Source organism: Ictidomys tridecemlineatus, chromosome 3, assembly GCF_052094955.1.
Source record: "Ictidomys tridecemlineatus isolate mIctTri1 chromosome 3, mIctTri1.hap1, whole genome shotgun sequence".
Classification (NCBI taxonomy): Eukaryota; Metazoa; Chordata; class Mammalia; order Rodentia; family Sciuridae; genus Ictidomys; species Ictidomys tridecemlineatus.
Window position 1 is genome coordinate 64,497,161 of NC_135479.1, and position 72,089 is coordinate 64,569,249.

The 72,089-nt window shown below is 40.9% G+C and overlaps 3 pseudogenes; 2 read left to right on the forward strand and 1 right to left on the reverse strand.

Annotated features, from left to right (window-relative positions):
• Positions 1–3,572: 3,572 nt before the first annotated feature.
• Positions 3,573–5,689, forward strand: LOC144375653 (melanoma inhibitory activity protein 2-like; annotated as a pseudogene).
• Positions 5,690–29,578: 23,889 nt separating this feature from the next.
• LOC101958746 (ornithine decarboxylase pseudogene) lies at positions 29,579–30,532 on the forward strand (annotated as a pseudogene).
• A 4,858-nt stretch (positions 30,533–35,390) lies between these two features.
• LOC101958464 (olfactory receptor 2T5-like) lies at positions 35,391–36,351 on the reverse strand (annotated as a pseudogene).
• Positions 36,352–72,089: the final 35,738 nt, after the last annotated feature.

Consider the following 72,089-nt stretch of genomic DNA (forward strand, 5'->3'; position numbering starts at 1 on the left):
TGCTCAAGATTCCATAAATGCCAAGTAGGAGTTCCCCAAAACTGAAGTGGAAGCAATGTAAGCATCCATTGATGGAGGAATGGATAAATATGTTGTCCATCCACACAATGGAATATAATTCATCCCACATTGTGTTAAGTTTAGTCACACAATCACAAAAGGACACTTACTATGTAATTCTGCTTAGATGATGTATATAGAGACATCAAACCCACAGAAACAGAAAGCAGGGGACTGGATGATGGGCAATGGGGTGACAATATTTCATGGGTACAGAGTTTCTGTTATCAAGATGAAGACTAGCAATAGATGGTGGTGATAGCGAATGTATGGAGCACTTTGAATTCTATTTGCACTTAAAAATGGTTAATGTGGGCTGGGATTATGGCTTAGTAATGCTGCCAATGTTTATAGCAGTTCAATTTACAATGACTAAGCTGTGGAAGCATCGTAGATGCCCTTCAATAGATGAAATGATAATTAAACTGTGGTATATATACACAATGGAATATTACTCAGCTTTAAAAGAGAATAAAATTATATTATGGCATTTGTAGGTAAATGGATGGAGCTGGAGAATATTATGCTAAGTGAAGTAAGCCAATTCCAAACAACAACAAAAACCAAAGGCTGAGTGTTCTCTCTGATAACTGAATGCTGATCCATAATGGGGGGGAATGGAGGAACTATGATGGGGAAAAGGGGAGGGAGGGATGAAAGAGAGCATGTGGAGAGTAAAGATGGTGGAATAAGATGGAAATCATTAACCTAGGTACATATATGAATGCACATATAGTGCATTGTTACATCGGGTACAACCAGAGAAATAAAAAGTTGTGCTGAAATTGTATAGAAGGAACCAATATGCTTTCTTCTCTCTAGCCCAAGACTACAGGCTCCTGGGTCTATTTCTAGCCATAATTGACAGCTGATTTAAAGGAATTCCTGACTGCATCCCTCACAACCCCCCTGTCAAGATGGTCTAGAAGAAAACATGCAGGTGATTCCTATCACTACAGCCTCTAAGAACAGAGGTGTCTCTTTGCAGAATGCAGAATGGCTTCACCCCTCCTACAGAACTAGCCTCTAAAGCCTCCTGGGTCATCAGGGTCTTGGGAAATGGGCTGTGTGAGAGAAAGCTGATTCTGATACAAGTTGGCAAAGGAGGTGTGAAAAGTGAGTGGCGGGCACCTAGATAGCCTTCATCCTCCATCAAATAGTCAGTACTACCTCAGTGAGGGAGATCCTGAGAACAAGGGAGATATGCCTTTCTGGCAAGAATTGCTAACACTCAACCCCAAAAGTAATAGCCCAAATGTGGTCTACTGGGTAGCCCTAAAGGGACTGCCTTATGTAGGTTCAAGGTCAAGATAGCCTGCTAGAAAGACTGAATCTCCTGCCTGGAGAAACTCCTTCCCAATTTCAGGTACTAAAATGTGCTGAAATTGTATAGAATTTCAGTGAACTGAAGGCCATAGAGATGGAAGGAAATGAAATCCTCCAAAACACAGGTATTGAGGTGCTTCAGAAAACAACCAAGGAATGTGGAGTGAGGTGAGGGCCAGGATCAGTTCTCAAAGATCTAGATTTGGAGGCTATTCAAACTCTCTGCATGTTAGATACTGGAGGTACTGACAGAAAGTTGATTAGAATAGACAAATAAGAAGGGAATTACCCCAAAATTCAAGTTTTCTCCCCCTTCAGACTTTTCTCTTCACTAGAAAATGGCCTACAAAGTGTTTAGCTGACAGGCAGGAACTTAGGAACACTTGTGATTGCAGGCAGAGAGTTGCTCATGGCTAACTTCACTTGAACTTGTTTCTTTGTTTCAGAATCTGCTCTTTAGAAAAGGCCTTAAACCAGTCAAAGATACGCAGCTGCTCTTCTAAGTGACCTAGAGTAAACTTTGCTCACTATAACTCATTATAATGCTAAACTCTCTGCCCTAAATTAAGTGCATATGCATTTATTTGGTTTTCTTTGGTTTGGTACTGGGAGTAGACACAAGGGATGCTTTACCACTGAGCTACATTTTATGGTAGAGATATCTCAGAAGAAAAGAAAAAGAACATGAGGCCATCTGTATCATTGTGAGCCCTCCAGAAGTCAATCTTGAACATTATTGCTACTTTGTAGTATCGAAGTAGAATGTCCAATCAGGAATGTCTATTACCTCATATGAACACAAGACTGGTATGTAAAAGGAAACTAACTAGAATATATAAGAGATCACTTTCTACACTAAATGTTCAGCCTTCAGATAAGAATTCACTGAGGCTAGATGCACACAAATAAACACTGCTTCCTGTTGAATACCATGGTGTCTCCTGTCTGTGTGAGAATCCCACACAACATTTTTTTTTGTTTTGTTTGAGGTAGGATCTCACTTATCTTATCCTTCTCTTTGATATATATTTATAATGACAAGCTTTCTTAGAAGTGTTTATATCCTGTGAGAAGTGAAAAGAACATCTGAAAAAAGATTTCAAAGACTCTTAAATAAATAGTTGTCTACAAAAAATGACATGAAAACCAACTAAATTTATTTTTAGAAACATTTCATATCATAGACTATTTTAAAACAACTTATCAAAACTGATTTATTCCCATGTTTGCAACTCTTCTCAAATTATTTTTTAAAATATTTATTTATTTATTAGTTATTGGCGGACACAACATCTTTGTATATGGTGCTGGAGGATCGAACCCGGGCTGCATGCATGCCAGGTGAGTGCACTACCACTTGAGCCACATCCCCAGCCCCTCAAATTATTTTTCAAATGTCTAACACAAGAGTTTTTCAATGGAATAATTCAGATGACTTGTGTAGAAATTGTCAACAAGGCTAAAGATGTAGCTCAATGGTAGACAGCTTGTCCAGCATGTACATGGCCCTGAAGTTTAACCCCCAACACTGAAAGGAAAGGAAAGGGAAAAAGAAGAAAGGAAGGAAGGATAAACAGAGGGGACAGGAGGGGAGGGAAAGGAATGAGTAATTAAAACAAAAAAAACAAGTGGTATAAATATAAATATATGGTGTACTAACTCTTTAAAAAATTTACAGAACTGTAGAATTCTAGTTACATCAAACTGAGTGATATTATGACTATATAGAATGACACATAAGAAGTTCTGCCTTAGCCTGGCCTAAACCAAATAAATGGGTGGGTGACCTGGAGAGGACTTCTCTCTGGCTTGATTTGGACTGTCTTGAACCTTCACTGGTTCAGAATTTATAGCATAGTGGAGGGACCAAGACTTCCCTGACAGGCAGTGTAAGTGTGCTAGGCCCCTGAGATCCCATGACCAGGGATGCTCATGCCCATGCCCACAGCCCCTCCCCACCACTCACTGGTACAAAATGGTCTGCTCCATTGCCTGGTGCAGGTTTTCTCCTGACCAAAGGTCTGAGTGTTCACAGCCTATTTTGGTGTGGCTGGGGATTGTATGGTTGTGGAGGGAATAGCCAAAGTAGCCTTAGCACAATGGAGAGGCAACAGCAATCTCTCAGCCATACTTGGGGGTGGTCCTGGAAGAAGTAAGTAGGGTTGTGGTCTACCTTGACTGAAGACATGGAAACACACCCTAGTCCTTATGGCTGTCCATGGGAGTTGGTGATATGTACAGCTATTGAATTTTTTGTTGTTCTCTTGTTTTTGTGGAGAAGTTATCAGTCTGTGAGAAATAGGCATTACATGAGAAGACAAAAAAAACTTGCTCTAAAACTTTTTGGACTAATTCAAGAAAAATGTCAATTACTTGAAAATGTTAGCCTTGTTCAAAAAGCACATGAAGGCTTAGAGTCACCTTTAAAGGATATCATTTTGGTGAAGGAGTCAGTAAAGACAGAAAACTTGGAGGCAATACATAAAATTCTGGAGAGGTTCATATCTAAACTTGAGGATGAAATACTCTTTCTAGAAGATGAGCTAAAAGAAGAGAAAACTAAATATTCTCAACAGCATAAATTGATGGTGGATATATCAAAAAAGATTAAGTCCCTAGAAAATGAATCAAAATCCCTTAAATCACAAATACCTGAAGCTAAAACAAACTTGAGAATATTTCAAATGAATAAAGAAAGAATTACAGTAGCAATAAAAGAGGCTTTGAATGAGTTCAGGAAAGTCATAAAGAGCTTTTACAAGAAGTTGAAGTCTGGAAAGAAAAAGTGAATGGCCTTACTAAACAGAAAATTATATTTGAACACTCTAAAGTACATGCAGAACAAATTCTAGGAGACAAATAAAATCACATTAATTCTCTGACTGAACACTTACTGCAGATAAAAGATTTGGCTCCCATGCTTGAAAAAGTCCTAAAAGATGATGGTTACTTGGAATTGGAATTGAAGAGTTAATCAGAAATTAGTGCTCACTTAGAAGATCAGCCAAAAGGGCCTTGGAAGACACTGGTTTATGACGTGAAGTTACAGGCCTCTTTTAAAACCTTAGAAAGAGAAAGAAATCAAATTTTTACTTTATTATCTGAAGTAATTGAAACAAAGAAAGACATAATAGAACATATTAGAAATCTTAAGACAGAACAAGCATCTTTGCAAACAGAAAATACACAGTTTGAAAGTGAGAATCGGAATCTTCAGCAGAAACTTAAAGTTGTGATGGAATTATATCAAGAAAATGTAATGAAACTCCAAAGAAAATAGGAGAGAAAAATTACCAGGTAGAGCAATAAGAGAAACTTTTCAAAGAGGAAGAAAAGATCAGCCATACAACTAAACTGCTGGAGACCAATAGAAAGTGATCAAAAGATCTTGAAGAAGAATTAGAGAGAACCATTTGTTTTTATCAGGGGCACATTATTTACTATGAGAAAAAAAATCATGGTAATGAGTTGGCAGCTAGGAGAGCTGAAAGATACCTCAATAATTTAAGGAAAAAATGCTCACAATATACAAAAATTAACTGAAATAGAGTTATAATTTAAGCTTGTAGAAAAAGATCCTTCTGTGCTTGATGCTTCAAATACAGCCTTTGGCAAAAAGAATTCTCCAAATGGTCCCTCACCATTGGGTCAACCTTCATGTGAAATAAGACCTTCTTATTTGGAAAAGAAGGCTACACTCATACCATCAACTTTGGTGCCAGTAGGAGGAGAAAGAGGCTCAAGGGGCCCAGAGAATCCTCTGGACCATCCAACTAGCAATGAAAGAAGAGAATCAAACTGTGATAAGTCAACTTATCCTCAGAGAGCACCTTCTGACATACAGCCCCTGGAACATCCATGGGAACAGGCCTATGGGATAATGATCCCTTCACCAGGCCAACCATATTCTGATCCACATCTTCCTCTACAAAGGCAAGATGGATATTATTCTAAATATGGTAGACCATCTGGATCAGCAGAACTCAGAAGTTCCACTATGCTGCCTTTGGATAAAATGGATGGGCCTACATATTCAGAAATGAAATCTAGTAGAAATGATACTAAAGTTGATCTAGGTGATTCCAATGTACCCAATTTATCTCTCCCTGCTGAAAACCAAGCAACTGGCTCTGACTTTTCTTTCTCATCTTACCCTCCAGACAGAGGTCCATTGTTTTCTACGGATCCAAGGAGTCTGTTCATGAGAAGAGGTCCTTTTCTTCCTCCACCTCCTCCAGGAAACACTCATGGAGCATCACAAAAATATATACAGTACATACTTATATGTACTTTACCTAAATAATTTGGCTGTTATTATAAAAATCAAAATTCCCATGACTAAGAAGAATCCTGTTCTTGATATTTGAACTGTCATAATTAAAGAAATAGTCTTTTTACATGACTGATGTGGAGAAATATAGTACAAGGGAATGAAACTAATAGGTATATGATTAAGTGTTTTATTTATAAACTTTTTTTAGTTGTTGATAGACCTTTACTTTATTCACTTATTTATATGTAGTACAGAGAATCAAACCCAGTGCCTCACACATGCTAGGCAGGAGTTCTGCCACTGAGCCACAATTCCAGCTCATGATTATATTTTAATAACCACTAACAATAATCTAAAAGAAAATGAGAATATCTCCATTATTAAACAAATACAAGCCAAAAACATATAACCAATAACAATTAGACCTGAATTATTTTCTAATGTTGTATCCATTACAGGGATTCTTTGATTCTATAGTGGTTTTACCAAAGGCCTGAAATATTTCCTTGCACTTGGTGAGCATCTAGTCTTCTACAATAGAGGAAATGGGTATGGTAGAATTTTGTTGAAATGAATTAAATTTATACACTCAGGGATATCAATATTCCTCAAATATGCTATGGATTAGAGAGTATTCATATTGAGTAAAAGGACTGTATGTTAAAAAAATGAGGGCTGGGTTTGTAACTCAGTTATAGAGCACTCACTAGAACATGTGAGGTCATGGGTTCAAGCCTCAGCACCACATATTAAAAAAATAAAGGTATTATGTCTATCTACAACTAATAAATATTTTTAAGAATGGTTAACATAGCAAATTTCATGTCATATATATTTTAACCACAATCAAACATGTAAAATGGAAAATAAACAACTCAGGGGTACCAGTGAGGGAACTATGGGTCTAAAGGAAAACAGACAGGTGGGTTCTCAGTAAGTATGGCAGGTGGCTTAATTTCAATAGGTGTTTTAGATGGTTCCACATCCTAGGATATCCAGCCTGGTGAGGTGTCTATTTGAGGATTCATTTGGGAGGGCTTGGTTGGTGATGGCATGCTGTCCATAAATCCTTGCCTGAAATTTTGGTTGAATGAGTCATTATGGCATTAGCTATATTAATATTGGGTCAGAGGACAACATGCAACTTTTTTTTCAACATACAACTTTATGAAGGTCAAAAATATGACAAACGTGGCCTCCTATTGTTAGAGTTTTAAAGTGACAGATTCCTGGAAATAAGAAATGACAATTCCTTTGGAACATGTAAACCTCTATTCAAAATATGAATATATTTTATGTATCCATAGAAAAATTATCTGATATAAATTACATGATGCACTTTTTCTTTCTTCCATTATCCCATGCCTCTAAGGAGAGCATCTTCTGAGGCTGCAGGGCATGCTCCCTGAGAGTAGTGTGCTCTGCCCTGAGCAACCTTAAAAGTGGCTCTCTGGTGAGGTCCAGAGGAAGGCAGGAATGGAAAAGTCTGGGCAGTGTAATGGCATAGCATGACAAGGAATATTCCAGAAGATGCTGCCTTCTGTCTGGAGGACCTAGTAGAGAAACAGGTGTTGAAAGGAACTTGGGAGAGGACCATGCAAAGCATGCTGTGAAACCTGGCTTCTCCCAGGAACTTTTCAGTAAGCATGTTTCTAACTGTGCCTGGAGAGGTGTGTGGCTGTCTGCATGGGGGACAAAGTGCCAAGTGACCCTTCCTTCATCAAGGATAAAATCAGTGCCTTAAGCAACTTAGTGAGACCCTGTCTTTTTGTGACTGGCTTCTTTGAGTTGGCATAATATTTTCAAAGTTCATTCATGTCATAGCATGTCATCAGTACTCCATTTCTTTCTATTGCAGAACAACATTCCATTAGATGGATATGCCTTATTTATTAAACTATTTTGTTTGTTGACTTAGTCACTTGTACTTTTTGGCTATTTGAATAATGCTGCTGTGAACACTCATATAACTTTGTTTCTCTTGGATGTACACATAGAAGTGGTATTGCTGGGTCATTTGATAAGTCTGTGTTTAACATGGAAGGAATTTCCAGACTGTGCTAGAAAGCAGGCACATCTTTTGCATTTCTTCACCAAGTCACAGTGTATCCTTGTCCCTGAGAAGATATGCTATTGTCCATGTCATTGATTGTAGCCATCCTTCTACTCATAAAGTGTTCTCTTGTTATGACTTTGATTTAAAATTCCTTAATGATAAATGATAAATGATGGCTACTTATCAAACATAATGATCTGTAGAGAAGTGCATATTCAAGTTTTTGGATACTTTTTTATTGGATTTTCTTTGTTGTTTAGTTGTAACAGTTCTTTCTATATTTGGGGTAACAATCAGTTCTGAGTTATAATCTATGATTTGCAAATATTTTCTTCCATTCTGTAAGTTGTGAATTCATTTTTTAGTGCATTCTTTGATGCTCAAAAGCTATAATTTTTCAATAAAGTTTAATTTACTTATTACTTCTTTCATTGCATAGCTAGGCCATACTGGAGGGATCTGTGGGTGTGCCTGGTGAAACTGCAGGTTTTCTAAAATGGAGTTTTACTTCTAAATGTAAGGCCAAAATAACGTATTTCTATTTTTTAGGAGTCTGTAATCTTAATTTTGTATTGAGTTCTGTGATATATTTTGAGGGTGTGAGTGTGTGTGTGTGTGTGTGTGTGTGTGTGTGTGTGTGTATGAAGTGATGTAGGGAGTCTGACTTCATTCTTTTCTGTTCTCACATGCCCATTCATTCTTGGTGATGCCTCAGCACATAATAATATTGACCATACACATAAGGGTTTTCTGCAAAAATTCATACATGATTTGCTCTTCAGGATAAGGAGCTATGAAGCCCCTCAGTGACAGGTTTGCTCTCTCCATCCTTCCCGCTCACTGTACAGTGCCCACCTGAAGCTATAGGTACAGCCTATGCTTCCAGAGGCTGGGCTGTCTCTGGACCTCATGTTCTGAGGACTCCATTTTCAGTGAGCCCTCATGTCCATTCCTCTGTGCCCACGTGAATAAATGGTGCTGGGAAAACTGGATGTGCATATGTAGAAGAATGAAACTAGAACCCTGTCTCTAACCCTGCACAAAAGTCAAGTCTAAATAACCCCAAAACTTGGGAATTAGAATAGAAAGCTTGCAACTTTTAGAAGAAAACAGAGGGTTAACACTCCATCATGAAGATGCAGGCACCAACTTCCTCTATTTTCATTGGTCACATTGGTACCACTCCTTTGGGAGGTGAGAGGTACATTCCATTTTCACCCAATGCAGGAGGAAGTCCAGCTTTCTCAATGCAAGCTCATCACTGACAGATTTGGGTGGAGTTCAAACTGCACACTGCACTTCCACTAGAAATACCCTCAACTGAGGGGCAGAGGTGCCTCATTATAGCTTCACAAGTCTCCAGTGGTGCGGTGCTGTGGGATGGTTTTGTCATTTCTGAGCAGGGATATATTGCTCCCGCCCCACTAGCTGTGTCTGGCAGCAACTCACTTGGAAGGAAAAAGAGCCTTGTTACCTCTAGACAGGGGGAAAGTCCAGACATCCAGATGGTCTCCATTGACACTGGGATTTCAGTTTTTGGATGGCTGAATCCTGGTTCATTTGCTTTATCACTTATACTAAAATTTTTTTTTAGCTTCATTTCAATCCTTATCAGCTACCACCAGATTTCTCAGTGACATCATTTGCCCTGGGGTCAGAAACATCTGTTTTTTTGGTCTCCACCCTGATCTTCTCACCTTTCCCTCTTATCAGGTGAGAACAGCCTGCCAGGGGCTTCACTCTTTTTATCAGGGAAGGGAAAGAAATTGTTTGAGGCCATACTGGAGGGATCTGTGGGTGTGCCTGGTGAAACTGCAGGTTTTCTAAAATGGAGTTGCTTAGGCTCAGGCCTAAGGCCATCCTATCTTACACACACACACACACACACACACACACACACACACACACACAACCCCCCCAAAACCAGGGGATTTGTTACTAATCTACTTATGATAAAAACAAGTAGAACAGAGCAGAAAAGCAGAGAAGAAGAGGAGGGCAGCAGCCAGTCCTGGGACCCTCCTTCAAATTCCATTGTGGACTGAAGAGCAGGGCAGGGCTACATTCCCAGTCCTTGCCCCTTGGCCACAGATCTATGTGCACATGCAGCACATCTCCCACAGATGCAGGCAGTGAGGAGGGTGTGGGCAGGTGGAAAGGATTCAGCCTGAGCAGCTGAGTCCACTTAGGAGCTCAGGTGGAAGAGATGCCTCCTGGCCCATGGAGAAGCCACCTTCACTGCCACTTCATGACCCCTTCCTTAGTAGGAGGCACAATAAAAACAAATAATTCCTTCTATCTATTGGCACCTCAGTGGGCTGGCCACTACACACACCTGGAACACCCTGGGGCCACAAGTCCTCCTGCCATTTCCTCATGCTCCCCTGTGAGCTTTGCTTTGTAATGCAAAAATACTTAATCAGAGAGCTGTCCTCTGAACAGGTTTTAAAGGGCAAAAGACCACATTTATAACTACATGCACTTAGGGTGCAGATCTCTAGGTCTCACTCACCTGGCATACATGTGCCAATGTATCTTTGACCAACACCTATTTTTCACCCTCACCCCTGTTGACCAGCCTTTATCCTCAGCCTCTGTAAGTTTACATTTTTAGATTGCCCATGTAAGTGAGGTTGTGCCAGATTTCTCTGTGCCTGGCTTATGTAATTCAGCACAGTGTCCTCTAGGATCACTCAAGTTACTGAAAGTGCTGGCATCTCCTTCCTTTTTGGGTTGAATAATATTCCACAGGCCACCTTCCAATTTGCTTATCCATCCATCCATTCACCCACAGGAAATTAAAATGGATCATGTCCCTTCCTATTGTGAAGGGTGTTGCAGCAAACCCATGAATACAGACATCTCTTCCACATGCTGATTTCATTTCTTTTAAATGTACACAAAAGAGGTCTTTCTGGGCCATATGGTTGTTCTATTTTTATTCTTCCAAAGAACCTTCACACTGCTCTCCATGGTGTCTGCACATATTTTCACATTTGCAAATCCTCTGTACATAATGCATCATGGGTATTGAGGAGGAGAAAGATAGTGATTCAGCCACACAATTCCAACCAGAGGAGTTTTTAGGGGAATGGCCATGTGACCTCAGAGCCCACAGAAAATAAGCTAAGTGGCCCTGAAGAGTGGCACTGCCATGCACAAATCTAATGGAAGGTGAAGTTCACAGCAGGAGTAGGTTTTGTGCTGGGTCTTCTCCTCTACCTGAAGGTCTGTAAGAGGCTTCGCCAAGTTTGTGTTCTCCTCAGTGCTATCAGTCTAAAGCCCTGAAATGGTTTCCTGGAGACATATAAAACACCTGCCATCAGTTGAACACAGCACTTCTCCTCTCACCTGCTGCTTCCTAGGCTGACAGCGACAGCCTCCCCCGTGTCCATGAGTACTGCAGTGGACTTGCTGGTCACCTTGCCACTATGTGCACTGCCATTTCTGCAGATAAGTGCCTAAGAAGGACTGAGTCCAGAAGACCCAGGCCCCCTCCACTTCCACTCAGGATAAGATTAGAACACATCTGGGCCTGGATAACTCTTTGAGGAAAGTTCTATTCTTCTGGCTCTAAACCCAGAGAGACGTGAGGCTGGAGCTGCTTCCATGAGGGAAGAGCCTGTCTGACCATGGGACACACACGGCAGAAGGCAAAAATGAAAGTGAAGGGAAATTGTACCCTGATGAGTCCCTAGATGCTACTGGATCTGCAGTCCACTCTTCCCCTGAATACTTCAGCTATACAAAATATTATTCCTTCTTGTTTGTCTAAACCTGTTTTAATTGCATTTTCTGTGATTTGCAAATGAAAGAAAACAAAATGATACATTTCATAAACTCAGGGCAATTTTTATTGTAATTTTTTTGTTTTGTTTTTTTACTATGTAGACTAGCATCTTCCTCCCAGAAGAAGAAGGGGAGGAAGAAGAAGGGAGAATGAGTATTTGATGGAAGGTTCTAGCTGAGCAGTCATCCTGAGAAGTGAAGGGCAGACATCGATGATCTTACCATCACCACAAACAATGACCGCCTGCACTCTAGTAGGCTTATCTGTCCCTCACATGACACCCTAATTAAATAACCACCTTTAAAAAACCCAGAACATCTGGTGATCCTCAGATAAAATCAAATGTGTCATGCCTCTTCTTAGTCTTTAGTTATATATCAACACAAAGATAGTAAATTTCTGTGACTTTTTACATGCAGAAATAAATTTTTCTATTTAAAGAAAGTACAGGTACTAGCCCCAGAAAGTCAAGCTCCATTGTGATGGTCCATTCAAAAATGAAGAAAAGGAGACCCATCCTGGATGACAAAAATCTTGCTAAGAGAAACCTTCCCTCTCAGTACCTCACAGTCCCATCTTTCTGTCCTTATAAAAACCCTTTGTGTTCCTGAGATCCCCAAGAGGGCACTATTAAGATGACAGCCCCAAAATCCCCCAGTGTGCTGGACCTTCAGTAAACCTGATTTCTTTCCCACTAATTCACATCTTTTGACTACTGGCTTTCCAGTGATGAGGTGCCTGGACTTGGGTCTGGTAACACCTGGAGTCTGCAAGTCTTCTCTATTACTGATGATGACTCCAAATTCTTTTTTTTTTTTTAAAAAACTGCCTGTTACATCATGTCTAAAGGCTCCTGTTTCAACAAATTATTCTATTTCAGAGTAACCCTCTTTATACAGATAGTGGTTTGTGAAGAAACACTGATAATGAAGGGCTTACACCTGTAGCAACTCTGCAGGGTGCTAGTAATCAAAAGGTACAGTAGGGCATGGTATTTACTTCAATAAGTTTTCAACAAGCTTACAAAGTGCTCACACATTTTGTAAAGAGTGTAAAGAATCATGAGCCCACATAACTCTTGATGCACCACCTCCAGGGTGCAGAAGCAGACCATCTTTATCTCCTTGAAACAACAGATCATTATACCAACTAATCTGGAACCTCACACTTCAAAATGAACTTTTGCCAGCTGTTATACAAAGGTCAGGTGCCTCCAGGACACAAGCTTTGTTTTCACCATGTGATCTAAATTAATGATTTTGGCCAATTCACATAGTGGTGCTTTAACTATCTCCTAAGCTCTTATGTTTTTTTATCTAGAAGGTACTGCATGTGCCTAAACTATTATTGAAGTACTCCCTGATTAAGCTCTATTAAATTTAGCGATCATTTAGAAAGTTAATTAGTGGAGAAATTCACAGAAGAGCCCTGTCTAGTTATAAATCTGTTACTCTGAAGCAAAATAAAATTATTCCTAGGTATAAGGTACAGGAAAGAAGACCCTTTTTACTTACTTTTCCATATGCCTGTTGTCTAAGGATTTTGCTTCTCTTATCTGTTCCTATGTACTTTTATGCATTTTCTCCTTTAATCTTTTCTTCTGAAGTAAAGAAATACAAGGGGAAATAAAGCAGGCAAAACAAATGGCAGTTTGTATTAATACATTTATATATATGTATCAATTGAAATGAGAATACAGGCTTACTTCTCACTGAGTTTTTTGAGCTTCTTTCACTGATTGTTCTAACACCCTTCAGCAACATCTGTCAACTTTTGAATGAATCAATTTGTTGTTTTATATGATCATTAGCAGAGCTTCTCCCCCTACTTTATCCACTCACATTTCTATGTTTAGAAAATCTGTGATGAATGCTAAACTATATTTTAAATTGTTTAAAATAACATCTAACCCTGGCAAAGAGGACATAATGTTAAACCATCATATTATCTTGACTGATGGGTTTTAATAAGAATGTCTTATTATGTCTATTCAAACAAACTGAATTTATTAGATTGTTGAGCCTGTTACTGCAGATTGCCTCAGGGAAAACACAAATAACAGAGAAGAACTAGGTTTCTATCTGTACTCTATGACTTACTGACACTGGGATTTGGTTAAAGGGCCTATATTTTGTGAACCTACATTCATGATTTTAAAGAGGATTATCACTGCCTTTATCTCTTTAATGTATTATGGCTCTTTAAATTAGCATGACACACATGTAAGTTATATTTTGGTTTCCATATTTCACTTATCATTGAATTGCTTCAAGAGTTAAATGAATTTCCCATATAGAAATCTTCTTCACAGAAAAGAAAACAATCAAGCATGTGAAGAGAACTTACAATGGGAGAAAAATTGTTGCACCTGCACATCAGGTTTAGCGTTCATCTCCTGGATATATAAAGAAATCATAAAACTTAAAACAGTACAAACAAATATTCCAATCACCAAATGGGCAAAGGAAATGAACAGGCACATCATAAAAGAAATGCAAATGGCCAACAAATATATGAAATAAATGTTCAACATCACTAAAAATTAGAGAAATGCAAATTAAAACTACATTGTCATTCCATCTCACTCCAGTTGGAATGGCAATTATCAAGAGTACAAGTAATAGAACATGTTGACAAGGATGTGAGAAAAGTTGATTGAATTAGACAAAGGGGAATAAAAGGAAGGTGGAGAAATGGAAATAGAAAAGACAGAATGAATCAAACATAACTTTCCTATGTTCATCTATGAATATACACACAGTGAAACTGCATATCATATACAACCATAAGAATAGGATCCTTATTAGAATAAGTTATATGCTATATTCTATGTATATATCATATTTCAGAATTCACTCTTCTGTTATTTACATATCTAAAAATAGTGAAGAAAATTAATTTAAAACTTTCATACTATAAACCTGTATAGGATGTTCAATGAAATTCTAGTAATCTAAATTTAGAAGAGTAATATTGTAACTTTGGGGATACATGAAGAGTAAATTTGAGCAATTTGATTTTATGCATCAATTCCTGCTCTAAGATTCTCAAAGAGGCAGCTACTAAAAAGATTTGGAGTCTTTTGTAGTACTCTAGGACCATTTCTTGGAAGCAGTATCATGTCTACAGAGATGCAGGGGGTACAGAATTATTCTTTCAAGGGACAGGTGGACCCATGCTACAGCTACACTGTGACTACAATCTTGTGGATTCCATGTGCTTCTAACTGGACCACAACTTTACTGAGTTTCATATCCTAGTTTATTCAGTGTGAGTGATGCCTGTGTGTACCTCACAGTGCTGCCATTATAAATACAGGAAATAGCGCACATTAAGTGCTCAGTACATGCTCTGGGTTGAATTGTCATGTCCTTCCCAGCACATCAGCTTATTACATCATCTGAAAATGAGGTTTTTGTGCATGAAAATGTTATATAAGGCCATAGCCAATTAGAATGGGCTATAATATGGTGACTCATCACCTTAGAAGAGGAAAATTTGTACAAGTATACTTGTGCAGAGAGAATACCATGTGATAATGGTGACCAAAAAAGGAGAAATGAGGGCACATGTGAAGGTATGCCAAGTATTCCCCACAACCACTGAAAGCTAGAGGAATCAAGAAAAAATTTCCCCTAGACCTTTCAGAGCATATACCTTATAATAATTCAGTTTGGACTCCTAGACTCCACAATTGATTTTTTTTTCCAGTGGATTACTCTTGAATTTTATTTTTTTAAATTACATTAATTTTTTAATCCTTTTTTCTTTTTTCTTTTCTTTATTTTTTATTATTAGTTGTTCAAAACATTACAAAGTTCTTGACATATCATATTTCATAAATTTGATTCAAGCAGATTATGAACTCCCACTTTTACCCCGTATACATATTGCAGATTCTTTAAGACACCCAGTAAGTATTATTTTTCAAAGTAGGGCCCATATGTTTGGCTCCCCCTTAACACTCAGTAGAGGGGTTAGTCCCAGACTGGTAGCTTCCTGTCATCAAAGGGAAAAAGAGGAATTCCACGTGGTCATCAACATCCTGTGTCCACAAAGATCTGGATAAAATATCATGAAAACTCAGTATGGAATTCTAAGAGTTAATGATATTCTGAAATTCACATGGAAATCAATAATCCAAAAGATGAAATTCTAAAAACTAATATGTAGACAGTTGTTGAAGTACAGAGGTAGGGCTTGCAGTCTTCAGGGAAAAGGTCTGCAAACGAGAAAGGCCCATGAGAATGGAGGATACCAAGTGCCCCATTTTATCATGAACATATGCAGGTGTAATCTAAGTAGATGCTAGGACCATCAGTTCGAAGTGTTTAGACCAGGAACATTAGCAAACCCTGGGGGCTTATAAAAATACAGAAGCTCAGTCCGACCCCTGGCGCCTGAGTCAGACACTCTGAGTTGAGGCCCAGAAGTCTGAGTTTGAATGAGCTCTCCAATTGACTGTCATGCACCCTACCTGAGGTACACTGTTCTAGTCTTGAACAGATGGCCTGGGATGGAAGCATCAATTTTATTCTCCATGAAGACACCTGGGAATTGCAGAACCATAACAATAACTTTTCTCTTCCAAGCTCCTGAACCTTCACCCTAGTCTCTCTTAAAATCAAATATCCAAAATAATATGTGAAGTTACACACACACACACACACACACACACACACACACACACACACACTATGGAAAATTACTCAGCCTTAAAGAAAAGTCAAATTAAGGCATTTGCCAGTAAATTGATGGAACTAGGGACTGTCAAGGTAAGAAAACTTTGTCAGTCCCAAGAAAAAAAGGCCAAATATTTTCTTTTACATGTGGAATGAGGAGGGGAATGGGGAGGGAAATAAGGAATGGGGAGGAAAAAACAGAAGTTAATTGGAGTGTATAAAGGGGAATTAAGATAAGGGAACAGCATGAGAATAGGAAAGATATTAGAATGAATTGGACATAACTTTCTTATGTTTATATATGAATACATGACCTGTGAAATTCCATACCAACTACAACCACATAAATGAGACCTAATTAGAATAAGGTATATTGTATGTATGTATAATATCTCCAAATGTACTCTGCTGTCACACATATATAAGAAGAAGAAATAAAAAGGAGTAAAAGGACCTGGAGGAGGGAAAGAAAGAGGAAAGGGAAACACTGTGGAATGATATTGCTTATTTTTATAATAGATTTATATGTGAATGTATAACAATAAATCTCATTGCTCTGTAAAACTATAATGCATTAACAAAAATTTGGAAAAGATTAAAAAGTTGATAGTGGCATATGAACCTAATTGGCAAATCATAACTTGGTTGAATTCCCAATACCAAAAAAAAATTAATTACATATATATGTATATATACATATGCACACACACATATACAAAAGTTACTGTAAAACATATTTAATTACAAAAATCCCATGAGATAATAAATAGATTCAGAAAAGCCTGTCCACAACACTCAGCACTCATTTATATTTAAAACACCAGAGGAACTAATGACAGAAGGACATTTCTTCTTCAAAATTGTAAAAGCTGTATTTGAGAAACGAAATGCCAACATCAAACTGAATTTAAAAAGTTGAATTTTTTTTCTAAAAATAAAAACAAAACAAGGAAATAAACTTTCACCACTCCTTGAATCCCTAGCCAGTGCAAACAGGCAAGAGAAGAAATCTAATGGCATACACATAGGAAAGAAGAAGTCCTGTTGCCTCTGTGTACTGATGACATGAACATTTTACTTAGATGATTTAAAATGCTCCATCAGAAAATTTATAATGTTGATAACAAATCTATCAAAGGAGATGATACAAGAACATAATACATAAATCAATTGTATTCGTATATTGCAAAAACTAACCTGCTTCAAAACAATTGGGGAGAATATTTTATTCACAAAACCCTAAAAAATAAATGCTTGGTAAAATATCTAACCTAGGAGATAAAAATCTTCAACAATGAAAATTATAAAATGGTAAATAGAAACAAGTTGAAGACAACCTTTAGAAATGGAAATACTTCTAATGTTCTTGAATAAACAAAATTAGTATTATCTAAATGATCATACTACCTTAACCAGTGAACAGACTCAGTACAATCCCAATCAAAATATTAATGAAATCCTTCACAACATACAGACAAAGCACATTTCTCAAATTCTTTTTGACCCAGAAGTGAAATAGAATAGTCAAATGTATTCTGAACCAGAAGAGTGATGCTGAGAGCTTCACAGTACCAGATATCCAATTATGTTACAGAGCTTTATAAAAAAAACCAGATTTATGTTGGCACCAAAACATACCTGAAGACCAATGGAATAGAAAATATAGGCAGATCCACAAAGATACAGTTCCTGATTTGCAACAAAGGGGCCAAAAATATACGTTGGAAAAAACAGAAACTCTTTTTTTACAAATGCTGCTATAAAAACTGGATATTCATATGTAGGAAAACATAAAACTTTATCTGTCTCACCCTTCAAAAAAAACAAATCCAAGGGGATCAAAGACCTATGAATTAAACCAGAAACTCTATAGTTGCTTAAAAAATGTAGGCCTAACACTCCAAATTATTGACAAAATTATCAACTTCTTTAACAAGACTTCTAAAGCACAAGAAATAAAACTAAGAGTAAATAAGTGAAATAAAATCAAATTTCAAAACTTCTGCACAACAAAAGAAACAAGAATGTAAACAGAGAGCCTACCAATATGAGAAAATATTTTTCATCTGAATCTCAGAAAATTAATGTACAGAATTAAAAAAAAGATTTTAAAAATGAAACCCCCAATTACTAATTGGGCACAAAACCTCTAAACAAGACATTACTTAAAAGAACAAATACAAGTGGCATATATATGTTCAACATCTCTAGGAATCAGGGAAATGCAAATTAAAACTACAAAAAAGACAAAGTCTGTTATTATTGTGCCCTCACTCTTTCCCTATACTTCAATAAAACTATTAGATTCAAAAAGAACTACATAAAGATTTTATCTCACTGCACTCAAAATATCAATTATCAAGAGTAATGTGGGGGATCCACATATCAGAGAGAACATTTAGGTGGAAAGGAATAATAAAGCTTATTGGATTAGACATAGTAGGATAAAGGGAATGGAGGAAATCGGAATAGGAAAAACAGTAGAATGAAAACATAACTTTCCTATGTTCTTATATGAATACACAACCTGTGTAACTCCACAGTATATATAGCACAAGAATGGAAAGTTATAGTCCATGTATGTATAATATGTCAAAATACACTTTGCTGAAAAGAATTTTTTGAAAAAGAATAATATGTGGTGAAATTTACACTAATGCAGTGTTGATAGGACTGCAAATTAGTACAGCCATCCTGTAAAACTGTATGAATATCCCTTTCAAAATTTGGAATACAACCACCATCTGACCTGGTTGTCCCATTCCTTGGTAAATATCCAAATGTCTTAAATCAGTATACTATAGAAACACAGGTACATCAGTGCTTATAGCAACACAATTCGTAATAACCTAACTACAGCACCAGCTAACATACTCATCACAGACTAATGAATAAAGAATACCTGGTGTATATACACAATAAAGTTTTACTTAGTCATTAAGAATTAAATGGTGGCACTAGGTGGAAAACTGATGAAGTGAGAACACAATTCTAAGTGAAATAAGCCACACTCAGAAAGCCAAGGGTCGAATGTTTCCCCTCATATGTGAATACTTGACCACATAATGAAAAAGGGGAGAATCCAACACAAATAGCAGAGATATATGTGGAAGGGGTTATAGGGAAGGCAGGGAGGATAGAGGGATGAAAAGTAGAATGAAACAAACCAAACTCTCTCTGTAAATCTAGGAATAAAGCAGGGTGAATTTAAATGTTGTGTACGTCTATAATGCACTAATTTAAAAATTTATAAATGAATAGAAGATACACCAAGAAGCCAGACTCATTGTTCTCCCTTTCACTCTTCCTCTATTTTTCTTTTACTTTTATTTCTTTTCTTCCTCCTCATAAACAATGCACCCTATGTTGTCTATAGATCAGCCCTATTTTGAAATTGCAAATCTTTGTCTTCCTGATATCTTCTTCTTCTTTCCTCTTATTTAACACTATTTTTAACTCCTCTTACCACTTGTTAGTTTGTAAAATGTCAGACCCCACCACTAATTCTCTAGAAGCAGTTAAAACACTGGAACTCATAGGTAATACCAATTGTTTGAGTTTACAATGGACAAAATTCCTGATTAACTACTATCTTTACTGATAGAAATTGTTTACCCTACAATTTCTGTTTATGGTGTCAATCAACATTGTAGATGTCATAATAGGAACTAAGTACTTAATTTCATCCTATGTGTCATATGCATAGGTTTTTGCAGTTATCTGACTCCCCCTAATCTCTGAGGCACTGGAAACCTACAGGATAAAAGCTGGTAGAGTAAAAACCCCACTGCTTCAGGTCCATTTGTAGATATGGGTAGACACTTAAACAATAAAAAAAAAGAGAGATGAAAACATCCAAAACAAAACAGAATAATTTAGCAATAGACTCCACTGATACTACAGTACAGGAAATATCAAGGAATGAATTTAGAAAATTCATAGACAAGATGATCTAAGAGGTTAAAAAAATTATATATATATATATATATATATACATGTATGCCAAATGCCTAATCTACAAAAAACAAAACAAAACAGAATTTTAAAAGCAGCTAGAAAAAGTGACTGGTCATATTTAGAAGTAAACTATAATGATTTAGGCTGATTTTTCAAGCCACACCCTTAAAAACTAGGAGAACTTGAAATAATATATACAAAACTCTGAAAGATAATGGATGCTAACAAAATTAATTTTTTAAAATAATTAAGAATATTTTTTAGAAATGTTATCTCACTATTCAACCAAGTGAATCAATTTTCTGAAACAAATCTGTTGATTACTTTGTATTTGCCTCACAACTAAAGAAGTTTTAGAAATACAAGGTAAACTAAGACAATGTCCAAATTTTCAAGAATATGCAGATGTGGGAACAGGTACTTTTTGCCAAATCTGTAAATTTGTGTGACTAAATGGTATAGTTAGTTTTAACCCAAATTTTCCAAGAGCTGCACAAGGCCAGTTGCCAGTTGGGAACTGGTAATTGCTGCTAGTATAGGTTCACATATTCAAAAGAAAGTACTTAGCACTTACCCTGATCCTGACTTCTGTAGTGTTACCATTGAATTCTACTCTAAAACCTTTTGCTGAGCAATAATATGTCTCCTAGAGAAATTTTGTAGTAAGTTTGTATAGAACATATTTTTAACATGTTAAGACATATGTATAAACAAATTTAAACTTTATAAATATTGTGTTCTGAATTAATCAATTTTCATTTAGCTGAATAATCTTTTTTATACTTGAAAAAATATTTAACACTAGCATCAGTATATAAGAACATCCCCTAGCTAATTGTTGGTAATAGCTTCAATCATAAAACAAAATCATATCTCTCCAGAATAGACTTGAGGGTGGGGTATGTGACTTAGATTGTAGAGCATTTACTAAGCATGAAAAGCGTGTTCAATTCCCACTACAACGTGTATCAAAGAATAATAAAATCTAAAATTAAATATTTTATATAGATATTGTAAATACCAGATAAATTTAAAAATAAGACATATAAACATACATTATAGCAGGAATGCATCTATTAAACCAAATATGAAGAAGACAACACTAAAAGTAATAGAGGCAAGTTAGATATTGTACTATACTTAAATAAAAAAATGTTAAACTGCCTCTGAAATTTTTAATTGGAAAAATGCTTATATTCCTAAATTTTGAAATATATTTCTGATTTTACTGTGCTTTTTTAGACAACTTTAAACAGGTTTTTTTCCTACGTGAGAAATATGTACTTTTGGTCAGTCCCTGCAGCCACCATGGCCAGCAGCCCTCTGCCAGCAGCTCGGAGCCACATAGGGCCGATGTCTTGGGTGGGCGGCAGCGAGGCGGCTGACAGGCGCGTTGGGGGCTGCCCAGAGCTCCTCAAGCTCATGCTCGGGCTCAGGGGCGGAGCAGCTTGGGCAGCGGCATGTCCATGGGACCAGCCCTTGCACCCTGGCCTTCTGAGAATATTTCCAGTGCTGGACCGAGGACACAGGGTTTGGAATTCCTAGAGAATTACCTTTGAGAGAAGCTGGAAATAATTTCTTTAAATTTCATCTCTTAGTTTCCGTCTTGTTGCATTTCTGAGGCTTATCCAGGAGCCATGAACAACTTTAGTAATGAAGAGTTTGACTGCCACTTCCTTGATGAAGGCTTTACTGCCAAGGTCATTTTGGACCAAAAAATTATTGAAGTGTCTTCTTCTGACAATAAGGATGCCTTTTATGTTGCAGACCTTGGAGACATTCTAAAGAAACATCTAAGATGGTTAAAAGCTCTTCCTCTTGTTACCCCCTTTTATGCTGCCGCTGTCTGTCTGGGCACAATTCAGGAGCCACTTGTCAAAAGAAACTAACTTTATTTTTAGAACTACAAGTGCCAAACAAAACAGCTCCTCAGAAAAAAACCCTCAGAGCCCAACTGCCACCACCGGCATCCACAAGCCTCTCACCCCGACACCAGCCTCTCCACCTCCCACAATCCTCCTGCTCTTGAGGCCGATTGGCTGGGTTGTGTGGGTGGAGCCAAAGAAGTCTCCCAATGAGCAGCTCCATGGAGGAGCCAATCAGCTAGATGTTGCTGGGGCCGCTGTGAGCCAATCATCAGCTGGCAGTCTGAGGGGCAGGAAAACAGCCCAATGAACATCACTGTAGAGGAGTCAATCAGCTAGATGTTGCTGGGGCTGCTGTGAGCCAATCATCAGCTGGCAGCTGGAAGTTTGCTGGCAGCTGGAAGTTTGCTGGGGCCCCTTTGGCTGTGGCTCTCAACACAGGTTCTTTGTGAGGTTCTTTGCCTCACTTCTGTTGGCCCCCAAATTTTAGCTGAATGATCATGACAAGCAGAAGGGAGGAAGATATACCAAGCCAATTGACGGCTCCTTTTGGGAAAATTGTACCACCGATGACATCATCAGCAAAAATACCCCAACACTACCACAAGTCGCTGCACCAACAGATAGTTCACAATGCATACAAGTGAGTTCATAATGCATAAAAGTGACACATAGTTTAGGCAAGTTCTGTAAGCGGTTCAGTGATGGCTATTGCAGAAACTGTAGATTAGTTTTATCTTTGTCTTCACCGGCACAGGGATGAAGATAGGAATTCCCGCAATAATGGCTAAAGAAAAAATTATGTAACATTCCAGAAGGTACTAAAAGAAAACAATTTTCTTAACAATTTACATTATCTTGAAGAGAATTATTAAATATAATGAAAAGGAAAGGTGAAAGTAAACAAACAGATCTGTTAACCTCCTTTTTTGTTTACATATTAAAATAATTCTTAACAGTTATTTACCCAATTTAAATTAAACCATTTAAATCACGTGAATAAAAAATATATATTTGGATCCATTTTTTCATGGGCGCTCATCATATATGATATATGGACATACGTACATTCAAACATATAACACAAAACACAAGTGTGCAAACATAATACAACACATAACATAATAGTAAAGGCCTTATAACTTTTTACAGGTGAAATCTCCATTGCAATGTTTAAAAACTCTATAGTCAAAAAATAAAAAATAGAATTGATCAGCAAAACATTAACCTAGGTCTGTATGAGCTCAAAAAACAAAATAGAACTTCATGATATGGGAAAGGGCAATAATAAAATAGATATTGAAAAAAGCATCCTGGTTCTGTCGCAGATGTAAGGATAGCCAAATTGGAGTTTTGGATATCAGCTGTTATGGATTTGAGCCAAATCTTCTTTTTGATCTGTAGAAATCGCTTTAGTTAATCTTTTTGGAATCCAAATCGCCTGCTGTTCTCCCTGTGGAAACACAGAAACAGGTGCCTGACTCCAGACAATCACTGGGTCAGGACTTTATAGTTAATCTCTCCGGAATCCAAATCGGCTGCTGTTCTTCCTGTGGAAACACACAAACAGGCCCCCGACTCCAGACAATCACTGGGTCAGGACCTTGGTTAATCTCTCTGGAATCCAAATCGGCTGCTGTTCTTCCTGTGGAAACACACAAACAGACCCAGGACTCCAGACAATTACTGGGTCAGGACCTTTCCATTGTCCTGTTAGAATATCTTTCCAAAGTACCTTGGGCTTATGTACATTTTTTGGACACATATGCCTTTGTGCAGCACTAAGTCCTGATAAATCCAAATTTAAAAAGTTTAGAGTAAAAAGGGTTATTTAAAGTTTATCTTTGGGGAATATATACCCCTTCCCAATTCCGTCTTTTTGCTTTAATAAGTACATTTTAATAGTTTGATGAGCTCTTTCAACTATGCCTTGTCCCTGTGGATTGTATGGGATTCCTGTTATATGAGTAATGCCAAATGATAAGCAAAATTGTTTAAAAGAGGTAGAAGTATAACCAGGGGCATTATCTGTCTTTAACTGTTTTGGAATGCCCACAGTGGCAAAATTTTGTAAGCAATGAGCTATAACATCTTTAGTTTTTTCTCCAGCATGAAGGGAGCCCATCAAAAATCCAAAAGAAGTATCAACCGTAACATGCAAATATTTTAATTTTCCAAATTCTGGCAAGTGTGTGACGTCCATCTGCCAAATATGGTTAGGTATCAATCCTCTAGGATTAACTCCAAGATTAACTTGTGGTAAAAAGGTCACACAATTTTGACATTGTTTTATTATTTGTCTAGCTTGTTCCTTAGTTATTTTAAAATGCTTTTGTAAAGTATTAGCATTGACATGGAACATTTTTGAAAATTTATAGCTTCTTCTAGTGTAGAGAAAATATGTATGTCATGTGTAGTTTTATCTGCTAAATCATTGCCCAAACTAAGGGCTCCAGGCAATCCTGTATGTGCCCTGATATGTCCTATAAAGAATGGATCTTTTCTGTCCCAGATTAAACTTTGTATAGTGGAAAACAAAGAGAAAACAGTAGAAGAAGGAGAAATCCTACCAGCATCTTCAAGGGACACTATAGCATTAACTATATACTGACTATCAGAAAATAAATTACATACAGAATCTTTAAACATCACAAAAGCTTGTAATACTGCATTAAGCTCTACCTTTTGAGCGGATTGTTTGGGTACTAAAAATGTAAAAGTTTGATCAGGTGTAACTATTGCTGCTGTACCATTATTTGACCCATCAGTGAATATATTTGGAGCATTCATGATAGGTGTTTTTCTTGTCATTTTTGGAAAAATTACAGGATGCGATGACCAAAAAGACAATAAAGTATTAGATGGTAAGTGGTGATCAAATGAAACATTAGATTTGCACATGATTATTGCCCAAGTAGTTAACTCATTAGCTAATTCATCAATTTGATTCATAGTATATGGAATAATAATTTTATTGGGAGAAATTTCAAATACTCACTTTTCTGTTTTTATTCCTTTGAGTATTAATTGTCCTACAGCCTCTGGATACCTGGTAAGAATAGTGTTAGGAGAATAAGATAAATGTATCCATAATAATGGACCTTCTTGCCAAAATACTCCTGTAGGAATATTTTTTGTTGGTAGTAAAATAAATAATAAAGGCAAACTTATATCAATTCTATCTAAATGCATATTATCCATATATGTTTCAATGATTTTTAATGCCTTTCTTGCTTCAGGCCTTAACATTCGGGGTGAATTTGGATCTGATGGACCTTTTAGGATATCAAATAAATGTCCCAATTCTCCTGTTGGAATACTTAGATAAGGCCTTATCCAATTTATGTCTCCTAATAATTTTTGAAAGTCATTAAGTGATTTGAGTTGATCTACTCGTATTTGAATTTTAGGTGGACGGACCATTGTTGAGGATAATAGAACTCCTAAATAATTAATTGGAAAATTTAATTGTACTTTATCTATTGCTATCTCTAGATTATAATTTTTTAATAAGTTTGTAAGTGTGGCATAACATTCTAGCAATGTGTTTTTAGCTTTGTGTGCTAATAATACATCATCCATATAGTGAAATATTTGTAATTCAGGATTTTGATTTCTAAGTGGCTGGATTACTTTGTTAACATAAATTTGACACATAGTTGGGCTGTTAGCCATCCCTTGAGGGAGTACTTTCATTCATATCTCTGATCAGGACCTTCATGATTTAGTGCAGGGATAGTAAATGCAAAACGTGGACTATTCTCAGAATGAATCTAAATTGAAAAAAAAAACAATCTTTAATATCTATAACTAAAACATATCAAGTTTTTTGGCAAAGCAGACAATTGAGGAATCCCCAATTGAGCAGGTCCCATAATGACCATTTCATTATTAATGGCTCTTAAATCTTGCAATAATCTCCATTTACCAGATTTCTTTTTGATGACAAAATGGGAGTATTATGGGGAGATACAGAAGGTTGTATATGTCCTTCTGCTAATTGTTGTTTGACCAGATCATGGGCTACATGTATCTTTTCTTTAGTCAAGGGCCACTGAGGACACCATACTGGTCTTTCTGATTTCCATGTAATTTTTATTGTCTCAGTGGCCCTTTCTGAAAATCCAACCCATGTCTGTCTGTTCCTTGATCTATTTGTATTGGTGCTGCTATACCTTGTTCTTGTTTTTCTAATTTTTTTCCTTTCCTAAAACCTTGTCTAGCCATAATAGTGGGTGCATTTTGATTGATATTATTTGTTAATGTCAAACCTAATTGATCTAAGGCATCTCGTCCCCATAAATTTACGGGAAGATGATCCAATATGGCTGTATAGTTCCTTCACATCCTTCAGGATCCTTCCAATCTAATACCATTGCAGTTCTATTGGGATTAGTCACCACTCCTAGGCCTTGAAGCGTCTGAGTGGCTTGTTGTAATGGCCAATGTTTTGGCTATTCTTGACGAGAGATTATGCTAAGGTCTGCACCTGTATCCAGTAGCCCATTAAATTCATGTCCTTGAATATTTAGTTTTAGCATGGGGCGAAAATCTAAATTTAAAGAAAGCATAGCCCAATCTACACCTGTGGAGCCTAATCCCTTGGAACCTCTTTCTACAGCATGACTGGAAAATTTATCATGTAGGCTTGGTATTTATTATTAGTAACTGTGCTATTCTATCTCCTGGTGAAATTACTGATATACCCTTTGGAGAACTGGCTATAATTTTTATTTCACCTTCATAATCAGGATCAATTACCCCAGGACTTATCAAAAGTCCTTTTAGAGTAGAAGAGCTGCGTCCCAATAATAAGCCTACTGTTCCTTTGAGAAGAAGTCCTTTTACCCCTGTGGGAATGATTTGAACTCCCATCTCTGGAGTTAGTACTGATCTGGCGGAGGCGCAGATGTCCAACCCTGCACTCCCTCTGGTTTGTCTGATGAGGGATCTGATGGACAATGTGTCCTGGTCACTACCCTGATGGGGTTGCTGGGTTCCTCCAGTGGTCTGTATATTTGTGGTTTGGAGCCCCGGAGCATTGGGGCCCCCCTGTCCATTTTTTGGCAACAGAGCCTGATGCCTTTCTCCATGATATCATGGATAAACACTTGGTCCTTGTTCATTTTTTGATAATGGAGTACCCTCTATGGTGGTTTGAGAACGGCATTCATTAGCCCAATGTAATGGAGTACCCTCTATGGTGGTTTGAGAATGGCATTCATTAGCCCAATGTCTCCCTCTACAACATCGTGGGCAAATACCTGGCATTCTACTCCTTTGATACCTAGTTTTGTTAAACCCTCCTCCTGTGGGACAATTTCTTTTAAAATGTCCTGTTTGTTGACAATTGTAGCATGTTCTTGGCCTGGCATCTAAAGCCTGTTTTACTGCAGCTGCCACAATTTGCCCTTGTTCATTAATGTCTCTGGCATCTAAAGCCTGTTTTACTGCAGCTGCCATGACTTGCTCTTGTTCATTAATGTTTCTACATAATTTAATATATGTGTTTAAATCTTCCTGTTTCCATGGTCTAGTGATATCTCTGCACCAATGATTCGCTTGGTCATAAGCTAGTTGTTTTATTAATGGCATTGCTTTTTCTGTATTCCCAAAAACTCTGGTAGCTGTTTGAATAAGCCTATCTACACATTCAGCGTAAGGTTCATTAGCTCCTTGTATTATCTTAGATAATTGACCTTGTAAACCTCCATGTCCTTTTAAAGTCTTCCATGCCTTAACTGCATCTACAGCAATTTGTAAATATACACCAGGATCATATGCAATTTGTTGCTGCCGATCTTTATAAGGTCCCTTTCCTAACAACATATCTAGATTTCTCTGAGGATAACCAGCTGCTGCATTTTGCCTAGCCGTCTCCTTGCAAAATTCCTCATTGGCAACCTTCCATAACAGGTATTGTCCTCCATTTGGCACAGCTTTACAAATATTAGCCCAATATGCAGGCGTCATGTTTAAGTTGGTAATGGATTCGACCAAGCTTACAGTGATGGGTGCTTGAAGACCATAGGTTGTTACAGCCTCTTTTAGCTCCTTCACTGTTTTGAAATTTAAACCCTTGTAAATTCACTGCCCTCCTACCTCAAATACAGGGCATACTTGACATCCTGTCTCAGGATCCCAACTATCAACTGCGGGGGTTGGGAGTGTCCTAGCAAATGGATGTGGTGCTGTTGATTGGACACTTATGCCCTCTGGTGATAGAATGCTGTTAGTAGCAGTCTCCTGTAGAGGTGGTGCTGTCAGTTGGACACTTATGCTCTCTGATAGAAAGGTGTTATTAGCAGTCTCCTGTTGTAACTTTTCCCCTGATGGCTTTTTCTGCTCTAAACTTCCTTCCTCTGTCTCACTAGCTCAAAAGATCTTCTCTTTTACTTGAATCTTTTCCTCTTTCTGACTAACTTGAGAGACTTTCTCTTTTACTTGAATCAATATGTCTTGTCCTTCCTCTCCCTTTGTCTGAACTGAAGGCTTTGGACTAAGCAAACCAGATACGAATGTCCACAATGGCAATGTGCCAACTGGCAGAGTCCCTGGGTTGTTCTTTTCTATTCTTTTTAAATCTTCACCATGATGGTTCCATTGTGATATATCTAACAACTCCTCCTTAAGAAGCCATGGGCTACATTTTTGTATTATATCAACGTATGCCCTGACTGCTCTTGATTTTACTGGGAAGCCTCCTTCCTCTAATAATTTACTTAACAGTCTTTCGGTTTGTTTTTTACTAATTTCTGATCCCGTATTTCTACTATAATACAACCCAACAAGATGACGCCAAACAAAACCGAGACAGAATGCAATAAAAATGGAACAATAATTCATTATATCAGCCTTTCTATCCTCCTGAAATGTGTATCCTTCCTTTCTCCCTATCTGTTCCTCAGATGCAAATAGTTTTTCCTCAGATGTGAGCGGTTTTTCTTCCGTCTCACTCATCTCCAGGGACAGGCAAGTTAAAACAAAAATGAAACAAAACAAAAGAGGAAACTTAGAATGGCTACCCATCCTCTTGCCCTGCCCTCAGGGGCGAGCAGTTTACTTACCCTCAGTCGCTCCCCGTGCGAGCCACCAAATGCCGCAATCTGTCTGGGCACAATTCAGGAGCTACTTGTCAAAAGAAACAAACTTTATTTTTAGAACTACAAGTGCCAAACAAAACAGCTCCTCAGGAAAAAACCCTCAGAGCACAACTGCCACCACCGGCCTCCACAAGCCTCTCACCCCCACACCAGCCTCTCCACCTCCCACAATCCTCCTGCTCTTGAGTCCAGTTGGCTGGGTTGTGTGGGCAGAGCCAAAGAAGTCCCCCAATGAGCAGCTCTGTGGAGGAGTAAATCAGCTAGATGTTGCTGGGGCCGCTGTGAGCCAATCATCAGCTGGCAGTCTGAAGGGCAGGGAAACAGCCCAATGAACATCACCGCAGAGGAGCCAATCAGCTAGATGTTGCTGGGGCCGCTGTGAGCCAATCATCAGCCGGCAGCTGAAAGTTTGCTGGCAGCTGCAAGTTTGCTGGGGCCCCTTTGGCTGTGGCTCTCAACATATGCAGTCAAATGCAATGATAGCAGAGCCATAATGAAGACCTTAGCTGCCATTGGGACAGGATTTGACTGTGCTAGCAAGACTGAAATACAGTTGGTGCAGAGTCTCCAAGTGCCTCCAGAGAGGATTATCTATGAAAATCCTTGTAAGCAGGTGTCTCAAATTAAATATGCTGCCAGTATTGGAGTCCAAATGATGACTTTTGACGGTGAAGTTGAGTTGATGAAGGTTGCCAGAGCTCATCCAAAGGCAAAGTTGGTTTTGCGGATTGCTACTGATGATTCCAAAGCAGTCTGTCATCTCAGTGTTAAATTCGGTGCCACACTCAAAAGCAGCAGACTTCTTTTGGAATGAGCTAAAGAATTAAATATTGATGTTATTGGTGTCAGCTTTCACGTGGGGAGTGGCTGCACTGATCCTGAGACCTTCGTGCAGGTCATCTCTGACGCCTGCTGTGTCTTTGATATGGGAGCTGAGTCTGGTTTCACCATGTGTCTGCTGGATATTGGTGGTGGCTTCCCTGGATCTGAGGATGTGAAGCTTAAGTTTGAGATCACCAGTGTGATCAATCCAGCACTGGACAAATACTTTCCATCAGACTCTGGAGTGAGAATCATACCTGAACCAGGAAGATATTATGTTGCTTCAGCTTTCATGCTTGCAGTTAATATCATTGCCAAAAAACTTGTATTAAAGGAACAGACAGGCTCTGATGATGAAGATGAGGCAAGTGAACAGACCTTTATGTATTATGTGAATGACGGAGTATACGGATCATTTAATTGCATCCTTTATGATCATGCACATGTAAAGTCCCTGCTGCAGAAGAGACCTAAACCAGATGAGAAGTATTATTCATCCAGTATATGGGGACCGACCTGTGATGGCCTTGATTGGATTGTCAAGCGCTGTGACCTTCCCAAAATGCATGTCAGAAAAACAGGTGATAGAGAAAGATGAGGAAATGCCGTGAGGACCTAACGGAGCACCTCAACAGCAGGTCAGTACGCCCTGCACCGCCATAGCCCTGAGCTCCAGGGCCACCTGCCTGGCTGAACTCACCTCAGAGGAGGCTGCGCCTCACTCAGATGGTCAGGGAATGTGGCCTGGCTAAGCCACCAGGAAGAGGAGGGTGGCAACACTCCTGGTTTAGGATGCTCACAAGGGACTGGATGTGACATGTTTGTTCACACATCCTCTGGGGCCTGGGGGACACTGCAATTAGAGCTAAGGAAGCAGAAGAGCTCTCTGGGGCACAGCTCTGGGTCATCCTCATCCTGTCCTGTCTCCCTCTTTGTTCAACTCTAGACTTCACCAATGTTAAAAATCCTCTCCACTATCATACTGTCTATAATGCCTGACCAGTAACATGTAGGAGGGGTTAGTCTGGATTGGTTTATCAAACACACTGTGTGTGTGTGTGTGTGTGTGTGTGTGTGTGTGTGTGTGTTTGTGTGTGTGTGTATGAGAAGCATCACCTCCTCAATGACCTGGAAGCCTGGAAGGAGTCCCGCTCACAGGTCCACCTCACTCTCTTACCTCTCTGCTTGTGCTCCTTGTTTCCTGTCATTCACTGGCCATCTAGGTCATTGTAATTTAGAATTTAATTGTAAAGTATTTGTTTTTATTTCAACTACTGACATGAAAATTATTGAGAAGTCTCAAAACACAAAGTGTTTCATTGAAAATTTAAATGTTTAGTGTATTATATTCACCCAGATTAAAATCATGCTTTAAATATTAAGAGTGGAGGTGTAACTCAGGGATTATGGCTCCTGCTGAGGATGCATGAAGCCCTGAGTTCAATAACTAGCTACGCAGTAAAATGAAATACATCATATCTTGCCTACAAACTACAAGTGCCTCAAATATCTGTTCAGTGTACACCTGTTGTAGCAGCTACAGTGAAATAGAGGAAGAAAGAAGCAAAATCCTTCAAAATCTATTTTCTAATAGTTCCTTCTCAAAATTTGCAATGAAATTCTTCTCAACTTTTTTTTTAAATCTATGTCTGAAACAATGCTTATTATTCACCCTGACATGGAGGTCTTGTGACAGACAGTCTGGGTCCACAGACACACACACTGTTGGCCAGGCTGCCTCCTGAGCTGTACCTACCTGTGACCTGCAGCAATTCAGCCTGTAGATGGCTTATCCTGCCTCCTTGCCCCCTGGTTTCCTGTAACACTGTGGGATTCAACCCTGGCATCCTCTCAAGTGTGGTAGAAACTAAGAAGCTGGGACTTTTCTCCCTGTTTGAAGATAGTCCATGGTAGCTGAAGCACCTGGGCACAACAGGAACCCTGTTGGCTCCAGGCTCCAGCATCCAGAAGGCATTTTCAGTTCTAGCAGCACTGCAGGATGTGTGCACCTGGGTTGCTATGGCGTCCTACCTGTGGCTGGGCATACAGTCTCCACACTCAGTAGAGAGTGAACAGCAGATACAGAGGGAGGAATAGGGTCTTTAGCTGACAGGCTCCCTTCTGCTCCACCAGCCTCACTGAGGTCATGGCCACTTTGTAGCCAAATCCTTGCATGAAGTCTTTTCAGCTTGAAATTTGGGATGTTGTCTTGTGGTACACCTCGACTCTTAATATTTAAAGCATGATTTTTATCTGGGTGAATATATTGCAGTAAACATTTAAATTTTCAATGAAACAGTTTGTGTTTTGAGACTTCTCAATAAACTGATTTAATGTGGTTACTATGTATTGGGTGATTTAAACAGGAATATAGTCCTTTCCTAAAGATGCAGTTTTTCTATGTTCAAATTCATCGATTATAAACTGAGCTGAAATAAAAATGCTTATGCAGAAATCACTCTCTTAGTTTGTTTTGTAAAGTAATTCCATGCAGGGAACAGTCATCTAAACATTTTGATATATAGCAATAAATTGCTTTCTGTTAACCACCAAATCATTCTACAACATCCAGCTGGAATACGGTATTTCTACACCAGCCTGGAATATGGTATTTTTCCACCTTAGTCAGTTTGTTAGAGTTATCATATATGACTTGCATTTCTCGCTTACTAATATATCAATGTGATTTTTCCTGTTTCTCCATGTAACTACCACTTTATGGAATGACTATGTCCTTTGCACATTTTTTTCTAGTGAAATCTTTTTTCATAAATATACAGTGATATACAATGCTTTATATATTCAAAACAGTAACTGAGTAGTATGGACTACAACATTTAATTTCAGTCGTTATTTTCATCAGAATTTTCTAAAGTATTGTGTTTATTTTGACAAATTTAATGCTTTCTTTCAGTGTGTTTCTGTTGGGAAAATCTCTGCACATTTTGGCATCTTCTAAAACATCCCCTTTCAAATTTCTATTGAATAAAGTTGAGTTTTTTTTGTTGTTGTTGGTTTGTTTTGTTTTTTTGCTTTTGTACAGTTAACTGCTGAGACAGCAATAATTTATTTATATTGCACTATGCTGGGGACTGTTGGCATGGCTCCTTTCACATAGCTATGAACTTCCAAAGTTCAAAATGCTTTTTTATAACTCATTCATTCAAAAAATTTGGTCAATAACTTATATCTATTTGTTCCAATGAGTGTATTCCAGCCACTAGATTTGGTTTACTTAGTAAAGAGAAGACTCTGCATGCCAATTCAATAGCAAATACAGGCAATATGCTGGGGTATAGGTAATGTAACTTCATGGGTTCATAAATACAGTAAATGGCATTGTTTACAGAAATAAAAAGTAGTGTCCTAAAAACTATAGGGATGCCCTGAATTCTCCAAATAGCCAAAGCAGCCTTGATGAAAAGAACAGGGCTGGAGCCTCCAGAATGCTCTATTTCAAGTGATTTTTGCTACAATGATAAAACCACAGCACTGTCCTAAGTACAGAAATGTGTATCAATGGAATTAAGAGCCCCCAAACACCACCACTCATGGCAGGCTATCAGTCGTTGACGAGGGTCCCATGGATGACGAGTGGAATAGGAGAGTCTGTTCAGTGAATGACTCAGCAGAAGCTACACATTTTCCTCAGGAGAACAGAAGTAAGTCCTTTTTACTCCACAAACACAATTTAAATCAAGTAGAATAAGGCTTAGGTGTAAAACATGAAATTTTAATCTCTAAATAAATAACAAAGGGAAACAGTACTTCACATGGTCTTGACAATGATATTCTGGACAACATCAGAAAACACAATCTACAACATGTAAAACTTAAAATGAATAAATACAAGATGCTAGAAAGCTTCTGCACAGCAAAGAAAGACATCAACCAGATGCACGGGCAGCCTACCCAACAGAAAACAATCTTGGCCATCTGTATACCACGTAAGGGGTTAAAATCCACACTACAAGAGCAACTCAAGCAACATGACAGCAAAAATCAAATAATTAAAAAAATAGGCATTTTTCTGAATCGGACAGACAAGTGGCCAAAGGTTTATGGAAAGCTGCTGAGCATCATGGGTCATCAGGAAGAGGCAATTAAAACCAGCTTGAGATACAAGTTCACTCAAGTCAGGGTGGTTATTGACAAAACCACGAAGGTAGGCATTGCAGAACATGTGGAGAACACAGAACGCTTGCACCCTGTGGAGGAATCACATATTCTGGCAGCTATAATTGAATGCTGCCTGAGCCTTCAACATCTACTAAAAATGGGACTGCTAAGGGACTTGGTGATTGCATTTCTGGGTCAGTATCCACAGTTAGAGAAATAAGCTCCTCAAGAACATGTCCTCCATGTTTATTGTGCTGGTGCCCAGAGGAGGCAAGACATGGAAGCCAACTTCTTGTCTGGCAGAGGTGGATAGATGAGGAAGACATGGCATGTAGCTGTCTATATCTATAGGCATATAGACATATAGAATGGGTGCCACTCAGTCCGCAGAAGGAGATACTGCCACTGAGATCCCATGGGTGGAGAACTCCAGGCCAAGTAAATGTAGGCAGACACAGAAAGACCAGCTGTGCATGGCCTCAGGTCTACGTGGAATCTAAGTAGGAGGGACTCAGATGCAGAGAGTAGGTTGTGGTCACCAAGGGCTCGGGTGGTAGGGACATGTTCACAGGGAGGACAAGTTTTCAGTTACAATGCAAATACATCTGGAATTATAAAACCTAGCACAATTAATTTGGTTAAGAGTACCATGCGGTATGTGTGAAATTTTTCATGAGAGCATATTTGAACTGTGCTCAGTGCAAAGATGTGAGTAAAGATGTGAGGTAATGAATGTGTTAGTTCACTCATTCTAGTAATCACATTCAGCATACCAAATTCTACAACTTTACATTTTATACCTACATATATACAAGTTTTTCCTCTTCATTCATACCTCTCTATATTTGATAAGAATCAGTGGACTATAGCTAAACAGATTGAATCTTTGGTTATATACCTCTTTGATGGTTATATATTTATACAGCATTTCAAGTTTTCAGAGAATTAGCAGGATAAAGATTACTTCTACTAATTCCCATGTACCCTTAACTTCTACACACCTAAGAGGAACCCTGAAACTCCTGTTGCTTCAAAAAATTTTTTCTCTCTGCACGTCATCAGTTGAACACTCTTGACCACATCCTCTAAATATCAATAATGTGTTTCCTAATAATACAATTTTTCCCCTAGAAGGAGAAAGTCCTTGTCAACTTAGGTATATAAGGTGAATCCAGGGGAGCTGCATGAGGACTCATAATGCACAAGTAGGGAACAGCGGCGGTTCACCCCTGAGAGGAGCAAAGGGGTGCATCACTGTGGAGTAGGAGCCCAGGAGACGGCACCAGGAGATCATCATCTGACGTGGAGAGAAGGAGAAACCATGGAACCCAAATCCCCTACTTTACTGTTTCCTGAAAGACAGGTCCCACATTCAACATTTTCCTCAGAGCCCCAGTGTCATCCTTGTTCCTGAAACTGTAGATTAAGGAATTCAGCACGGGGGTGAGAATGGTATAAAACACAGAAACCACCATGTCCTTCTGAGAGGTGTGGTAGGAGCTGGGGTGCATGTAGGTGTAGACGGCAGCGCCATAGAAAAGTGTGACCACCATCATGTGTGAGGAGCAGGGGGCCAGGGCCTTCCTCCTGCCATCTGCTGAGTTCATTCTGTGGATGGTGAGGAAGATGCAGGAATAGGAGCCTGAAATGACTGTCACAGGGATGAGGAGCATGAGGACACAGCACAGGTACATGAGTGTCTCATAGAGCGAGGTGTCTGAGCAGGAGAGCTTCATCACAGCAGGGACTTCACAGGAGAAGTGCTGGATCTCCCGGGATCTGCAGGATGGGTAGGTCATGGTGACAGGAGTCAGCATGAAGCCATCCACTGATCCCAGGAACCAGCAGCCAGATGCCAGGAGGAGACACACCATATGGTTAATGAGGACTGGATAGAGAAGTGGATGGCAGATGGCCATGTAGTAGTCATAGGCCATGGCTGCCAGAAGGAAAAACTCAGAACCTACTAGTGTCAAGTAGAGGAACATCTGTATCCCACATTCAGGGACTGAGATGGTACTTACACCCAGCACTTGGTCCAGGAGCATCTTGGTCAAAGTAATAGAGATGGAAATCATGTCCATGAAGGCAGCTGGCTGATGAAGAAATACATGGGGTATGAAGTTTGACATTGGAGTGTATCAGAATGATTAGGACAGCATTTCCAGACAAAGCCATCAGGAAAATTAGAAAAATGACCACACAAAGCAGAGCTGGGTGTTGAGATTTCCTTAAGAGTCCCACCAGGATGAAATCATCCCACTCTGTGTGGTTGGTCATCCAGGTGGTGATGTCCATGAGGTTCCACCTTGGCCACCAAGAAAGCTTTGAGTTAATGTTGTACAGAGGGCTGAAGTGACTTCTTAGCTGCCACACACCTGTTCACTAGCCTGATTGTGCCAACCAGAGGATGTTCCAGAGCCTGTAGATCTTAGGAGTTCAGATGACCTGTAGTAAACAATATTTTTTTTAAAAGTATCTAGAAGATCACCTGTGGGTGAAGTGAGTGGGTAACTTGTAGTGAGGTTTCAACAGTTCAAGTTCATGAGCTTCCTGAAAAAAAAAAGTTTGTCAATGACAAGTGCATATTTTCAGAATCATTCCTCAAAAAATTAGGGGACATTTGCAAACAAGGGGAATCACTAATTCCTGAGTTTAAATTTTCCAAGTGTGAAATAAGTGTTAATATTTCTGGTTTAACAATCTGGTTTTAGCTGGCATCTAAGGACTCTCAGATCTATATGGTATATTTGAAATGTTTAAAAAGTTGCTGAGACAATTTGTGGAATGCACATTTAACATTTGAAACCCCTAAGCCTATAGGACCAGGACATTCCAGGAGGTTCTGTGAGTCTGGAATGACTCTGCTGTTCTCTCCAGCACACTGCAGTATGCACACAGGACCAAACCTTTTGAGATCTGAGGGGCATCCACCCATAAACATCCAAGGTCATGACTTGTTTCCAACCTTGACTCTTGCTACCTCTGACCTCCCCTTCCTTGTCCACTCTGCCTGAGACATAATAAGAATGATACCTGACCCCAGGTGTGTTGAGTTTGAAGTAAGGCAAAGAAATGAAAGTTTCTTGAATTCTGACTTTCACAAATGAAGAAACAGGCATGCTGTTGATTGACATCTGCACTACCTATTCTTCAGAACCTGTCCTAGACCTGGCTGTCACTGCTATTGTACTGTGAGATTCTATACTTCATTTCTCCAATTTGGGTACCTATTTATATAACCAATACTTGATTTTTAAGATTGCATAAGAAAACACATGCAAGTAAAGCTTACAATCAACTTTAAAGGAAAGTATTTAGTTTTGACAATTTTTGTGTTATTTATATAAAATGAATAAACTCTAAATATATATTTAAATAAAGGCAAATATAAACAATGGTCTGAGATAGTTATCAGTTTGACCCTGACTAAACACAGCTTTGTGGAAAGGTTCATCTGCTTCAGCACAGCCAGGGCTCCTCCTGGTTTATCTTCAAGCTCTGTCATTTGCACTCAATCTCAGGTGTAGAACAAGCATTCAAGGATTACTGCTATTCACCAGAAAGACTTTGACTGTTTTTCCAACGCCATTTGCTTTATCAATAGCCACAATCAATTTTCATGGAATTTGAGAGACAGTGAGTTAACAAAACCACACAGACAGGTCTCAGAGGTAGGTCACATTTGTCTGCTCTGTCTTGATGCTCAGCCACCTCTCTGTACATGCTAGACACTGTTAAAGGGCTTGTTAACCTAGCCTGCACTTCTGGGGTCATTCTACTTCTCTACAGGGAAAACACCACCAAAAATATTTGAGGCAGGATTTTTATATAGTGACAAAATAAGTAAAAAAGGGCAATGAACATTTCCACCTTTCTTAAGGAAATCAATAATGGCTTATTCCATGTTTTCTATTAAGGAGATTAAATCTTTCCAGTCTTCTGTCTCTTAAAGCTTAACTGTTAAATTTGATTTTCTATCAGCCTAAGGGTCTGATGTCTCTTCTCTCTAGAAAGACAAACAATAGCTACAATTCAGAGGTTATTTTATTTTAAGAAAGGAATGTTGAAGCACATTTTCTCCCTTGTAGTATTTCCTAATTCAGATGTGATAGTCCACTTTTGATAGCCCCTGCTGGGAGGCACTGAAGCAGTGGACACACTACACGGCTTCTGATGCTGTAGCCCTAGGGTGCAGCATGACTGAGACCCACTGCAGAGGTGGACAGCAGGAGAGGTGCAGGCACAGAGACAGAGATGGTAAGTGGGTAGGGGGTAGTAGGTGGATGATAGATGAGAGAGACACATGATAGACAGATAGACTTCCTGTCCATGAAATCCTAACCTGTTGGCAGATGAAGGCTGAGCTCTTTGGAGAATTTGAGATCTTTCCCCATGAACTGAAATCATACCGTCTCTCCTGTCAGCCTCTGTGGACAAAGTGGACCAAGGAATGGACACAAACAGCTGCAGTGAAGACAGGGGCGAATTTTCTGAGAGGACAGTGAGGGAGAGGCTCTGCCACTTTTCCAGAGGCCAGAACCCCAAGAACACAGAAGACCAGGGACCCAGTCTGCTCCACATCCTGGGCCTGTCCTACCTGCTCTCTTACTCTTCTCCAGGCACCTGCATAGGTTTCAATGGAACAGCCTGGCACATGTTTAACTTGGGGAATTGGTGACAATTTTGGTAGACAAACACAGAGCCACCTTATTAGCCAGAAGCACCCAGGAATTGCTGATCACACTCTGCCTTCCCCAGAGCCTCTGAGGTTCTACTCTTCTTATTTCCTCCTAGTACAGACTGACAATCCAGGGTCTCAGGGTCTCTGCCTAACATCACACAAGTGATCCGAGGGAGGGCTGTGTCCCACCCCAGGGTGCAGCAGAGCACCTCACTGCCTTAGTGTCCTTGGAATACAGTGTCTTTTCTCTGCCATGGACAGCTTGGGTCTGGTCAACTCACCGTGTTTCTTCAGGGAAACATGAAGATGCTCAGGACACTTGCTTTCAGCATTACTGTGACCTCAGGAGTTACCTCAGCCCTTCTCCCTCTGCAAAGTTGCAGTCTCAGGACAAGTAATGCAGCTTCCTACCACCATCTGAAGCATAAGAAGGAATATATAACATTATATGTCCATAAATAATTGGAAATAAAAACTCAAAATTTAAGATGTTACAGTAAATAAATGTACATGAAAGTTTTATGGTGAAAACATTTTTTCCAGAAAAACAGGTGATAGAGAAAGATGAGGAAATGTACCTCAGAGCACCTCAACAGCAGGACAGCAAGCCCAGCACAGCCATGGCCCTGAGCTCCAGGGCCACCTGCCTGGCTGAACTTACCTCAGAGGACGCTGTGCCTCACCCAGATGGCCAGGGAGTGTGGCTTGGCTAAGTCACCAGTAAGAGGAGGGTGGCATCACTCCTGGTTTAGGATGCTCACTGGGGACTGGATGAGACATGTCTGTTCACAGATCCTCTGGGGCCTGGAGACACTGCAGTTAGAGCTAAGGAAGCAGCAGAGCTCTCTGGGGAACAGGTCTGGGTCATCCTTATCCTGTCCTGTCTCCCTCTATGTTCAACTTCAGACTTCACCAATGTTAACTGTCCTCTCCACTCTCACACTGTCTACAACGCCTGACCAGTGACATGTAGGAGGAGTTAGTCTGGATTGGTTTATCAAACACACCGTGTGTGTGTGTGTGTGTGTGTGTGGTGTGTGTGTGTGTGTGTGTGTTTTCTCATGTGATCTTCAGGTGGATTCTGTGAGACACTATCATTCATGGGGATGTAACCTGAAGCTCAGAGTTCAATTGATGTGTCAAAACTATCACCCTGGTCAGTGCTGTGGGTCCCCCTCTGAACTTCCCACCACCTCGCTGCTTGTGCTCCTTGTTTTATGTCATTCACTGGCTTTCTAGGTCACTCTAGTTTAGAATTTAATTTTAATCTTGTTTAAATTTTAATTACTGACATGCAAATTATTGAAAAGTCAAAAAGCACAAACTGCTTTAATGAGAATTTAAATAGTCACCTAGATAAAAATTGTGCTTTAAATGTTAAATCCCAAGAATGAACATGTAGCTCAGTGGTAGAGCTCCTGCCTAGCATGCCTGAAGTACTGAGTACAATGCAGTAAAATTAAATAAAGTCTTATCCTGCCTACAAGCTGAAGGTGTTTCAAGCATCTGTTGAGTGTACACCATGTGGTAGCAGTGGAGATAAAACAGGAAGTCAGAAGCAGAACCACCATCTTGGACTTTGCCACCAATTCCCTCTCAGCTTTGCCCCTGTGTACATTCTGGAGCCATGTTAGTTATTTTCCCTAAGCTGGAGGTTTTGTGATTGCCTTGTTATACCACATTGTCTATTGGTCAGGCTGCCACCTGACCAGCAGATGGCCTGTCCTGCCTCCTGGGTCACCTGGTTTCCTGTAAGGCTGTGAGTTACAGCCTAAGGACCATTGTGGGATGGGTAGAATAAACAAGCTGGGTCTTTTCTCCTGTTTCTTGAGGTGGTCACTAGCAGCTTGAGCATCTGGAGGCAACAGGGTTTTTTTGGACTCTGGGCTCCACAGAACCCTGTGGACTCTGTCTCTGTGTGATTATTTTGTGCAGCCCACTTCACCCAGTTCACCTGAGTGTTTAGTCGTGGAATGCAACATGTGTGTTCATCAACAATAGAAGGTATTAATAAATAGCGAAGTGGTTAGGCAATTTAATCCTACACATAAAAGCCAACAAGTCCATGAAACAGGGATCAACTGCTAAAAAGCCAGAGCAGAGCTAGGGAAAGCAAATCCCAATGGACCACACACAGTAGCCGTGGACTCCCACCTACTTGGTTGACATGGGGTTGGTGCCTAAGGTCAGGTATTCCAGGGCAGAGGGGGCTCAGGCCTCCTGGGCAGCTGCCCCACTTCCTCCTCAGGGATCCTGACTGGGAAGATTCTCTTCCTAGTGTTAAAAGTAATGTGAAGGAAGTGGCAGGCTCAGGCAGACACTCAGTCACAAGGCTCTTTATTAGTCAAATGTCAGTGGTTGGTACTCAGAGAGTGGCTGGGAATCCTCCCATTTCCCATCTCCATCTAAATACTAGGGTCTCAATTTCAATAAAGACTTCAGTTTTCCTTTCCATGATGTTTTCTGGAATGGCAGATGAATAAATGAAGGACCCATTAAAAACCAAGAAAACATCCAGACATGTGGTGCTGCCCACCTTTGCTTTCTAGTTTACTTGGGTCCTGCTTAAGTTCATGCCTTTCTGTATTGCTCCTGCTCAGATATGAACCCCAGGAAAGTATCTGTCCTGCCAGGTGAAGGAGGAAGGAAGGGTCCAGCTTCAGTGAGAGGCTGAGCCTGGATTAGACCTCTTCACACAAGTCTTAAGGCCTCAGAAAGAGTTTCTGTATCACCCTCCTCACAGGAGGCCTCATGAGAAAGCAGCCACCACCATTGGAGGGCATTGAGCCTACTGAGCTTCCGAAGGCAGGGCAGGTTGGACCTGCTCATCTCCTGTATCAAACAGGGGGCAGCCCCGATGCTCCACTCCCACGGCTTCCCCAAGTCAGGGCAAGTGCAACTGAGTTTTCCACTCAAGCACAAAGTGCAGGTAGAACGCTGAGGAAAATGAGGTGGAACTCATGTCAGCCTCCCCCAGGGCACTGTTGGTGGCATGGAGCACTAGCTATAGCAATGAGTTCCACTGGGCTCCTTATCATGCTCTGGGTCCCCAGTGTGCCCAAAGTGGGTTACTGACTTCTTCTCTGCGGGTGGAGTGCTTGGTATTTCAGTAGGTATAGAGTTTAGGATGCAACTTTCACAGCACGCCGCACATGGTGAAGCCAGAATTCATGAAGGGCCAGGCCTTCCCAAATTATCACAGGCCCTGAGGTCCATCACGGTATAAATACTGCAATAGTAAGTGACAAAATATGTTTCTAAACATGAGATGCTCCTCCAAAGAAAGGCTTCTCTGCTGCCTACTTGAGGCAGCAACCCTTAGCACACCTCCAGGCAGGCTGCAGTTTCTGTCATGTCCTGGTGATGACAGTGGGAACTATCACTCTGAGAACCTGCTGTTCTCTTTACTTAAGCCAGGAAAATGAAATAGCTTGTTTCTTCACCTCCTCCCAGTGAGCATGTCCTTTAGCCTGTCTAGACCAGGTGTCCTGGGTTGAGCCCTCTGGGTTACACCCACTGGACTCCACACCATGCAGTGTGGTGCTGGCTGTTGTGCCAGGTTAGGAGGCCTCACCAGAGCCCAGCTCCAGGTGAACAGCAGGTCCTTGGATTGAGCCTGTGGACCTCTTCTCCAGAAGGCCTCAGTGTCCTGTGGTGGTCTAGGTTGTGTGGTTTCTGGCCCACATATCTTCACCTGCTCCTCCTTCCTAGAGGAGTGAAGTTTAGTTCAAGGTCAGAAATCAGTGCCTGCTGGATATGTCATCGATTTGGGCAGCCCCAGTGTACTGTGTCTTAGAGAAAAGGTTCTCCCACACCTTAAGTTTAGATAGACCCCACACAGTCCCCCATCTTTAACCATCAGTGGGTGCTGCAGGTGCAAATATTTGCAGAACCCCAGCCTTCAGTGAATTCTGAAGCTGAGTTCTTAAAGCCAAGGCTCATTCCTATCCCACTCCCCAGCCAGCTTCACAGGAGCACAGATCCATGGACAAACATCTTGGGGGAGCCGCAGGCAGATATTGAAATTCTCCTCGAGGAGAGAGGAAATACCACTTAAAGCCTTGGTGTCAAGTCATATCCTCAGTCTCTTTGCACTAGCAAAAACCATGAGTTTCCCCTCAGGATGGTCTCAGAGTTAATATCTCAGATTCTCAAAGTAGGTAACACAGGGGACAGTGGCCTGACTCAGAGCACCACCTTACTCTCTTATCCCCAGAAAATCTGGCACCTTGACGCCATGTTTCTATAAAGTCCTGCTAACTGAGCTCTGTATTTTTAGAATATACGAAACACAAGCCCATCTATATTGAACTCATGAGGACACAGCCAGTGATGAGACACAGAGGGACATGTTTTCAAGTGGAAGGGCCAGGAGGAACAATTGGAAACTACCCTCTTTTTCTTCACTGAGCATCCCTGTATGCTGAGCTGTATGTTCTTATCATAGAGCCCTAGCTACTCCCTGGCCTCTCCAGCCCCTGCGCTGAGAATGTCACCCATGTCCTAGGGAAAAGGAACTGGTGTCCCAAGAGCTGAAGCCATGTACTCTGCTGTGCTGCTCCATGTCAGCACAGGAAATAGGGCTGCTGGGCCAAGCAGGCATCCCCACTGCTTCTCAAAGCCCTCAGCTTCTGAAATGACCCTTTCCTGTTCAAACACTGAGGTCCCTGCTGTGAAGGTCACCATGGGCTTGAACATTCAATATTCACTCCAGATGCTTGTTTAGGGCCCAATTAGCAAGGCCTCAGGAGGTGAAATGAGAGGGTCATCAGGGCTTCCATTAACAACTCACCACAAACGAGTTTGCTTGAAACAACAGAAGTTGTTTATTTATCTAGATTTATTTACATTTCTGGAGGCCTTCAGTTCAAATCGAGGAGTTGGAGAGCCAGGCCCCAAGGCCCCTTGGGAGAGCTTCCCTCTCTGATCCAGCTTTTGGCAACCCAGCTGTCCATGGGCTTGTAGCTTCACTATCCAGTCTCCAACTCCACATCTGCTTGGCTAATGTCCCTGTGTTCCTAGGTCTAACTTTTTTCTCTTGTTAAAAAGTTGCCAGTCATATGGGATCAGGACCCACCCTAATCCAACTCAACCTAGTCTTTACCAATTATCTGAAAAGATCCTGTTACCAAAGAATGTGACATTCATAGGTATTAGGGTGAGGACTTGACCATGTCTTTATAGGAAACCGATCTCAACCCAGGTACATCTGTTTGTATCTTATCATTTCTGTTAGTGAAGATCGTGATTACTCACTAACCTGCAAACGAGTGTCCTATAGCAGAGCTTCCTACCTCAAGTGCAGGGGTGTTGGGCACAGGTCTGCCGCAGCAGCTGACCTGTGAGGTTCCACAGCCCATGTTGACCTTGCACCCACCATGGCATGGACTCCTTCTTCACTACCAGGGATGATTCCCAGTCTCCCTGCACTGCAGCCCCAGGAAAGAGGAAGGGGCAGGAGGCAAGGGCACTTCTTCTTAGAAACAGAGTCCAGAGCACTGCAGTTGCCACTCAGCCCCTGTGGGAAGCTCCAGGCCACTCCTAGCTCCAAAGGGGCTGGGGCGTGTGGTCTCCTGGGTGGCCACTGCCACAGGTAGGCTTACTTTGCCCAGGTCTGCGTGGTCCAGAGTGGCGTCTGCTGGGTGCAAACTGCTTTTCACATTGAAACCTAATTGACACTAAGTGACAGGCAAGTCCATGCCTCAGTTCAGCCAGGCACGTAGTGCTCCGCAGCCTGTGCAGCAAGGGATGGCCACACTGACGGAGGGCCCCGACTATATCCAGGAACAGTGGTGAGCTCCTCTGAGAAGGGCCAGGATGAAGGCCTGGAGGCCAGATGTGGGACTCCTGCTGGGTCCTCATCACCACCAAGGGCAGCTGCACAGGCTGCTCCTGGATTGATAACGAGTTTGGTGTTCAGTTTTCCAAATAACCAGATAAAATGATTAGTATGGCTTCAAAGGGTGGAGAGGAAAAGTAAAAAGGATGATAGGGACTCGCATGTTAAATGTTGACATGGGTGATTTACTTTATTCCCCCTAAAGTCCTTTGTGGCCATTATTTATTTATGGATGGATTGATTAGTTTTAGTCCCACTCCCAGTTTACAAAGATGACCAGCAGACGTAAGTTCACACCACTTGAAGTGGCTCAGAACTTGAAGAATCTGTGTCTGCCTCTTCACTTTCCAGGCTCGGGGTCAACCCCTCATATTCATGTTGAAACTGATGATGCCTATGGCCTGAAGCTGACCTGCACATCCACGGGGTGGTATCCAGAGCCCAAGGTGCACTGGGAGGACTCTCTGGAGCAGCACCTGACCCCAGCTTCAGAAACCAGGACCACATATGGAGATGGCTTGTTTGGAGTGCAAACCTCCATCATGGTGGACAAGAGCTTGAGTGCAAATGTGTCCTGCTTCATAAGGAACCCCGTCCTCAGCTCTCAGAAGGGAGTGTGTGTTTCCTTAGCAGGTCAGTGCCCTCCACATCACATTCTTGAGATCTGGCCATTGAGAGAGAGGGTGTGGGTAGCAAAGGCTCACCACGGACAACCCAGAAGGATTTAGCCATTCACCAGTTTGCAACTCCTCCTACCCAGAGAGCTAGGAAAACATGTCTTCTGTCCTGTTTTATAATTCTCTCCATGGCAAAGAAATGCCATTGGTTTACTTTACAAGAATATGAATGCCTGCCTGTGTAAAAGCATTCAGAGAGTAAGGGAGCATTGTAGGACACTGCCAGTGCTCTCCTCTGACCATCCAGCCCACTTCCCAGCGAAACCACTGTCAACAAGTGCAGTGCAGTTGACATTGATGAATTGAGGGGTTTCTCTCCATATCGCTTTCCAGCTTTGCAGATTTGGGTGAGACTGACCTTCCTGTTCCCAGTGCCCAAGTGTTAGGGAGCAGGAATGAGAGGGTCTCCCCATAGAGTGTTATGAGGTTAGCTGATATAGTTATGCCACTGGCACAAAAAGACCCCACAGGCTCTGTGCCCTCCCACAGCAACTGTGCAGGCATGAAGTCTGCCCAGATGGTTCAGTGCACAGTCCTTTAATAGAAAATGTCTGGATTTGAGGTCTGTAAGTCTGCAGAAGGTGCTCCTGACACCCCATCTGCTTTGGCTCCTGCAGGGTCACCTTTTGCTACCTCCTCTCTGCCCACCTGCAGGTCCACAGCAGGGCTCTGGACATTCACCCTCCTGTTCCCTTCTCCTCCCTGTACCCAGCTGGGTGCCACACCTGCATGCTCAGACACTAGCATCATCCCCTCTGGGAAACCATGCTTGAGGCATTTGTACCAAGTTTCCCACTCACTTTGTGTGACTTTGGTCATGCATGTCATCGTGGGAGGGTAAGCCCCTGAAGACACTGGGCTTATTTCATATTTCTCCTCCTTATTTCTCTTTCATATTCCTTCTTCTTAGAACAGTACTAAGGAAGAACTTTGGGTCAACACTCTTTTGTGCCTTAGTCTGGGAAGTCACATTTGTTTGAAAAGTTGGAATCATGAAGAAGACAAGCACTAATGTCAGAGGAGTAAATTACTTCTTTAAAAAAGTATTAATCTTAATAACATAAGCTCAGAGGAGAACAAAGGGATGGAGCCTCCTGCTCAGAACTATACAATGGAGAAAGGAATAAACATTTAACACGAAATGATGAGCTGGGATTAGAGCAGCAAAAATTATAGTAATACAGAATTTTTGAAAATGAAAATGTAGAAGATAAAATGGAAAAAGAATATAGTTTTTCATATTTATGTTGGAAGCAATTACTATATAAGTAATAATTTTACAATTGATTCATTTATAAGCCTTTTGCTAAGATTTTTGGATAAAGGTAATCCATCAACAATAGTGTCCTAAGGCCTGTTTTGAACCAATCTTATTAAGTAAAAGTTGTTGGCAGTAAAGGTCCCCTATGTAAGGTATGACAGGTGACATTGATATGCACATGCATTGTGAAGTATTGCCTTAATCAAGCTAATTAACATTCATCAACTCACATATTTATTATATTTGGTGTGTAGTTAGTGATGTACTCTCTTACAGAATTCCAAGTATACAGTGCTTCATAGTTAAATAGAGTCCTTCAATGAGTGGCCTTGATGCCTCTCTTGAACCGACCCATTGTTAAAAATATTTGCCCAATAGTCACTACAGTCTATGTACTGCTGGCCATGGCCATTCCTGAAGAGGCCCTGAGGGGAAGTAGAATTCTGTTTCTAGATTCTTGAGCAAGAAACCTATTTGCCAAACCATCACAACCCCTCCTCGATCCTAGAGAAGCTCCCAGGACTCCTCAGCATTGTTACTAGGATCACAAATACATATATGTAAAAGTTAACTGCATAGAGAAGCCTCGTGACAAAGTCCCTTAGGGATGACCTAGTAGAGGGGGAGAAGAGGATAGAAGGAGAAACGTGGTGCTTTTGAAGATATTACTTATTAAAAAATAATTATAAGTCACAATACAGAGATGCTAATGTTAGTTAAATAATAATGGAAAGGTGGTCAATGGGGAAGAAGTCAGAAAGAAGGAATTGGTCTGGGTGTTCTGTTGTCCAGTAGAGTGACAATAGATGATGATGAAGTACACCACAGTTTTAAAAAGCTAGCAGAAAGGTTTTTGTAAAAGTTGTTGGCAGTAAAGAAGTAATACTATTTGAAGAGAGATGAATGTTAACCCAATTTGAACACTAAACACTGCATATGTGTATCAAAACTTCACATGGCACCCTATAGATATGTAGAATTTTGTGTTGATTTTAAGAAATGTTCTTAATACATAGGTGGCTGAAGAATTGGTTTTGTATCTTCACTGTGTTTAAAATTTCTTACGATTTTTAAAATAAATCCTCTGTGTCTCCATACCTCTGGAGTCGAAGGGCAGCAGGAGTCCCTTCAGGGTCCCTGATTCCTCAGGATTACCAGGAGAGGGGCCCGGACTGGGAAACTGGGCCTTTCCTGACAGTGTCCCCAGAAGGACACGTGGTCCAGGGACCCTGAGAGAGTGTCCTGTTTTGAAGAGGGCTTGATCCACAGCTCCTGCACTTGGATGGTGTGCTGGCCATGCTTGTCTCTGTCCTGGTCCTCACTGCAGCCATCTGTTGTGTTCCTGCTTGCCAGGAAAGACAAAGGTGAGTGGGGACAGACTAAAGGACTGGTGTGGAAGGTTTGCAAGAAAGTCAGGAGTGGATGAGGGACAGTCTTCAGAATTAAAACTGAGAAAAAATAACCTGAGCAGGAAACAGAATTCACCTTCACCTTCTGGCCTGTATCTTTCTCAGATGACAGGTTTCCTGGTTGAGGCAGCCACCTCATCACGAGAAGTATGTGTGTGTCTGTGGGATTGTTTTCAGATCCATCACTTAAATAGTTGCATTCAAAAACTAGAACCTCCTATGGATGTATGTGTCTGTCTGTCTATTTATCTGTCTCTCCATCCAAAGATGGCCGAAGGCTGTGGCATTTTCTCTTAGCAGAACCCCTTGGTCAGCTTTAGGGCATCTTCTCCTGTCCTCAGAGTGCCAGTGTTTTCTAACTTTGAAAGGTGCATGCTGGATCAGGCTCAGGTGACTCCTCTGGGAACAGGCACAGGATTTTGACAGATTTAAAGTACACTCAGGCCAGGGCTGCATTCGCCTGCCTACCTTTTCCCAGTCTCCAAAGAAAGCATCTCCTGAGAGAATTCATTTCCATGCCCTGATTCTCACTCCAGGTGGAAAGTGCTGGGATTGAAGCCAGCTGTTGGAAACCTGGGTAGCCCAGGGAACTGTGCAGGATGGGAACCAACTGCTCATCTGTGGGCAGTGAAGGGAAAATGCTTCTCAGAAAGAATCACTCCCAGGAGGGCTGGAAGAAGAGCTGAGGCCTTGCCTGCCTTGCCTTCCAGCATATCCCCCAGTTTGTTGGAAGGTTTTCCTCCATCAGCATCAATGCCAGTGCTGTCCAGGCCCTGACCAGCCCTCCTGTAGGACCAGGATGTGGCTGGCTTAGACCCCTCTATTGACGGATGCTCACCCCATTGCAGTATCCTGAAGAGCCACCTGCACGATTGACTTCCCCTACTCCTGCAAAGGGAGTAGTCATACAGGGTGGACAGAAACCAGGGTGGGAAGAGATGCCTGCCCTAGCATGTGCTGCTCTTGGGCCCCAGTCCCTGCAAGGGACATTTGACAGAGCCCTGCCCAGAGTGTCACATGGCTTGTTCCAAAACGTGATGTTACTAATGTTGTGCAACTTTAGAAGACAGGTTTCTTTTTAATATGGAGAGTTGTTTGAAGGAACCAAAAATAGTATTTGGAAGGCATAAAAGAATCCAATAGAAAAATATAAGAAGAATGTTGGTTATTGATCAAATAATTTGACAACATGTCTGATAATTTGGAAAATTTTTCCAAATGTACTACTTCAATGTCACCAATCATCATTTATTCAAAATATCTCATTCAAATTACGATCTTCACTGTTTCCTTTTCGTATTATTTTAAGTCAATAATTATATCAGCTTGAACTACAGAAAAATATCAAATAGTGTGTGTGAGTGTGTGTATGTGTCCAATTGTTAGGAGCATATATCCAAAACAATTTTTTCACTACACTGAATAATCTCTTTTTTAAGATACATTGTTTTGTGTCCACATATGCACTCTTTCAGCTCAAACAAAATTAAACCCAAAAGCGTGTAGAATAGGCTTATCACACTGACTTTATCATATAAAGGGGGAAAATGAATATATACTCTTATTAAGTTGATTCTACATAAACTAAATTTGAAGAAAGTATAGAAAGTGGTTAAATGTACAGAGTGTAACTGCATAATATTTGTCTAGATTAAACACTTTTTTTAGAATGAAAGAGATCCCTGTTAGTATTTATACTAAAAATGAAATAAAATGAGGACAGCCTGGGGTTTCTCAAATTGGTTTCCATCACCTCTCTACTTAGGAAGGACTTCTGGTTTGGGGGGTAGAGTAGCTGGGCACAGGTTTGAGGGAACCCCACAAAGTGTATCTTATTATGTATCCCTTTCATTTGGGAGTCACACACATGCATTACCTATTGAAAACAAACAGAAAGAAAACTTAGAAAATAAAAAAGAATGATTTGAGCCAGGTGTGGTGGTGCATGCCTGTGGTCCTAGCATGGCAGGCTAAGGAGAGAGAATGGCTTGACCAACCTGTCAACACAGTGAGACCCTCAAGCAAAAATGACTGATTTATCAAGAAATGTCTATATTCATGCTGAAATGTGGGCATTTATTCATTAGCATGCATTAATTGAGAAGCAAGCGTCCATGTATCGAGGTGTCTGGAGAAGTCAAGGGTACAAGCAACACAGGTGTGACTCTAGTTCCCATGGGGAAAGTAACATTTCCCACACTCTAAATTTCCTGGTTCCTGGCGTGAGGTCCAGTCCAGGGATGCTGCAGTGGTTGGGACCTGGTCTTGTTACCACCAGGGCCCATTGTGTTCTGCTTGGTCCCCAGGGTTGTACAACAGAAAAGCTGGGCTAATGGGAGGACCTTAGGTCACTGAGAATGTGAGGTGGTTCTCACACCACCCATTGCGGGTCTGGGTCCTCCTCCTCCTTCTGTGTCCTGCACATTGCTAATGGGATTTAAAATGCTTCAGTCTTGGTGAAAAGCAGCCTGGCATTTTCTCAAAAAGCTGTGCACAGAATTATCCTAGGACCAAGCACCCCCCTCAGGTGTGTGCCCACAGAGTCAACAACAGAGGTCACCTGCCCTTGAGCATTCATGTGACATTACTCACAAGAGCCACAGGCATCAACATCCCAGGCATCCATGGTCATATGAATGGATGAACAAATATGGCATAGATTCAGACACAAAAAACAAGTTCTGTTATATTCTCTAATAGAGATAAACTTTCAAAATACTACATAGAAAAATAAGCCACACATAAACAGACAAACCATGTGTGACTCATTAATATGCAGCATTGTCAGATGTGAGTTCCCAGAAGGAGAAAGTGGATTAGGGAACAGCTGGAGCTGGGGTGGAGGCATGGGAGCCTCTGCCTAATGCTTAGGTTCCATTTGGTGTGAAGCAGAGCCTGGGAAGCAGAGGTGAGGAAGGCACAGCTGTGGAATAGAGCTGTTGCCACTGGGCCACTCACTTCACAATGGTTAAAGCACCAAAGAGTCTGCACCAGAGCAGGCAAAGCTGCTTTCCTCATAACATTGGGCTTGGAGGTAAAAGCCCTGAACTCCACTCCTGGATTAAAGTGTTGCTTTTTTTTTCTGTTGCCTTTTTTTCCTGCATCCTGCTTTCTGTAGTTGGGAAAGACAGGAATGTGGACATTTCTGGGCTGCTTCAACTACAGAAAGGAACTCTGTGGGGACCTGGTGTCTAACTTGATCTGCAGAGCTCTTGTGAGCTGAAAGGCAGCTCCCCCAGGCCCCAGTGAGTCTCACCAATAAATCCATCTTTCTTTTCTTTTCTTAGGTCTACTCAAGACAAAGCATGGTGAGTTGGCTTAGTTTTAACTCACAGAACCTCAACCCCCCATTAGGACCCTGGAACACATTGTCCAGCATGAGAAGGTGTGGGAAGTGGGAGAGCTCAGAAAGTTCCAAGGAACTCAGGCCATCTGTGTTAGCAGCAGATCAGGGAAAAGCGTAGGTGAGGACAGGCCACCTGCCCAGCTTAACATGCCTGTGTGCACACTTCCAGCAACATCTCCAAGGGGCAGCTGTGCTTTGGCAGTTCAAGAGAACCCAGGCAGAATCACCATACCACACTGCCTAGCAAGTCTTCTATGAGGACCCCATAGAGCATAGGGTCTCCAACTTGGGGGTGCCACAGTTTCAGCTGTTAAAAGTGCAGAGAGCTGAGCCCTATGCCAACTTCTGATTCAGCAGGTCCAGGCTGGTCCTAAAAATGAGGACTCTACAAGCTAATGTGTGACGCTGAAACTGCAGGGCCAGGAACCACACTGATGGTTTAGGAAGATATTGAGAAGCATTTAAACATCAAAGTTTAAAGTTGATTTATTAAAACTTGATGTAGGAAAATAGTCCAAAGTTGAGGACTGGGTCAAATCCAGCAAGAAGACAAGCAGTTACCAAGTGTGTCCACACCTGGGTCTTACCTACCTGTGGGCCTTACAAATAGAGAAGAAGATGTAAGAAGGATAAATAGACTGAGTTTTATTTCTGAGAGGAGGACAATTTATTCTGCTTTGATTTTAAAATCAAAAGAGCCATTTGGAAACTCCAGTTTCACTCACTTGATATATTTGGACCAGGTAAGTGCACCTACTTCATCCCAAGGATTATGATTAAGATGCTACCAGCTGAATATGAGGACCTTTGGTCCTGCTGCTGTTGCAAAGATGTCTCTGGCAAAGCAGGCTGGCCCTGGGGGAGGCACTAGGCTTACAGGGTAAAACAGTTCTGAGGGAATTAGAGAGGGGCAGCACTTTTCTGTGTCCCAGTCCAGGGCTCTGGAGGGCAGATGCTGAGATTGATCAGAAAAACAGGTCTCCAGGTCTCCAGAGCAGGCAGAGATTCCCAAGAGAGTTGAGGTGCAAGTGTGATCTCTGCAGGCCACTTCTCAGGTGAAGAGCCCCTCCAGGTGAGTAAACATGGGTAACAATCATCAATACTACCTGAGCTTAGAAACACAATGTTGGAGGTAAATCTCCTTTGGGTCTTGACCATTCCTCCAACTAGTTAATAATATTAGAGAAATTATCCTTCAGTCAATTTAAAATTATTTAAAAAGAAATGCCTAATGCCTGTGCAGTGTTTCCCCCAGGGAGCCCCATAACTCAGAGAACTCTCCTGTACCATAACCCATAACTCTCTCCTGTACCATGGTGGGCACCCAGAGAAGGGGTGAGGGAGAGGGTGCTCAGGCAAACCCATCTGACCCATCCCAATCTGACATGGATGGACTCACAAGCCGAAATCATCCATCCCTGTCAACTGTGACTCTGAGCACAGCCACATCTCTGAGCTCATACACATTGAAAACATAAATCCCAACTTACACAAGTCATAGACTTTGGTGGCCTGTGGAATAATGAACTGTCAGGATTTTAGACAAGTACATTTTAACTTGGGCACATATTTGTTTTTAAGATAGGCTCAAGGGACACATGGTGAGTTATTCATAAATTCCTCTGTGCTAAAGTATTTGGCTATAATTTAAAGGCCAGGTGATTTTGAAGAACAGATTTGAGGAAGGAAATATCAATAAATATCAATAGGGAGTTTGGGATTCTTAGTGTCCCTAATGAGCTTGATCAAGAATCCCTTTGCTTTGTTGGATTATTATCTCTGTTATTCCTTCCAGGTTGTAAATATGACTTTGATTCCGAGGAATAAAGAAACTGGTTGTAGAAACTGGAAAGAATGCTAAAGAAAAGGTTGCAGTAAATACATAAAATTCTAGAAAATTAGCCAATCTGAAAACAGCCCCCCCTCCCCCATCCACCATCAAGAGCTCTACCAATGCCTGCTGTTACCACTTCTTATTTCTTGCTCATTATTTTGCTGGTTTTTTATGCTTACTCCTTTCCCTGGGTTTGAGAAGAAGGAAGACTCCCTAATTGTATGTGAAGTGCCTTCCTTGCATTTGCCTCTCTGTGCCTGGAGGATCCTCTCTAACCCTCTGGGGTTTAGAATCCTTCCCCATGCCCACACACCAATAACCAAAGAATCATTGCTCTTTATCATCACCAAGTCACACCCTATGAAGTGCTCAAGAACAACATCTTTGCAATGCCCAGGATTTCTTCCAGTTGTGGCCCTGCAGACGGACTGGCTGGTCCAGGGCATCCTGACTCTTTCCACTCTTTCCACACCTACTCCTGCCCAGGGCCTGGGACCCTGTCCCTGTCCCTTATTGCTCAGGTCTCACAGAAGAACCAGATGAGTTCTTTGAGGAATATCTTACAGGGAGCCCCACAGAAAAGAGCAGAAACCTGAGGCAAGGGTGGACACAGGCCACAGGGCAATGGCCCTCCACAGTGCTTTGCAAGTCTTAGAAAACCACCTGGGAATGATGAGGAAACACCGTCTCAGCATCTCTTCTGCCTCGTCCTCATTCTTGTCTCATATCTGGCTAATCTTTTATAAATTCATGGCTTGAAAGAATCGAGTCAAGATTGCTTCTCTAGCAAGTCTCCCAGACTTTGATAGCTGTGGGCTTACCTTTGTTTATTACTTATCTCATTTCATACAGAACTGCTAATTAAGCAGAAAGATAAGTACAATTTCTTTACGTTTTGGAGGCAAACATACTGTGGAAAAATGTTTGATATATTAAAGTTATGTTACAATTAATTTAGACATAATAATCATCAATTAGTTTAAAGTGTATTTATGTCATTTATTTATCTGCTGAAATTATCATTGATAATATTATGAATTGCAGTCACACAGACATTTTAAGATTATCATACTAAAGCATATTCACTGTGAATATCTCAGCTTATTAAATGATTTTATTTTTTTAAGGCCACATAAAGCATAACCCTAATCCTAACCATAACCCTAAACCTGGATGCATATTCTTGGTTGGCCTTTTCTATGATTGTTTCTAAGTGAATATATCAACAACAAAATTCTGATTAATTTTCATCTTGATTTTTCTTCTGATTCAGTTTTCAATTTCTCCCTTAATATTATTTTGCTTTATTATGTTGTGAAATACTAACCAAATGTATCAGAATCAACTCTGAACTTTTTAAAAGGCTTTTTCCTGATCTTATGTAATAAATTTAAAAAAAGAAAATATCTGAAACTATTGACCCATTTATCCATATTTTAATGATTTTTCTCACAATATATTTTAATTTAATTTATTTTTTAATCTCTTTCAACCTTGTTATTTTTAGCTTTGTTGAGGTATCAGGACAAATAAAGCTTGCATATATTCCAGCTGTACAAGGTGGTGTATACCTATAGAGCTGTAGCTCTCCCTGCTATATCAACATGTCATGGCTAATGTTCATCTCCGTCTCTCCACATGGTTTTGAGTTAAAATCCATATTAGTCCAGGTGACTCAGTTCTTTCTTAGCTTCACTGGCATGAGACGGTTTCCAACACTTCACTTTGGGTGTATCTGTCCTTATGGGTGAAGTGACTTTCCTGTAGTTTGTGTACAGCTGCAACTTGTTCCCAATGCCTCCAGCCACTCTGTCTTCTAATGAGAGGATTCAACCCCTTGCACTCAGGAAGTCAATGGAAACAGGGCTTGCTGTGCCATGGGCCTGTTTTCTTACTGGTTTCTCCCTTTTCTCCTCCTAGCATCTGTGATTAAATGATTTTCTCCCACAGTATCCTAACTCCTCACTGTTCAATTTTTGTGCATCTCTTATAAGTTTTGCTTTGTGGTCCCTGTGAGGCTTATAGAAAATGTAGTTTTAACAAACTATTTTAAGCAAACAAGAACCTAACTGACCACAAAGAAATGAACTGGGCAGAATGAAACTCAACATCTTAACTCCAATAACCAACACAACTCTTGAAAGCATATGTCACAATTTTTATCTTTTTATATTATGTGTCCCTTGACCATTTGCTGTGGCTATGCCCTTACTTTTAATCTGTGTTTTGGCTTCGTGTTAAGACTATAGATGGATTCCACACATGGTTACCATGTCTGCACACTGTCAACACAGACCTTGGGGTCCCTGGTTGCACCCCACTTGGCTGACACATGTAGCTGTAGCCCTTCTCCATCAGCCTCTCCATACATCTCAAGTGTGTTGATTTTTCCTGGTGATCTTTCCTTTGGAGTTATCATTTGCCCAGGGCCCTTGCAGAGCTATTCCTGTTTGGGAATAGCCACCTCACTGCTTGTGAGGTAAGGTGAGGCCTGGTGCCTCCTACTTCTCCATCTGGCCAATGTCTCTCACTGTCAGCTTTGTCCTTTATAATATTTGCCCTCTTGTAGGTCTTTAGACTTACTTTTTTCCCATCTGGAACTTGTGTGTGTCCTTGGTCACCTCCAGGTTAGCCCTGCCTTCCCTCCAGGAGAATGGCGACTCTTTGTTCCCCCTGGGGTGGGACAGAGCCCTCCCCAGGCTCCCATTCTCTTGCTTGCCCTGTCACCTTACATATTGGTCTGTACAGGTGACAAGGTGGGGCTACCTCTCCTTCACTGCTAGACCTGGTGGCCTGCTGAGTTTCTGGCCCTTGGCTGACATATAACTAACTGTTGAGTGAAAGAATGAATCTTTTTTTTTTGAGGCAGATATTGATTAGCATGTTTTTGAATCTATAGACATATTTAAGGAGAAATGACATACAATTGATCACTTAATGTTTCTGAAAATCATTTGTGTCTGGCTGATGAATTTCATGGAATGATTTTTAAAATTTATTTTTAAAGTGATTATTGATTTATATATTTTTATTCATTCTTTTTAGTTATACATGACAGTAGAGTGTATTTTGACATATTACACATACATGGAGAATAACTGTCCATTCTTGTGGTTCTATATGATGTGGAATTTCACTGGTCATGTGTTCATATATGAACATAGGAAAGTGATGACTGTCTAATTTATTCTACTGCCTTTCCAATCCTCTCTCCCCTCTGTCCCACCCACTAATCATGGCCCTCCTCTCACCCCTGCCTACTGTGAGTCACTATCTGCATATCAAAGAGAACACTAGGCCTTTGGTTTGGGGGTATTGGCTTCTTTCAATTAGCATGATAGCCTCCAGTTCCATCCATCAAATCAGATAAGATAAGAGAAGTATGAAATCCATTCTGTTTATTAATCTCAGGTTTGAATACTCTGTAAAACCTAATTTTTCATATAATCTGTTATTCCTGGCAATTAACATTTTATAATGACTTGGTCATACATTGGTATGAGCAATTTGGTATGTTCATTTGACAAGCTTCCTATGGGCCACAAAGAGTCCCATCTGAACAATCAGGTCAGGAGCTGCCTAGGAACGAGCCTGCCCATGTGGGACCATCCAGACTATACAGGACCTAAGAAGAAAGAAGTGGAGGTTCCAAAGGGAGTCTTTAAGTTGTCCATCTTGCCATAAAGGGACATATTGGGACTGGTCAGTGGTTGCAAGGACACAGAGGATTACCTTTAAGAATGTCAACACAGAGCCAGGCAGATGAATGAAAGAGCAGGGAATGGAAGAGCCAGGTGTGGGGGTGCACACCTAAAATCCCAGAAGCTCAGGAGACTGGAGCAGGAGGATCTCGAGTTCAAAGCCAGCCTCAGCAAAGGCGAGGGACTAACCAAGTCAGTGAGACCACATCTATAAATAAAGTACAAACTAGAGCTGAAGATGTGGCTTAGTGGTTATGTGCCCCTGATTTCAAGCACTAGTACCCACAAAGAAGAAGAAGGAGGAGGAGGAGGAGGAGGAGGAGGAGGAAGTCATCAATACAGAGATGTCCTCTGCTGAGACAGGGTCCTCCTCTTTCTCTTTTCAAATCTGCACCTGACCTGTCTTCTGTGCTTTTGTACTGGGTAAACCAGAGGCTTCGAGGAGATGTGAGAAGATGTCCCCTGTGTGCAGAGTTGGAGGCTGCACTTCCTAGACAAATTATAACCCCAGAAATCTACTAATAAAAGGTTCCAGAAGCCTTTCTGAAGGACTTAGAGTGAGATCAAATGAGAGTGATTCCTGCCTAAAGCAAGTGGGTTGTAGATCTTCCTATAGCCAGCAGCAAAGGTGTAAGTGACCGTGTGTTATGTGGCCACATTTGGTCAAATGCTTAACTGCTGTTTTGAGAAAACATAAACTAGGTGCTATGAAACAGAGATCATTATTGTGATGCTTCCAAAGAAGCTTCTGAGGATATGTTTACCCTTGATGTCTGAAATACTCCAAATGTGAGGCAGATGAATGGAAAAGCAGAGAAATTCCAGTCATCTTCAACTGTTTATGTAGGAGAATCAGCACAAGGTGGAGACTGAGGTAAGGTCCAGCCTGGAAGACCCTAGGCTTCAGGACAGCTAAAGAGTGAGGACCTTAAAACACTAAGATGTGCATCTGGAAACACTCTTGCTGTTTCTGGAGCTCCCTAAGACATGTTGTTTATGTGGAATGCAAGAGGCATCCTCCTTCTTGATCCACAGAATAAAGTAAGCCCTTCTGGAAACACCATCCAGGGCCGGCTCTGCCCTGAGTTATTTTATTTGCTCCTGGTCACTTGACAAGGTCTTCTCCTCTTTAATGCTTTGGTGATGAGTTGAGTACCTGAAAGTTAGTTGAGGATGTAGAGTTTGTGACTAATTGTTGCCTGTTTTCTCAGCTGGAGAACCTCACCTGAAACTTTAAGGCACAAAGGAAAACTTTTTAATATTCTGTTCCATATAAATATATTCACAGGTTAAAAAGTGTTTTTCAGTTTGTGTTATGATTTCTTACTCAGGTAATATGAGTTCCTTTCTGTGTCATACACACTAGAACACCCAGCTTTGGTCTCAGGTTCTCTGTTGTCAAATGGAGACCAAATCCTGGGATGGATTGTCTGTGTTAAGAACAAGAGGAAATTTGTTAATATTGTTTTTATGTGCTTTTTCATATATAGAAGAAATAGAACAAGAGAAAGGTATTTTTGACCTATGCAGTAGTTTAACATATACACAATTGATATTTGTGATTGTTGCAACAAAACCAAAATCCATTAGCAATTCCTTTAATCACCTAAAAATAATGTTTGGGGACAATTAAACCAAATATCATGGTAATGTGAAAGGTCCGTATTGAGCATTCATAGAAGGTAGACAGTCCTTGGCAGGGATGGGGGAAGGCGTGGTGTGGGGCTTCAGCCTTTCCACCTTCCTCGTGCACCCCCAGTGATGATGACTGACTCCTCCCACAGTAAGAGGAGTGAGCCCATGGGTTCTGCTGAGGAGGGGCCAGCCAGGCCAAAGAGCTGAAGAGCAGGGAAGGGGAGTGGTAGGCGGTGGTGAGGAAGGAGAGGGCTGTCAGCAGGGACCTCCACAAGCACTGCTGTCCAGAGTGTGCCAGAAGGTTGCCTGGTCAGAGGAGAGGGACATCAGCACTGGAACTCTCTTTCCCAAGCCCAGACAGAGGCAAGCCCAGGCGGCCAGCATGCAGATCTTGTTCCAGGAGAGAATGTTACCTGAATGCTGGCCAAGAATTGAGAGGCCGAACGGATCTGTGCTCAGGTGGTGCTGCGCATGTCACATTTTATTGAGGGCAGAGAATGCATTATATGGTTAGGTGGGAGGTTTTCAGGAAGAAAGCTAAGAAGGAATCCACTCAGAGACGCTCCAATAAGCAAACAGCCTAAAAGTCAGCCGATTACTTGGTATTCAGTATTTGGTATTAAAATTCACAAATCAGATTTATTCCTGAGCCATTGTACAAATCTAAGAGTGCCTAATCTATTGAATAAAAACTGTTTCATTGAATGAAATAAATTCTGTGTGATTTCTGTGGTTCCTTTTAATTTATTCATCCATTCATTAATGTTGGTTTATATAGGAGATTAATAAGTGGTGATTAGACTTTAATGTGTATTAATGGGATCTGAAATCAGACTGTCCTGTTTAAAATTATTTCAGTACTTAAGATTTCCAGGATCTTGCAGAAGTTTTTTAATCTCACTCAGCTGCATTTTTTATTTGCAATTTACCTATGATAATGCTATCGAGGTGATGTCATTCACGCTCAAGAGTAAAATTTTGCATATTTAAATACCTGAACATATATTACAGATGTTATTCTTACTACTACCAGAATCATAGCTATTAATTTCCAGAGAAAGCATGATTTTATCTGCTTTACCAAATTCTGAGATTCCATGAAATCAAAATGAATCTATGGCATCTATTTAATCCTCACTCAATTATTTCTGTGAAATAATAAATTAGCTTAAAAATTAGTTTAAATTATCATGTAGGCAACAATGTATCCTGGGCCTGAATATTCTCCTCTCACATGCTCACTGCTCTTTCACTGACAGAGGTGGTCTAAGGCCCAATATATTCATAAAGTATTTCACTACATTGAGCCTCATATGACCAGGGATTGTTGACCTGTGCATGGTGATAATGAGTTAAGGGTCATCAGTTAGGTGAATTTGCATTTTCACCCATGTCAGCTAATTTTTTTTCCACTTGTTTGTTTTTCAGCTGCACTCCTGGAGAAATGTGGTAAGTTTTAGTTAGCCATTGCATACTGAAACCCACCATTCTGTTTTAGGAAGATAAATCTCTTGATGAATATGAATATAATGATTTCACGATTATCCAGGATATGGTCGCAGAAAGGCTGAATTCATGAACCTGGGAGAAGTAGGAATCTAGTCCTTAAATTATGTTGGGTTCTAGAGAGAGTTTCTTCTTTGTCCACTCCAGTGTCCATTGCCCCAAGTCTCTGTAACACTGTTTTGCTCCCCCAAGTCCACACTCCATCCAAATGCAGCCTACCACTGCACACACACACAGCCAAGTGCCCTGCCATTGCTCATCTTAGAGCCACAGAATGGTCATTGTCTCTGGAGGGACTGGGCCTGCTCCACTGCACACAGTGCCACTGCCAAGACTCACAGCCCCACTAGAGGAGACAAGCCATAGGGTCCCAAATGGAAGAGGCTCTGCCTGTTCCTAGGGACTCTGAGCCTCAAAACTTACCATAAATATTCTGCTTCAGCTTGGGATGGCTGTGTGGGTGCCACGCCCAGGGGTGAGGAGCCTGCTCCTGGGCTTGTGCCGGGGCCTGTCAACTCTCCCAAAGGGGGCTCTCCATGCTGCCAACACATAGAGATTTGTGTGAAAGCAAAGAAACAAGAACAGCATGGTGGGACTATTTCAAAGCATCCCATGCTGCTGCCTCCCCTTAGGCACCAGACAAAATGGCACCAGGTTTGCCAGGAGTTGTTCACAATGGTATTTGCAAAGTTGTCCCTGCTTCATCTGACTTTGGAGGAAACTCAGAGGCAGATTCTCTGCCTAGCAAAATCTTCTTCCATAAGGTAAGCTATTAAGTACAGCAGTGCTTTAAATGGGCCTGTGCAAAGAAACCCCTCATTGGATTTAGGATGACTTCAGACATATCCTGTTCTTTAAGCCTTTATTTATTTGTTTGTTTATGTTTTCCAATAATTGTGACCAACTCATTCATACAGGGTAAATTAATACTTGATTTTAATTTAAAATAAAATCAAATGCATTTTTTTTGTTTTTTGTTTTGGTTTTGGTACCAAGAACGGAACCCAGGGGTGCCTAAACACTGAGCCACATTCCCAGTCTTTTCTTTATGGTTTATTTTAAGACAGGCTCCCACAAAGTTTCTTGGGGCCTCCCTAAGTTGCTGAGCCTGGCTTTGAATTTTCTATCCTCTTGCCTCTTCCTCCAAAACCACTGGGATAACAGGTGTGCACTACTGTGCCAGGCTCAAATGCATTTTTAAAACAATGCAAACAAACTGCCCTTGTATAAGGAAAAGAAAAGCATCATGCATGGAAGAAGAAAAGCTCATAACTATAGTTTATGTTACTTAAACTGATCATATTATATTAATCTGTTTTATGCTCCTATAATAGAATTCCAGATTTCATATGTACCTTGATTTATTTAAAGCACAGATTTACTTCTTACAGTGGTCAAAGGTCATGGTACCAGCATCCTGTGAGGGTCAACTTGCTGCATCATTTCATGGTGGAAAGTGGAAAGGCAGAAGATTTCATATACAGCATAGAGAGGGGAAGGTGCCTCGCCCACTCCTTTATCAGGAACACTCCCAAGAGAACCAGCCCACACCATGATCATGGCACTAACTCCTTCATGAGGACGGTTCTCCCATTACAGAATTGCCAAGAATAGTTCTGTCTTCCAACACAGCTGCATAGCAGATTATTTCTTCCACATGCACTTCCAGGGACATTCATACCACAGCTTTCCATGGTGAAAATTTCTTGTCCTCCACATCTATGTCATTCTCCCATGCAAAATGTATTTATTCCATCTCAATATCCTCAAAGTCCTAATTTTTTTTCTATCACCAAAGGAAAAGTCTAAGGACCAGAGACTCATCTGAATCAGACACAGGGAAGTCTCCAGGTGTGAGTAACATGGGGACAATTCTTCTCCAGCCCAGAGCCTGTGAAATCAGAAAGGTTCATGGTTCCAAATATAAGAAAAGACATGGGACAGGTATACTTTTTCCAGTTATTATATAAGAGGGAAAAAGGAACAAAGGAGCAACAGATACCAAGCCTAAAACTTCATGGATAAAATAACATCTAGCTGGGCACAGTGGTGCACACCTGTAATCCTAGCAGGTCATGAGGCTGAGAAAGGAGGGTTGTGAGTTCAAAGTCAGCCTCAGCAACTTAGCAAGGCATTACGCAACTCAGTGAGACCATGACTAGAAAAAAAAAATAGAAAATAGGGCTGGTGATGTGGCTCAGTGTTTGATTGCCCCTGACTTCAATTTCTGGTACCAAATAGTAATAATAAATAACAAAAACAAAAACAACAACATTAAGATTTAAAGCTGGAAGATAACATAATTTCTACTGCAGATTGATGGAGCATATTGATGGGCTTCCTCATGCCATTATCTTCATGTGTCTATTATTGTGCTTTGATTTTATCTGTCCTACCTCTATCCTGCCTTCTCCTTCCTTCTCTTCCCCCTCCAGAATACTTCTTCTTCTACTTTCAGCTCATCTTTTTACATACAAGGCATTAAGATATTTTTTTTCTTCACATACTCACCACGATGCTTTGCTCTGTCTTGATCACAGCCATTCTAACTGGGGTGAAATGGTTTCTCATGGTGGTATCCACCTGCAGTTACTGATGGCTAATGATATTGAATGGTTTTATATTTTGTTTTTTGTTTTAAAAAACTTGAAAAGAAACTTTGATCATCTACTCTGGAAAGATGCGGGGACCCATGTCCTTAGCCCTGTCTTCAGGGCTGACAAAGACTTTGAGGGTTTACAGAAAGGGGACTGAGGTCCAGTGTGAAGAGCTCACACAGCTGGAGGCTTTGCACAGCTGCCAATACAGAAGGTCTTGGTCAGGTGTGCCCTGCCCATCCTTATCTCAGGCTGGTCCCACAGGGCCTTGTCCAATAAAAAAGTTGCTGTTGCCTGAGCTGGGGAAGGTGGGGTAGACTCCACTCTTCAGATGAGGTCCATCCATCATCCCTTTGTCCTGGAATTCAGGATGACTTTGGAGCAAAGAAGGTTGGTGTAAAATGCAAGCATAGAAGCTGAATCTTTAGTCCCCCTTTTAGCCCCCCACTGACATTTACAGGGAAAAGTAAATAATCTAAGTCCTTGTCACCATCTTTCCTGTCCTCTGCCCATTCCTCAGTCCTGAGGGACCTCGAGTGTTGGACAGTCTGGTCAGCAGGTTCCTTGTCCCAGTGCTAAACTGGTCTTTAAACAATAGCTGGAACATAAAAGCAAAAAGGATCAGAAGTTAAGCCTGAAAGTAGAAGCACCATGATAAATTATAAAGCGGAATACAAGTGAGCCAAAGTCTGAAGTTGCCAGTTAGGCTTCTCTCTCCTTTTAAATGGTTCCACAAATATGGGCTACTAAAAATATATAGTTGGGATCATATTTTCTTGTCTTTGTCTAAGTACAGGGCCCCTGTCCAAGCTATTTGCTCCACCTTCTCTGTGCAGGAGTCTGGTGGAAGGGCTTTGGTGCCAGGCAACCATCCATGAGAACCCCTTCTCAGTGACTTGAGGGCTTTACTTAACTTCTGCTAGAGCTTTCACAACTGCACATAGCATCACATTAAAAGGGCTTCTGTCTTCCTCTCAAGTCTACCTGCATCCCTGTTGTCCAACTTCTCATTCCTCCTCGTGTTATTACATTGTTGAACTTCCCTGCTGAGTGTTCAAGAACAAGTAGGTGATGCCTGTGCTGACCCCTCTCCTTCTACTGCTCAGTAAGCTGAGACTTTTCAGGCCTACCCTTAGAAACTTTTGAGAAGCCTCTTGGCCCCTTCAGTCTCTTCCTCTACTAGTTGTGTCATCTGCCAGAATGGGTCAAAGTCTTGCTGACCACATGGGGCTTGCCTTGAACTGTTAGGGACATTTTCCTCCCCAAAGACACTCCTCTGCAAAATGTTTGCAGATAGCTTTCTGGCCTCCAGGGTCCTCTTGGTTCCCCCCCCCCTGACTGGTAGGGTAGGTTACTCACTCAAGTGCGAGGCCCTTAGAGAGGGTCCTGGCTGACCTTGTAAAGCAAGACCAAAAATATTTGTTATTTTTCTTAGCCTTTATAATCTCACAGATGATAAATATAAATAATATTTACTTGTGTGTCTGCTTTGATCCAAAATAAGAAAAAAAATTAAATCCATAACAGAAAAGACTAGGCCACTAGTCATTATTTACAAAAATAAATAATATTCAGGCATTAAACTATGCTTGGTACTTTCAAGGAAAATATGAAATAAAGTTTAAATGAACAGAAAAGATGATGAAGTGGCATTATTGGATGGTCTTTTTTGCTGTTATGAATTAAAATATAAGTAAAACGATATTTTAACATTTTGTATCTAACTATTGAAAATGAAATAGGATTGATTCTCTCTCTCACTCTCTCTCTCTCTCTCTCTCTCTCTCTCTCTCTCTCTCTCTTTTACCTCCCTCTCCCTCTCCCTCTCCCTCTCTCCCTTTTTCTCTCTAATAATATGAATACATACTAAACAAAAATAATTGCCATGAAGAGCAATCAACCAGTGCATGGCAGTTTCTGACAATAGATCTAAGGAGCAGATTAAGTGACCTCCAGGGCAGACGAGCTCTGGCTCTTTGTGTGCCCTGCATTGTTCTGGGCAGCCAGCCCATGCAGTCCTGAGCCCAGAGATGCCCTGTGTGGTCTGAGGAAGCTAGTTTCTTCAATCCCTGAGCCCAGAGACATGTTCCACATATCCAGTAATGCCACACAAGTCATATAAAATTAAAGCTAAGAATCAAATGTCTCAGAATTTTGTAAGTTAATATCTTTATACCTGTTTTATTGGTTTTAGATAAAATTAACAAAGAGCTTTGTAAGTCCTGTGTCTCTATCATAAGGTAAATTATAAATGTGTCCTGTGACCACTTAGAACACTTACCTCTTCCTGTTATTTACTGTTGCATAAAAAAGATAATTCCTTGGAGAATAGGGTAAGTGAAGCCAGGAATCCCAATTGATGTGCCATGTGCCATTACCTACAACAGCCTTGTCCTTCCCCGTCACCCAGTTAACCTTGAACGTCTTCATCAATTGCAGGTCTGAATAAAATCCGAAAATTTGCAGGTAAGTGTAAAGTGATTGCTCTGTGGGGAAGATTGACTTTGTGCTTGCAATGCCATCTGCAGTTCCATCAGACCCCCTGTGAAAAAAGAGAAGCGTTTTCCCTCCCCATCTCTAGCACACATTTGAACTGTCAATATAATCTGATTCTGAGCTTACGTTCTGTCCAATAAGCACCAATTTGCTGACTGGGAAAGGTTTCGTTTTAGAAAAGGCCACAGTGCATTAGCTGTGCAAACAGAGGTAGCATGGTGTCACCTGATCTGAAATAACTTTTTAGGTAAGTGAGAAATCAGTCCTCTCTCTGTCCTGACCTCAGAAATTCCACAGTCACAAGACTGTCTAGATCAAGCAGACTGGTGAGATGGGCTAGTTTCCTTTTCTCTCCTCTCCTGAAGTCTCAGAGCTCTCATACCTCTCAGGTTCCCCTGATCAACCTGCACAAATACCACCATTTCTCATTTTAGAAAAGAGAATGTGGAGAGGGCGGCCTCTATGGATCCAGTCCCTGCCACCCCCACCGTGGGTACCCTCTCATCTGTCCAATTGTCAACCCTCCACAAGGAGCTCCCTCTGAGCATGCCCTCTCAACTCTCTCCCTTGCCCTCCACTTTGTCCAGAGGCCCCGTTCCTGAAGACAAGCTCTGGTGGGGCCTCCCTCCCTCCCTCCGAGTGCTGCCTTTCTAGCTGGGTCCTCTGCCTGCTCACATGCCCACCTCCCACTGCTTGGGCTCTCAGGCATACTCTGTCTCTCTGCTCTGCATGTAAGGGCCTCCACAGCCACCTCTATCCCTTTGAATCCACCCAGGTGGGCAGGGTAGACCTTGCTTAAATATTGAAGAAATATCCTGAGATCTGTACTGTCGTTACCTATGTCAAGGCCCTAACCATGGTCCCAACCTATCACCAGTTCCTTTGGAACCTGTGATGAAACACCTCACGTCTGTTGTAGAGATGAAATAGTTCAGGGATAGTTCACACTGAGTCAGAACCGTTTTGTGTTTGGATGTGGAATGGCCTCATGGGAAATAGGATGTGGAATGGCCTCATGGATAATAGCATATGGATCCTATGCTTACTTATGAAAAGAACCTCAATTGTGACCTGCTTTTGCCTTGTCTTACAATCTGGATGGTTCTAGTGGAAGTCCTACCATTAATTCTCCTTCCTTCTGCAGAAGACATAATACTGGATAAAGACACTGCTCACCCTTACCTTGCCGTGTCACCTGATGGAAAGTGTGTGAAATCCGTGACCAAAAAGCAGGACGTGCCGGACAAACCTGAGTGATTTGATACAGTGCCAGCCGTGCTGGGTCAGAACTGTTTCTCCAGTGGCAGCCGCTACTGGGAGGTGGAAGTAGCAGGGAACAGCAAGTAGACCGTCGGGATCTGTGTGGAGTCAGTGAACCGCAAAGGACAGTACATCTCTGCTAAGACCCAGAGAAGGTTCTGGACCCTGTGCCTGAAAGATGGCATGTACAAGTCCCTCTCCGTCTCCCACCACATTCTCCAGGTCACAGGGCCCCTCCTGAGGGTGGGCATTTTTCTGCAGTATAAAGAAGGGTTGATCTTGTTCTACAATGTGACTGAATGCACCATTCTCCACACTTTCAAAAGCGAGTTCACTGAGACCCTGAGGCCGTACTTCTACCCGGAGACTGTTGGTGAGAAAAGTACAAATGGCCTTACCATTGTCAAGGTGCCGGCCACAGACCCCGCTGTTCCTCTCTAGAGCATAGTGGTTATGTACTCATGGGTCATAATGACAATCTGAGTTGCCATTCCCAGAGCAGAAAGCTGCAAGCCACAAGAAGCCAGGCTCCCTGCAGACACTGGGGAAGACTCAGGATGCCTTCAGGTGCTTCAGCTGCTCTCCCTCCCCCCCTCAATGAATGTGCTTCCTTCTATCCCCTTCCCTGCAGAAAGACAAAGCTCTGCCATCCTTCTTAGACTCTGAAAGTGCTTCAGGACTGTCCTTGGTAGGTCACTGTCACATTGCCTAATGTGCTTTACCAGCTGACAGACTGTTTCTGTATGAGCAGGAAGTGGTGAGGTTTCCCAGGCAAGAGACCAACTGTCTTCACTGTAACAATCATCACTTTTCTTGAGCAAATACAGCACTGAACACCACAGAATGGAGTAGAATTGAATCGCCCAGAAGGACACATGATCTCCAGGCATTTCTGTGCAGCTCTGTGTCTAATCCCATGGCCTTTAGGTCGCATGATCATGCACTCAGATGCAGGCCATGATGTCTGCCTCCAGCCAAAACCCTTGAGCATCTGCTGTGTTTGTTGCCTGTGAGAAAAGACACAAAGCCTTGCTCACAGAAGAGCTAGAAATAACAGAAAATGAGTTTAGAGCAACTCAAATTTGCATACTTTGCTGACTAAAGAATCCTTTTGAAGAAAGATTTGGTTATTTCTCATAATGTTAAATGTGTTAAATTATTACTACTATAATCAGTAATTTCACTGCTGGGTGTTATTCTAGAGCAATAGACACTATGAACTGAAGATCTTCAAGAATGTTCTTAGCAGCTATATTACAAACAACTGAAAACTAGAAATTAATGTCCTACATGAGAATCTGTAAATAAACTTAAATCCATTCATAGCCTAAAATAGTGTTTGGTACTGAAAAAAAATGAGACACTGAAATATGCAATATGTAGATGATTCCCAGATATATTTTACTAATCAAAAAAAGGCAGACAGAAAAAATAGTGCACATCTCCATCTGTATAAAGTTCTTCAGCAGGTAAAATAAATATCTTGTAAAAAAATAAGAAGATGGTTTTGGAGGTGACTGAGTGTGAAGGGGCAGAACTTGGGTTTCTTCATTTCACTGTGTTTTCACTGTTTCCAGTGTGGTCAGAAGTGATCCTTGCTCCTGTTATTGGTACCCTTGCATATATATTCCTCATTGAGTAACCGCCATGCTCCCAGAATCCAGTGCAGTCAATGTTAAGTAGCATCCCAAGTCACATCCTGCAGTGGACAGCAGGTGATCCCTTGGCCTGCTGGATAACTCACTGTGAAACACCATAGCGCCATGCCATGAGGGCACTCAAGCAGTCCCATGGAGAGGCCCTGTGGAGGGAATTTGGGGCCTCCTGCTCATATCCATGTGGATGAACCAATTTGAAGTGGACACAAAACATAACCTTAAACATAACCTAACACTAACCCTAACCCTAACACTAACACTTATACTAAAACTAACCCTAACCCTAACACTAACACTAAAACTAACCCTATCCCTAATCCAAACATTAACCCTAAACCCAACAGTAACCCTATCACTAACACTAATCCTAAGCCTAACCCTAAAACTAATCCTTAACCCTTACTTTAAACCTAACACTAACCCTAACCCTAATGTTAACACTATACCTATTCTACCCATAACACTAAAACTAACCCTAACACTAACCTTATGCCTCACTCTAACCCTCTTTCTAATCATAACAGAGACCCTAATTTTGACACTAACCTAACACTAAACCTAAAGAAAACCCTTACCCTAACACAAACTATAATACTTCCCTGAACACTACACTTAACACTAACCCTAACAGAAACTCTAACCCTAATTCTAAAACTAACCCTAAACCTAACTTGAACCATAACCCTAAATGTAACCCAAAAACTAACTTTAACCATAAACCTAACCCTAACGCTAACATTAACCCTAACCATAAGCCCAACCATAACTTTAACAAAGTTAAAGTCCCTAACCCTAATTCTAATCCTAATCCTATCCATAACACTAGCACTGTTCCTAACCCTAACCCTAACCCTAACACTAACACTAAACCTAACCCTAAACCTAACGCTACTCCTAACCCTCACCCTAAACCTTACCCTAACACAAACCATAAACCTAAACCTAATCCTAACACTAATACTAACCCTAAACCTAATACTAACCCTAACCTACAAGTAACTCTAAAACTAATCCTAAACCTAAACCTAAGTCTCACTCTAACCCGAATCCTAACCATAACCTTAACCCTAACCATATGCCTCAATCTAACCCCCATTCTAATCATAACCAAAACATTTATTTTAACTCTACCCTAACACAAAACCAAAAGCTAACCCTTACCCTAACACAAACCATAATTCTTTCCGTAACACTAACCTTAACACTAACCCTAACCTGAACCCTAATCCTAACACTAAACCTACGCATAACCCTAACCCTAACCCTAACCATAACACTAACCCTAACACTATTTCTAACCCTAAACTTAAGTAACCCTAAACCTATCCCTAACCCTAACACTATCCGTAAACCTAATCCTAAAACTAACACTAACACTAAACCTAAACCTAAACCTAATCCTACCCCTAACCCTCACGCTAACCCTTACCGTAACATTAACCCTAACCCTAACACTAATCCTAAACCAAACCCTAACACTAACCCTAACCTACAAGTAACCCTAAAACTAACCCTAAACCAAACCCAAAGCCACAGTCTACCCCTAACCCTAACCCTAACCCTAACACTTACCCTATTCCTAATCCTAACACAAACTCTAACCCTAAACCTTACCCTAATACAAACTATATCCCTCACACAAACACAATCCTAACACTAAATCAAATACCTAACTTGAATTCTAAAACTAACGCTAACCCTAACCCAAACCCTAACACTAACTGCAACCCTAAAATTAACCCTAAATGTAACCCTGACCTTAAGCCTAAAATAAACCCTAAAACTAATGCTAACCCAAACTGTAACACTAACACTAACCCTAAACGTAGCCCTAACCCTAAACCTATCAATAATCCTAACACTCTCCCTAACCTAATCCTAACACTAACACAAACACTAATTCTAACCCTAAGCCTAACCCTAACTCTAAAACTAACCCTATCTCTAACATTAACACAAACCCTAACCCTAACCCTAACCCTTTCACTAAACCTAAATCTAACTGCCTAAAACTAACCCTAACCCTAACTCTAACCCTAATGCTAACCCTAAACCCAGCACTAACCATAAAACTATTTCTAACTCTAACACTATCCCTAACCCTAACACTATCCCTAACCCTAAAACTAACACTAACCCTAAAACTAACACTAACCCTAAACCTTACAATAACCCTAAACCTAACCCTAACCATAACACTAACTCTAACCCTAACTCTAACACTAAGCCTCAACCTAACTCTAACACTAACCCAAATATTAATCCGAAAACTAATCCTAATTCTAACTGTAACACTAAACCTAATCCTAACCATAAACCTACAATTAACTTTAAATCTAACCCTAACTGAAACTCTAACACGTAGCCTAAATCTAACCCTAACCGTAACCCTAACACTAACCCACATTCTAACCCTAACCCTAACACAAACCTTAACCATAATGCTAACCCTAACACAAACTCTAGCCAAACCATAACCCTAACCCTAACCTAAAATTAACCCTAACTGTTCCCTAACCATAACCCTCACCCTAAAACTAACAGTAACCCTAACACTAACCCTGAGCCTAACCCTAACACTAACCCTAACTCCAACCCTAAACCTATAACTAACCATAATCCTAACCCTAACCTTAAACCTAAAACTAATCCTAACACTAACCATGACCCTAAGTCTAACCGTAAATCTAACTCTAATCTTAACCATAACCCTAACAATCACCTTAATCCTAACCCTAACATAAACAGTAACCTAACTCTAACAGTAACCCTACCAGTAACCCTAAACCCAACCCTAAACCTAACTCTAAAACTAACCCTAAACCTAACCTGAACCCTAACCCTAAACCTAACCCTATCACAAACACTAACCCTAACCCTAACACTAACCCTAACCCTAACCCTCATACTAACCCTAACCCTAACCATAACCCTAAACTTAACTGTAAACCTAACCCTAACACAAACCCTAACCATAACACAAACCCTAACACTAAACCTAACACTAACCCTAAACCTAAACATAACCTTAAACTTAACACTAAATCTAAGCCTAACCCTAAGCCTAACACTAACCCTAGCACTAAACCTAACCCTAATCCTAACCCTAACACTTATATCAACCCTAAAGCTTATTGTAATGCTAACACTAACCCAAACACTAACCCTAACCCTAACCATAATCATAAACCTAACACTAACCATAAAATTAAACATAACCCTAACAATAACCCAAACACTAAAACTAACCCTAACCCTAACCCTAATGTTAACACCAAACCTATACTTAACTCTATTCTTAATGCTAACCATAACACTAACCCTAAACCTAACCCTAACGCTAACCATAACACTAATCCTAATCCTAAACCTAACCCTAAAAATAAACCTAACACCAATCCTACCCTAACATCAAACCTAACCCTAACTTTTAAACTACTCCTAACCTTAACCATAACCCTTACACTAACCCTAACACTATCCTTAATCCTAAAGTTAATCCTAACCCTAACCCTAACCCTTACCCTAACACAAACCCTAAGCCATTTCATAACAGTAACCCTGACCCTGACCCTAACCCTAACACTAACACTAATTTTAACCCTAACACAAACAATAACCCTAACCCTAAAACCCTGACCCTAACCCTAACACTAACACTAATTTTAACCCTAACACAAACAATAACCCTAACCCTAACACTAACCATTACCCTAATCCTAAACCTCAGCCTAATCCTACCCATAAACCTAACCCTAACACTAACCCTAACACAAACCCTAACCGAACGCTAATCCTAACTTTGTCCCTAATCCTAACCCTAACCCTAACACTAACACCAACCCTAACCTTAAGCATTACCCTAACCTTAACACTCATCTAATCCTAACTCTAAACCTGACGCTAAACCTAACCCTAAACCTAACAGTAACTATTACCCTAACCCAAACACTAATGCTAACCCAAACCTTAATCCTAACATTAATACTAACCCAATCCACAATCCTAACCCTAAACCTAATTCTAAAAGTAACCCTAACTCTAACCTTAACCCTAAAGCTAACCCTAACACAAATCTTAACCCAAACACCAACCCAAACCCTAAACCTAACCCTAACCCTAATGCTAACACT